General features: G+C 37.4%; 2 protein-coding genes and 1 long non-coding RNA gene across 3 annotated transcripts; all 3 read right to left on the bottom strand.

Moving 5' to 3' along the window:
- Positions 1 to 4,546: 4,546 nt before the first annotated feature.
- LOC123641216 (olfactory receptor 6M1-like) lies at positions 4,547 to 5,488 on the bottom strand. The gene has a single exon (XM_045555758.1). It carries the CDS (start codon positions 5,486 to 5,488, stop codon positions 4,547 to 4,549), a length of 942 nt encoding a protein of 313 aa, XP_045411714.1.
- An 8,211-nt stretch (positions 5,489 to 13,699) lies between these two features.
- LOC123641215 lies at positions 13,700 to 14,724 on the bottom strand. The gene is made up of 3 exons (XR_006736247.1): positions 14,610 to 14,724; positions 14,300 to 14,425; positions 13,700 to 13,870 (listed from the first exon to the last, which is right to left on the bottom strand). It is a non-coding gene; the product is annotated as an uncharacterized LOC123641215 (long non-coding RNA).
- Positions 14,725 to 16,047: 1,323 nt separating this feature from the next.
- On the bottom strand, positions 16,048 to 71,831 carry LOC123641214 (rho GTPase-activating protein 20-like). Its single transcript, XM_045555757.1, has 20 exons — positions 71,657 to 71,831; positions 69,957 to 70,042; positions 66,474 to 66,638; positions 60,635 to 60,784; positions 55,366 to 55,407; positions 54,250 to 54,334; positions 46,531 to 46,597; positions 43,897 to 44,085; positions 34,480 to 34,895; positions 33,162 to 33,323; positions 29,335 to 29,444; positions 26,561 to 26,750; positions 25,858 to 25,972; positions 24,317 to 24,761; positions 23,999 to 24,132; positions 23,488 to 23,563; positions 22,326 to 22,901; positions 20,302 to 20,377; positions 19,893 to 20,007; positions 16,048 to 18,787 (listed from the first exon to the last, which is right to left on the bottom strand). The coding sequence occupies exons 1-14, from the start codon at positions 71,792 to 71,794 to the stop codon at positions 24,544 to 24,546; spliced, it is 2,133 nt and encodes a 710-aa protein (XP_045411713.1). The 5' UTR covers positions 71,795 to 71,831; the 3' UTR covers positions 16,048 to 18,787; positions 19,893 to 20,007; positions 20,302 to 20,377; positions 22,326 to 22,901; positions 23,488 to 23,563; positions 23,999 to 24,132; positions 24,317 to 24,543.
- Positions 71,832 to 72,089: the final 258 nt, after the last annotated feature.

Genomic DNA, 72,089 nt, shown 5'->3' with positions numbered 1-72,089 from the left:
ATCACAGAAGACTACTTTGAGTAATTGTAGAGCTACAAATTGTATAACCTAGAAGAAATGGACATATTTCTAGACACATGCAACCTACCAAGACTTATTCATGAGAAAAGAGAGAATCTTAACAGCCCAATAGGTAGTAAAGAGATGGATTCAATAATAAAAACATTCTGGATCTGATAGTTTCACTCCTGCATTTTAGAAGAGGGGAGGGAAAACTTCCAAACTCATTTTATGAGGCCAGCGTTACCCTCATACCAAAGTCAGACAAGGATACTACAAGAAAAGAAAATTAAAGGACAATATTCCTAATGAACGTAGATACAAAAATTTTCAAAGAAATACTAGCAAACTGATTCAACAGCACATTAAAAGGATCATTCACCATGATCAAGTGGGATTTATTCCTGGGAGCCAAGGATTATTCTACATATGCAAATCCACAAATATGATACACAAATTAAAAGAATGAAGAATAAAGGACAAAAACCCGTATGATTATCTCAATACATGAAGAAAGATTTGTCAAAATTGAGCATCCTATAATGATAAACATTATTAACAAATTAGGTACAGAAAAATGAACCTGAACATGATAAAGGCCATCTATGATAAGTCCACAGCTAACATCATTGTCAATAGTGAAAACCTGAAAGCTTTTCCTCTAAGATTAAGAACAAGACAAGGATTCCCTTTCTTGCCATTTCTATTCAACATAGTACTGGAAGTCCTAGCCAGAGTAATTAGATGAGAGAAAGAAATAAAGGGCATCCAAATCAGAAAGGAAGAAGTTAAATTTTTAATCAAGAGTCTGTGGTCTGTTTGCAGATGACATGATCTTTTATATGGAAAACCCTAAAGACTCCACCCAAAAACTGTTAGAGCTAATAAAAAAATTAGTAAAGTTGCAGGATGCAAAATCAAACATTTGAAAATCAGTAATGTTTCTATACACAAACAATACACTATCCAAAAAAAAAAAAAATTAAGCAGACAATCCCATTTACCATAGCAATGAAAAAATACTTAGGAATAAATTTAACCAAAGAAGTATAAGACTTGTACACTGAAAACTATAAGCATTGATGAAAGAAGTTGAAGAAGACAGAAATGAATGGAAAGATATCTCATATTCATGAATTGGAGGAATAAATATTGTTAAAATGCTAATACTACCCAAAGCAATCTACAAATTCAGTGTAATCCCTATCAAAATTTCAATGAAATTTTTCACAGAAAGAAAAAAAAAATCTAAAATTTGTATGGAACCACAAAAGATTCTGAAAAGCCAAAGCAATCTTCTTGAGGAAAAAAAAAGCTAGAAGCATCATGATCCTTGACTTCAAAATATATTACTACTACAATCCTACTGTAATCAAAACAGCATGGTACTGACATAAAAATAGACTTACAAACCAGTGGAACAGAATAGAGAGCCTAGAATTAAATCCACGCATTTATAGTCAATTGACTTTCAACAAAGATGCCAAGAACACACAATGGGGATAGGGCAGCCTCTTTGGTAAGTGATATTGGAAAAACTAGATATCCACATGCAGAAGCATTAAATTGGACCTTTATCTTATACCATATGCCAAAATCAACTTGAAGTAGATTAAAGACTTAAACATAAGACCTGAAACTGTAAAACTCCTAGAAGCAAATATAGGGAAAAGCAATTTTAATTTGATCTGAGCAATGATTTTTTAGATATGACATCAAACGCACAAGCAACAAAAGGAAAATTAGACATGTACAATTTCATCAAACTAAAAAGCTTCTGCCCAACCAAGAAACAGTCAAGGGAGGGAAGAGAAAACCTATGGATTGGGTGAAAATATTTGCAAACCATACATTTGATAAGGATTTAATATCTAAAATATGTAGGGGACTCAAACATTCAACAGTAAAAAACAAATAACTCAATTAAAAAATGGACAAAGGACTTGAATAGACATTTCTCCAAAGAAGATATACAAATCATCAACAGTTATGTGAAAAGGTGCTTGACATTACTAATCATCAGAGAAATGCAAGTCAAAACCACAATAAGATCATCTTATGCCTGTTAAGATGGGTATTATCCAAAAGAGAAGAGATGAAAAGTGTTGATGAGGATATGGAGAAAAGAGACACCTGTATATTGCCCATACTTTTGTATCCCCATAATAAGCTGAAATAAAAAAAAAAAGAAAGTGAAATAGCTCATCTATGATTGGTAAATAAGAGAACGATGTCAATAGGACATAAATGACACATTGGTTTGTGCAGAGTTTTGTGCCAACACATTGATGTTCTGTGTCATGTAGTAATGGCTGCTGGATGCAAAGCGCATTAGCCCAGCTCAATGCAGCAAACCACAGAGGAATACAGGATTGTCCTGGTTGTTCTGTTCTGTCTTACAAGTGATTATTTACAGAGTTTTCCCCAATCTTTGTACATTTTGGCCTTGTCTTTATAATCTGCAGACATAATCTGTTCATTCTTTTAGCATCCTTTTTATCAAGCTACCTTGATTTTTTCTTATATTTACTATAAGTATATATTTAGTAAGAAATTAATGTGACTTTGATTTCTAAACTACTAGAATTTAATTAAAATTATTGTTTTTAATGACACTCTAAAAAAAAAGAGAGAGACACCTGGTACACTGTTTGTATAAATTTAAATTGGTACAACCATTATGGAAAACAGTATGGAGGTTCCTCAAAAAGTAAAAATAGAATTGCCATATGATCCAGCAATCCCACAATAGCCAAGATATGGAAACAGACTAAGTGTCCATCAATGAATAAATAGATAAGATAATATGGTATGTAAATACAAGGCAATATTACTCAGCTTTAAACAAGAAGGAGATCCTGATTTTGCAACAAGATGGGTGAAACTGGGGAGTCTTATGCTAAGAGAAATAAGCCAGCACTCAAAGACAAATACCACATTATCTTACTTATGTGACATCTCAAAATTTTAAACTCACAAAAACACAAGAGTAGAGTGGTAGTTGCCAGGGTCTGGGAGTTAGTTAAATGAGGAGCTGTTGGTTAAAGGGTACAAAGTTTCAGTTATGCAGGATTAATAAGTTGTGAAGATCTAAGTACAATGTGGTGACTGTAGTTAATGATGTTGCATTTTCTACTTGAAATTTGCTAAGAAAGTAGATTTTAAGTGTTCTCATCACACACACACACACATATAAATGGTAACTATGTGAGTTGATGCATATGTTAATTAGCTTGACTGTGGCAATCATTTCACAGTGTATGTTATATTAAAACATCACACTGTGCATCTAAACTATACACAACTTTTATTTGTCAATAATACCACAATAGAGTTGTAAAAAAATAACCGGGAAAAGTACGGCGAAAATTCTTACTTTATATCCTTATTTTTGTGTGTGCATTACCATACCCCTTAATTTACTTAATTGTCCTTTATCTTTTCATCATTACATTTGTGTATGACAGTACAGTGTGCATCAGTGTCCACAGCCCCAGTAAACTTTCTTTACCACCCCCAGGCCAGTTTACCTATGCCCACGCAGACTGGCTCTGTTCTCCTGCTGTACTTCGTGCCAGGAGACCCTGGCCCTCTCATCATTCACATTCATAATCCTCACCTTTACCTCACACCATTTTGATCAGCACTTTATCTGCACATATTATAGATTTCTCTTTTTTATGTTCAGTTTTTAAAAGCATATCAAAGCTAGCATAAATTGAGCAAATCCTATTATAGTTTGAGGAGTTGGTGGAGCATTGGGACCACTTACAATGAACCATTCAAATTTTAGTAGATATGCCGTCAATCTCTGCTTTTTCATGCCATTTTTAATTAACCAAGATTTAAGAGTCCTCCCCTGATAGTTGTCTAATTTCAGCCTTTTTTGTTTATAGGGCTGATTTGTTCCCAAAGGTGCAATTCTTTCAGGCTGCCTATTGGAAATAAAATCCTATATTACTTTTGGAATTTTAAAATATGTATCAACACTTTATAAGTTTGCCACATATTTTCTCCAATACAGGAGTGGGAATGTGACCATTAAGAGAATGTGCTATTCAGTTTTCTCTGGACACTTCCCTCAGTTTATGTTTTCAAATTCATGACTTCAAGAGTGTTTGCCTTTAATTGTACATGGCTCCATTTCTTAAACTGTCTTAATTAAGCCTACAACAACAACAACAACAAAAAGTACAAAAACTTTCCCCCTTTAAAAACTAAAGTTCAGATAGGCTAAGTGTTGCCTGATAAAAAAGTGATAAATCCAGGCTTAAAATTCAGATTTTCTTACTTCAGTTCACTGTCCTTAATGACATTGTGTGTGTGCATGGTGGTCCAATAATAGAGTTCAGAAAGTGTTATTTTTTTCTACGTCTGAATTATCTCCTCCGAACCTTGACTACGATACTTTGTCTCTGAGGTGGCACTAAGCCTATTCATACTTTCCTGTAGATCTTTGATTTTCTGATCTTGAAACATGTCTTTCTCCACCCTGAGTCAAAGAGTTGAAAATACCCATTCTAAGCAAACAAACTTTGTTGAAGTTTCAAGTTCTCCTGTGCAATAAGGACATAATTTTGTTGATTGCTTCCCTCAAGACTTCCTTTACCTTTTCATTTCTTAAACTATAAATGAAGGGATTCAGAAGAGGGGTCACCACTGTGGTGAGGACAGCTGTCACCTTGTCAAATTCCAGTGAGTGACTCTGGCTGGGCCTCACATACATGAAGATGTTGCTCCCGTAGGCAGTGGAAACGATGGTGATGTGAGCAGCACAGGTGGAAAAGGCCTTCTGACGTCCTTGAGCTGAGGGGATGCGCAAGATGGTAGAAATGATGTAGGCGTAGGACACAATGGTGAGCACCAGTGAGGTCAGAAGGATGAGAGAAGATAAGAGGAAGTTTATCATCTGGATGAAATAAGTGTCTGTACAGGCTGCCTGTAGCAGAGGAGCAATGTCACAGAAGAAGTGACTAATTTCCTTATAACAGAAAGGCAATCTGGACACCACAATAATTGGGCACAGCACAGACAGGAAGGCTCCCACCCAGCAGCCCAGGACCAGCAGAAGGCAGACTCTGCTGTTCATGATGATAGTGTAGCACAGAGGGTTACAGATGGCCACGTAGCGGTCAAAGGACATCACTGCCAAGAGGATAAACTCCACTGTCCCAAAGAAAAAAAAGAAGTATATTTGGGTCATGCAGCCAGCAAAGGATATGGTCTTTCTTTCCTCTAGGAGACAAGCTAACAGCTTTGGAGTAACTGAAGTAGTGTAAAAAATGTCCAAAAATGACAAATTACTGAGGAAGAAGTACATTGGGGTTTGGAGGCGATTATCAGCCCATATTAGGGAAATGATGACAACATTTCCTGCTAGAGTCAGCATGTAAGTAAACAAGAGGACCACAAAAAGGGCAACCTGAAGCTTCTGAAGAACAGGAAAGGCAGTCAAGGTAAATTCAGTCACCATGGTCTGATTTTGCATGTCCATTGCTGGCAATGCTTAGTGGGCAGCAAATGTCTGAAAAAATAACAAAATATAGAGATGAAAGTCAGCTTAAGGAAGTTTCCAACTCCTAATATCTATCATAAGAGTGAAATAGAAGAAGCTTTGTGTGAGGAGTCAAGAGTGATCTGTTCACAATCTTCCTCTAACCCTGAAAAATTTACCTTGGGTAAATGATATTACTTCTTCCAACTTCACTATTCTTATATTTAAAGTTTTTGGTTCAACGAAATTGTGTCCATGGTCCCTCCAAGTTCTAGTCTTTATGATTTAATCTCTTTTATGTAATGCTCCTTCCTGTCTCTTCTGCTCTTCCTGACCTACTGCTTCCCCAGCTAAGTTCTGTGCCTAAGAAGAAAGACAAACTTAACTGAGAATACATTAGGAAAATGGAGAAAGAGAAAATTAATAAAACTTGAGTTACTTTTCTCAAAGTTATTTCAACTTTGAAGGTAACTTCTAAATCAAAGACCAGGAACTATGAAAAGTGGCCAGGACAATCACATGAAAGAGAACCTATATTTGTTTCTACTCATTTTTGTTATTCTTGCTACGTGTTGAGTATTAATATAGTATGCAATTGGACACACATTATTTTGATGAAATAACAATGTTTCCCTAAAGTTGATATAGTTTTCTTCATTTTTACTTTATATAATGATATAAAAGTTTTGATGTCTATACTATTACAGAACAAGTAGGTCCATGATATATGATTAATAATTTGCATAACTTATTTCATATAGTTTGAAAAAGTCTTTATGGGAAAATGATTAGTGGATTTGTTTTGTTTTTGTTGTTGTTCCTTTACATGTTCCATCTGTGGCAGCATCCAGGATAATAACAAAACTTTCCCCTCTCATTCCCCAACTGAGTCTTACAAGTTCTCTCAAATAGTTTTCTTGTACTTTGCATTCTTTTGAGCCGTTTGAAGACAAGGTTATTAACATCAGTGCAAAAACTTGGATGCCAATACATGTGTTAGAAACACTCAGCCTAATCTCTGAATACTGCTCAACTTTGCTGACCATCTTCTATTGCATGTCTATATATTTCAATTGAAGCAGTGTCCTTTTGTGTATTATTCTGTGACTTCCTTTAGTTTCAGTTAAAATGGCAAATGTATGAACCAGGAACTAGGCAATTTCTTGCCTTGGAGCCCACCCAGTTCCCATTCAAAGGAGGTCATTTTCCTGAGCCTCTCTATCTGGGAAAAGTGAGCACCAGCAGTTAGTTTATTTTTATTATTATTTTTAATTTATTCATTTCTTTGGTCAACCAGTAGTTTTTTAGCATATGGCCTGCATCATCCAAAGTTTCAGTGATGGAGCTATATCAATGGAAAATAAAAAATACAAAGCAAAAACAAAACAACATCCACAACAGAAAACTTCCCCTACGCAGCTATAATATAGTTAAGGGAGATGGTTAAATAAATAAGTAAAAGAAATGCTATGACCTTGACTGTGATAAGTCTCACTGCTAAGACTTTTTTTCTAAACAAATTTTTCATCTGAAGATTTAGCTATGACTTTTTCTGGTTCCTGTTAGTTGCCTCTTTATTTCTATTTACCACTCATTCATTTCATGAATCAAGGTATCCTAATTATTTTAATAACAGGGCTTTTGTCTTCATCTTCTCTGTTGTAGACAAGGAAATACTGGTTTCTTAGAATTATTTAACATTTCTGGTTGTTGGTAAGTCAACCCCTTTACAAATGCATAGCGGTGTTTGTTCATCTAAGAGTAACTTTCAAATGTGATTGGAGTGGAGTAACTTGACTTGCTGTTAAACTTAGCAACCGGGCTCTTTTTACTTCCTTGACATCCTTGATCCTGGTTTCTACATCTATAAAAGAAGAATATTGATCATCTCCATATTTCTTCTCAGTCTAAAAATTTCTTTTGTTTTTGTTTTTTTTTTTTTTTTGAGGTCAAAAATTCTATCTTTTAATTCCCCATTATTTGAGCACAAAAGGTGCTCATTTATTTTCTAAAAAAATAAATCCGAATTGTGAGAGTGTCTTCATTCAACATAGGGTTTCAGCTGTAACCTGCACTTTTTTGGTATGTTTTACTTTTTCTTGTTGTTATTTGGGATCTATGTAGTTTTGGAAAGCTGATTGCTGCAATATTAATGCTGGGCTTGGGAAGGGACTCAAACACCAAAATGTCTAATAGAGCAGATCTTTCATGGTTTAGAGATGGGAGGGTAACAAGAAAGGGAACATCTAGGATAAAAGAGAGACATTTACAATAGCAAGGTGCATTATTTTATTTCTTCCATAATTTTTCAGATTATTATAAGGTAGGCTGTTTAATCATCTTTTAAATTATCAAAGAATTTCAAAGAGTCATGTCTACTGAAACAGGGTGTTTATACCAGTAGGAACTCTTTTTTTCTACAAATATTCTAATATTCTCTCCCTTCCCTACTGCTCCTGTGCCCAGATAATAAACTTCCAAACTATTTACTACTGCACAAGGGTATTATTATGTCTGATTAGACAAGTAATAATGTTATTGAGGTCTAACATGAAAATAGAATAGAGCACACTATGTGGACAAGTAGAAACACTTTAGAATTCCATGCATTTCCCCCTTCCTCCCTTCATCACTGGTAACACTGGAGATGAACAGGTGTCTTATGGCAGAATAATGTGGATCCTCATGCAGCTGCCTATCTTCTGTCCCATTGTTCCTTCCATCTGTCTAGTTAGTTGCTTTGCAACATTGTTAATGTCCTGTATTTTCTTCTTGCTTCTAGAGTCTTTTAGGGCCATGGTAGGAGCTTGATTCCCCTATGGTATTGTAGGAGTTGGACAATTTGGGATCTTCAGAAGCATTATGCCATTGTTTAACATCAAAATCTGGGATAGTCAAAAACACATAGAGTTGCTATTTGCCATGTTTGTGTTAAAAATTTTATCAGGATGGGGAAAAATAATATTGAGAGCTTTTATTTTGCTGTACTTTGGGTCAAATATAGTCCTCTGAGGACTAAAGATGTAACATTACTGTCCCTAGTGGAGTCTCTTAACCTCATGAGAATGAAAAAACAAAAACAAAAACAAAAACAACTGCCCTTTTTTAGATGATCTCAGGGCTTCATCATGTCTAGGAAGAAAGGCCCTTGGCCCTCTGGACTACAACAATCTATGTGTAACAGTTTAATTGTCACCTTGCCAAATTAAGGCTTTCATTTTTGGGGGCATTTTTTTTTCTCATTAGCATTTCTGTGAATCCTTAGGAAATTGGATAAATTGCACAGTTCAAGATTCAAGAATTAGGAAAATGTGGCATAATGGACAAAGTATCACAGGGTTTAGAATCAGAGAACCTGTGTTGAATTATTTGTTTGGTCACTTGTAGCTTTGTGATCTTTTAATAAGGGCCTTAAGCATCCTGAGTCTTATCTTTCTCATCTCTATGGTAGGGACAGTCATGAGGCCAGACTCAGGGTCCTATGACAGTGCCACCAAAGTGATTAATACCTAGTTGGTATTCAATAAATGTTTGTTAAGAACATCGTGTTGAAGAAGGGTTAATAGAAATGGAATAAGATGTGGTGGCATTTAGGGTTGGAGATAATTTCAGATCTTTGCTGCTATCAGGAAAATGCAAAAAAATTTAATTATCACTGAAGTATATTAAAAGCATTTAATTACATACTTAAAGCTATAACATTTGACATCTGCGCTCACTAAAATTTTTGACAGATCAGTAATTACACTTTAATTTATAAAATACACATGTAAACAAATTTAGGTAAGACTCAGACTGTTTAACATATAATATAGACCATTTCCTAAAAAAAAATACTTACATCACACTGATTGTAGAACAAATTGGTATTTTCTTCATTCACATATGTTATGAAAGTTGAACTTGGAGTATTTTTTTCCTGCTGCATACCATCCACTATTCTTGAAAAGTTTTTATTACTCCAATTTTGAGTTCTATATAAATCTGTCTTATCCAAGACTCTTTCCCATATCACACTTAATCTCCTTTCAAAACTACACCCCATGGTTATTCAATTTTTGCTTAAATACTCTTCCTTCCACTGATTAAAAAACTGTCTTTTTGGAATCCCTGATTACTTTTTTCGGTTCTTTTTCTTTCTTTGTCCCACTGAAGAAGTCTAAGTCTTGACTTAGAATAAATCCCAGTATTATACTATCATTTAAGCCTCAACACTTCCAGTATGTCTTAATCTCAGAACACTGCTCTGAGTTTCAAGCAATATACATTCTGGATGACATTTTTGTCAAGAGGGGCAGGATGGTTAGGTTTGGTGATGAATCAAGAACTAAGATACAACTGAATTAAGCGTAGGCCCTCTGCCTTTTATTTTAGATCCCCGGTAACTTCTCAACTCTCAGATTTTCTTTTCACTTGTACGAATGTGATTTCCACTCTATTCATTCAATTTCTATTTATTTAGTGGATTCAACCAGAAAATTGGAATTTTTAAAAACCGTAGAATGTCAGGTTAGAAAAGAACTTAAAAGGTTTAAGAGCCAACCTGATTCTAAAAAGGTCTGCAACATCTTCAACAAGGTGTTTTCCAGTGATGTTAAACTCCCCATTCCTGAAGAATCTCATTTTACTTTAATAGTCCTGATTGCTACAAAAATTTGTATTTGTATTCACTGAAATATCTCTTTAAAGCTTCACGATTTTGTTTAGACAGTCCTGTTTATTCACCAGCCTTGTTGTGAATTGACTGTAGATGTATCCACCTTATTTGCTTTCTCCTGAAAATAATATGACCTTGCCTAAATCAAAGTGATTGCAATTGTAATCTTTAAGAATGTGTTTTTGTTAACCGTTAGAGATTTGGTTTAGAATGGCTCTTGGGACTATTGCATAAAAAAGTTAATTATTATTGTAATCAAAGAATGTTAGAGTTGAAGTAACTAATCACAGTTAAAAAGCTAAGGTCTTCTGTAAGAATCTCTTGGGTGCTCTATTTTGTTTAAAGAAAACTTGAGAGACTTGTTTCAAAGCCTCAGGGAAACAGAAACTTGGAAAACTTAAAAAAAAAAAACAGAAGTCTGGTAGACCCATACCTCCAAGTTTGTTCTTTTTACTTAAGATTGCTTTGGCTATACGACATGGTCTTCTCTGGTTCCATACAAAGTGTAGAATTATTTTTTCTAGATCCGTAAAGAATGATGATGGTACTTTGACAGGGATTGCATTAATTCTGTAGATCACTTTAACTAGTATAGACATTTTAACAATGTTGATTCTACCAATCCATGAGCAAGGTAGATATTTCCATCTGTTTACATCTTCTACAATTTCTTTTCTTAGTGTTTTGTAGTTTTCTCTGTATATGTCTCTCACATCTTTTGTTAAATATATTCCTAGATATTTAATTTTCTTTGAGGCTATTGTAAAAGGTATTGCGTTTTTCATTTGAATTTCAGTTTGACTGTTATTGGCGTATATGAAGGCCTCTGATTTGTGTGTATTGATTTTGTATCCTGAGACTTTACTGAATTCATTTATCAATTCCAGGAGTCTCTTGGTTGAATCCTTGGGGTTTTCTAGATATAATATCATATCTTTGGCAAAGAGTGAGAGTTTGATCTCATCTGCCCCCATTTGGATGTCCTTAATTCCCCTCTTGTTGAGGGGAATTATTCACTATGTTGAATAGAAGTGGAGATAGTGAGCAACCTTGTCTGGTTCCAGTTCTAAGTGGGAATGGTTTTAATTTTTCCCCATTCAGTATGATATTGGCCATGAGTTTATCATAAATGGATCTTAAACTAAGGTATAAGCTGCTCTTTGAACCGAGATTATTTACATATATGTGTATGTCTATGTATATATTTTAAAATCCATTTTATTCAGGTTTCATTTATATACAATAGGCAATTTTAAACATATAATTTGTTGAATTTTGAAAAGTGCCTTTAATGATATAACCACCACCATCATCACAACGTCTTACATATTTCCATACCTTGAAGTTTCCTTGTGCCCCTTTGTAGTAAATGCTTTTCTTTCTCCACCTCATCCCGTACAAACCATAGGTATGCTTCCTGTTACAGTAATTTTGAATTTTCTATAATTTTATATAAGTGGAATCCTATAACATGTAGTGTTTTGTGAGTGATTTCTTTCCCTTAATATGATGCTTTGAGATTAATCCAAGTGTTTCAGGTATTAGTAGTTTCCTCCTTGGTATACTGAGAGTTATGAATTGTATAGATTGTATAGATACACCACAGTTTATCTATTCACAAGATGATGGACACTTGAGTTGTTTTAAGTTTTGGCTATCATCAATAAAGCTTTTAAGAGCACTTGGATTTATGTTTTTGGATGAATATTTGTTTTTCTTTCTCTTGGATACATTCCTAGGAGTAGAATTAGTATGTTGTATGGTAAGTGTATATTTAGCTGTATAATAAATTGTTAAAGTGTGTTCTGAAGTCTTTGTACCTTTTTCATTCCTACCACCAATGTATGAGAGTCCTCTAGTTCCACATTCTTGCCAACACTTGGTGTTGTAGTGTTTTTAATTTTGGTCATTTTAGTACATGTATAGTGGAATCATCTAATTTTATATTCACTTTGAATTTTTTAATGACAAATGGCATTGCTGATCTTTTCATGCATTTATTTTGTATTTGTACATCATCATTGTTGAAGTGTCTTTTAAAACATTTTGACCAACTTAAAAATTGCATCAGATTATGTTTTCTTATTGAGTTGCAAATGTTTCAAAATATATTTCAGATGCAACCTGTTTATCAGACACGTTTTGCAAATGTTTTCTCCAAAGATGTGACCTGTCTTTTCATTTTCTGAAAATTTTCTTAGCTATGATTCCACTTAAAAGCATTGTTATTTCATTATAGTGATGATATAAGGTTGAAATCTCAATGTGAAGATAAAATGAAGACTGAATTACAAATGGTGGTTAATCATATGACTATGGAGTGGCTGACTAACTTGGCTGAAGTATAGAACCCAGTAAGGCAATAAAATTCTGAGAATTGCCTGGGCCAGAGCCACTAGAGATATTCTTCAAGAAACTATGAAATAAGTGATTGTTTCTGACAGCTCCAATGTCAACACAAGAGGCAAAAAGATTGAAGGGTTGTTTGGTTTCTGGGGAAATTGCACTACATCTGAGAATTTTGTTAGTCTCTGTTAACAAAATGAGCAGGAAGAAAACTGAATTTGACTGGGGCTGTAATTATTAATAATAGCATTTTGTATTGTTGCTTCACAGAGCCACTTGGTTCCTCCTTTGGCCCTCTGCAACCCTTTTGCTCAAACAATATTAGAAACATCAGCAGTATACGCTTAAGCAGACCAAAACTTTACAAAGGCCTATGGCTGTCACCTAGAGATAATGGCTTCAATGTTGGACTTGAATTATGTGAGGCTGCCTTCAGGTATACTCTCTTTGATAGATAGTTGTTGATCATCAGTTAAAATTATGTATTGGCTTTAATTGAAACTTCTATTACAGAAACATCTAAAATTATTTTGAGAACTCATGGTTTTTATAGGAACAATATTCCAATAGAGATGTAAATGCCCAAGGAGGTTACTTAATCAAATAGAAATGATATGTTACAAAAATATGCAATGTGGGGGACCACTGTGGGTAGCTGTTGAATATATGAACAGGTGCTTTCTCTTGCTTCAAGCCTTACTTTGGATAGCCCTGATGAGTTATCTAACTCCAGAACTAAATAGAACCCTCCTTCTGATCAGTTATCAGAGGATGCCAAATAAGCAACATGATTTACAGATAGTTCGAGGGTGGAAGATGAACATTCTATCTGGAAGGTAATTACACTGAACCTGGTTGATGGCTTTCTGATGGTGTCAGTAGTACAGAATATTACTGAGCCAAGAGTTAAAGTAATATTTTAGACAAAATGTAAAATACAGAATGATAAACAATAGGGTGGACTGTTTCTCACTAATTTAGGATTCCAATAATTACCATATTATTTCCCCTATTACCCTAAGTGAACTAAGACAAAATATAATGAGTGTAATAATGCTCTTCTCTCAGCTTGAATTACTTTTGTAAAAATAATGCTGTTGACCAAAAAAGTAAAAAATTGCAAATTGAGAGATTGAAGCCATTATTTCTGACTGGTTATTTATTCTTTCAGTCAATTTGATTTAGAACAAATCAAGAGGGAGAGCAGGGAATAAACAGAATAGGCCTTGACCCCTGTGAACATGCTTTTGAAAACCCCCTTCACGATCCTCCCCATGCCATGTCACTGGCCATCTTCTTCGTTTCACTTTCAGTATGCATGTTATAGGTTTCAACTTGGGATGCCCTCCTCATGGCTTTGCTCTCTGCAGGCACTGTAGGTAAAGGAAAACAAATAAGTGAAATTCAGATTAGGTATTGGTTCTGTAACACATTCAGAAAGGATCAACAAGAAATAACTAGAAAATACAGGGATATCTGCCAGAAATTTTGGAGGGGGACAGAGAAGCCTTTAAAGAAATCAGAATCCAGGTGGAGTTGGATCTTAGATATCAAACTCTTTTAGTAACATAGAAGCCAAGAACACACAACAATGACAGCTTGGACCTAATACTTTCCCCTGGTTGTGCAGAGCAAGACAAGGCCAAGTCCAAACTTTCTAACACAGAATCATAGCACAGGCACTACTCCATGGGTTCCCCCACCTACCTTCTGTCCTGACTCACATGCTGCTTGTTCACAGCCAGGGCCTGTTTCCAGATCTAAGCCCAACGGGCAGGGTTTAAGTGATACAGCACACGTACCTCTGGTTTGCCTGTGAGAGACCTGCCTCAGGTGCTGGCTAGAAGTCTTTATACCACTTTATGATATAGAAGTAACAGGATGCCATTTGAAGCCATGGGGATGCACTTCTCCCACTTTTTCAACAACTCTGAGAACAATAAGATGAGGGTTTATCCAATGCAGGCATTTGAAGACACAATAATGCAGAAGAGGAAGAAGTGCCAGTGTGGGGTGGGGAGAGAAGGAGAGGATGGAGGAGGATGAAGAAAATTAAGAAGGAGAACCAGAAGGTCCATGGGAAGAGTCCCATCCCTCCATCTTGAGCACTACCTTGCCCACAAGACAGCACAGGTCCAGAGTCAGAAAACCAGTCCGAGAGTCTTCATTCTGCCTTCAGTCCTTAAATGTCCTTGGACAGGTTACATTAACTCTTTGAGTTTTAGTTCCCACGTTGTAAAATGGAGATAATAATACTTGTGTTCTCAAGCTCAAAAATATTTGTGAGAATAAAAATGTTTCCCAACCTACAAAGTGTGGTGTAAGTGTGAGCTACTTATCTGTCTCTACAACTGCTCAGGAAGAAAGACCAGTTGATGTAATACTTTCCTCAGCAATGATTTCAGCCCTTTATTCCTCAGGCTGTAGCTCAATGGGTCAGCATGGGGGTTCCCAGGTTATTCAGGATCTAAACAGCTGCATCCAGACAGGGGCTTGGGGTTGGTCTCTGGTATATGAGGACCACTATCAGGTGGAAAAGCAGGATGGCAGTGAGGTTGGCACTGCAGGTGGAGAAAGCAGTGTCGACCCTTGGCAGAGCAGATCTGCAAGATGGAAGAGACGATGTGACTATAGGAAGAAAGATACGAAAAAAAAAAAAAGAGCCGAGGGGCCTGAGGCCCATGTTGATGAACCCCACCATCTTCAGGGCTGACATGTCTGCAGAAGGCAGCTTCAGCATCACTGGAATATCAAGAAGTAATAGTCCACCTCATTGGGGCCACTCTAGGGCAATTGGAAGGTCAGAGTGGTGAGAAAGGTGGCCTGAAGGTAGCCCAAAAATGAGGTCCCCAAGGGAAGGATGGTGGTTCATGATGATGGTTTAGTGTAGATGGTGACATATGGCAACAAAGAAGTTGTAGGCTATCACTGAGTGCAAGAAACTGTCAGTATAGCCCAGGACATGGTGAAAGAAGAGCTGGGACCTGCAACCTGCATAGCAGATGGTGTGGCTGTTCCCTGAGAGGTAGAGTAGCATCTTGGGGGATCTCACAGAAAGGAAAACTATGTGAAAATAGACAGCTTGCACAGGAAGAGGTATATGGGAGTGTGATGCTGAGTGGCAACAAAGCCGGTAGGATGGGCAGGGCCCCACAAGGGTGAAAATGTAGAAAGACAAAACAAAACAAAAAGCAGCATCTCCAGACCGTCTATGTGCAGGATGCCCAGCAGGATAAACTGAGTCACCACCCAGAGCTTCCTCAGAGCTGTGAGAAAGTCCAACCTGGAAACCCTCGGGACTCAAGACACCAAAGTCTAAACACCAGAATAAAGTTATCAAGCTTTTTGCTGGTGAGTGCACTGGCTGGGTTTTCAACAAGAAACAACCTACTTTCTTTTGAAGAGGAAAAGTGAGATCGTTATAAAAATATCAGGTAATAAGAAGTTCCCGTTTCAGCATCATGGTCTGTTCAACTGACGAAAGGAATGTTTTATAAAGACAGATGTCTTCTATAGCAAGATTGAAAGTTTAGAGACATTCAAAGCCATCTCAGGTTAAAAAAGTTTTCATCATGGATGTATTCTGTTTGAGCATATTTATATTTTAAACAACCATGTCTTTATGTTAACAAACTCGCGCATTTTATGAAATGTTTTTTAAGTAGGTAAGAAAAATGCTACTAATCCTTGGAAGACTAGGATATCTTGAGCAACCATTTTCTTTTCCTCACATTTATTTTTCCTGAAGCCTTTGAAAACGACTCCATCTCTAGTGAAAAAAACAAATCAACAAATACAGCCAGTGAAAAAACCTGACATCATGCTACCCAGTGTTCTTTAATCACTATTTTCTCCACTCTGGGTGCATAGATTGGCTGGTTCCTGGAATGATTCTGTGAGGACACATGACTGTAAAATGCCACAGAAATGGCCACTGGCTTAGATTTAGAGAAAAGTCTCACATGATTTTCTTCATCACCAGACATGCTTTTCTTTTTAATGGTTTGATTAGTAGCATCTTTCTTGGCTACTTATTAAAATGTGGATGGTTTCTCTGTACAACTTCCTCTCTGTCCCCATCCCTTATTCCTCATTCATGACATCCTGGTCCTCTCAGGACACTAATCTCACAACTCTTCACATAAGACATGCTTCCTCTACAGAGGTTGTTTTCTCTGGTCCTCTGCGAGTACCTCTAAAACCACATGACAGGACCAATCCCATGGTTTAACAAGGAAAAACCTCTAAGTACTTAAGTAACAGATATTTTTTGGCATAAAGTTTTTGTAAAATCATTTCAATAAAGGGAATTATTATTTCTTCTTGCCGTAAGTATTAACAATGATTATCCTCATACTACCTCTCCCAGGTATCTTATACAAAGGGGTCATAATAATTATTATCTTTAGGTTATTATCGTCCCATTTCCTGTTCTTGTGCACATCAGTTTCTTATCATGGTTAAATGTCTGTGGTTCATTGTTTGTCCCCAACATCACAGACGACTGTAGGCCCAGAGTCTGTGCTGGCCGCAGAATCCACAGTGGAAGAGCTGGCTGAGGCTCCTCCCCAAGGCAAAGAATCAGAGGAGCCCTGGCCACCGTGCTCTATGGCCTCCTGTGGCTTCACACACAGCTGGAGTTTGTAGCTCAAAATTCAGCCTGGTGGAAAGCAGAGTCTGTCTGAGTCCTGGCAGGGAGAACTACAGCACTGGGCTGACTGCACAGCTCCCAGTCCCTCCGCTGCCCTTAAGGGAATGTCATTCTGTTCCTCTTGCAGTGAGTTTTCTTCTAGAACACCAGAAACATTCGGAGGGGGCTCCAAGTGACCTTCTACAGGACCTGTCTTCTTTTCCTCTGGTCTGGATGCCTTTGCTTTCTTTTTGAGGGATCAGTTTTCATGGTGGCCACACCATTTCTCAACCATGTGGTGGGATGAAGAGTTACAGAATGTGTTTGTGAATGCCACTCTTTGGTGTCCTTTTTGTATAAGCCGGGCAGCTGCTGGCCTGCCCTAATGAGGGACCAGGCATTCCAGAAACAAAGCTAGAATTGCTACTGTAAGAAGAGAGCCTTTTGAGTTTTCTTTGGTCTGAAAACTGTGAGCTACTGGAGAGGAGTTTCACTGGGTGTAAACACAGAGTGTTCAGAAATCTGAGAGAAAGCACTGTCCTGGATCTCACTGGTGCACCCGATGGGGAAGTACCTGGAGAGGATAAGCTGGGACGGCTACTCCATGGGCAAAGGATTAATCTTGGGTGTAAAATCTTCTCAGTGTTTTGGCTGGTGGCACTACTCTTGTCCACCTCAATCCCCATGACCAAACTCTGATTAAAAAGCTTTTGTCCATCTGTTTGCAAAGACTTACGTAGTTTGACATAATCCTCCTCTTCATGAAAGAGAACAGATTCCTGGAGACTTTTATGCTGCTTCTTTAAACAAATACCCCAGAGAAAGGACAGTTTGCCTCTGCAGTCACTTATGTTGCGCTCTGAGCTGTGCTGCTGTTTCCTTGAACTCTTAAAGGCATCTGTTGCCCGTGGTGGGGAGTTTCCAGTTGTATCCAAATCAAGCAGCTGTTCTTGCAATGATTCTGTGGGGACACAGAAATGGCCAATGGCTTGGACTTCTGGAAAATTTTCATACAATTTCCTTCCTTAAAAGACAAGCTTGTCTTCTTGATGTTCTGATTAGTGGAATTTTTTTTGCTTGTATCAGTGCTTATGAATAAAATCTGTTTTAAAACTCTGTCTTACCCCCCTGCATGGAGGGGTTAATTGTGCTTCAGACAGTCCTCATCTTTTTGACACAGAAGAGCATCACAGCTGGACTACACAGCTTTTTCTGATAAAACTCCCCGACATAGGAAATCTGTGAATGCAGACAGTAGATGCCGGGCTTTCAGCAGCACCAGTTTTGCCTCACATTTTTGCTGCCTCTGCTGCAGCTATGGACAGGTGGCGGGGTGTGCCAGACAGGGCCTCAGTGGGATCCCGCAGCAGGACACCTGTGCCCACTGCAACATTGATTGCCTTGGCTTCACAAGGCCGGACCATTTGAGCATCTTCTTATTCAGGATGGTCCACGAGGAAGTCATTGAGGGATAGAGGGTATTCCACCTTCCACCTCAGGTTGGTCAGGGTCACCGCTGAACATTAAAACAGTCTGTACTCCTTCTCCATTGGCCAAGTTTCTTTGCCACATCACTGCATGGGGGCATAAACGTCCTCATTCAGTTCATTATCCAAGCTGTCATATGAGGTGGAGTGCCTCAGTTGGAAGTGAGAAATAGCTGTGAAAAAAAATCAAACCATGATTAACACTTTTACTTAGTACAAATACAGCCCATACTGCCTTAGAAACAAACTGTGTTGCTTAGGTTATTTCTGTTTTCATGTGGAGTATTCAAATTCCTACTCTTAAGAAAGAAAGTATGTTTTACAATCTTGCCAAATTTGTTAGAACAGAATAAAAGAGGAAACACCTGTTGGGGTATACTAGATTTATCTCAGGTCCTGCTGAATGGGCTTTCCTTAAGTAAGATTTTCTCAAAACAAGGAACACGTCATAAGACCAAGAAATGGTGAAAAATATGAAAGAAATAATGCCAGCTGTACCTAGATTCTGAATAAGACTCTGTCTTCTGACATGGAATGCTGGTTGTTATACCTAATTAACTCTAAACTTGGGGAACCTATTTACTAACCCTATGAATTTCTCTTTTACAAAGTTCTTTAATATCCATGGTCTTATTTAATAGTTGCAGTAACCACAAAGACATTATTTTTATCCACATTTCATAAATGAAGATACTGATGTTCAGTGGCATAGAATAATTGGCCAAAGGTGACATAACTAGTAGCTGGTGGTACAGGAATTCATATTCTGGAAGGCTGTTTGTCTTTTAGTTCAGTGTTTCCCTAACCCCAAGTGATGCAAGTTGTTTTCAAAGGAGCTCATAGCACATTAGAATTTGGGGAAGTTTCTCAGGGACTAGTAAAAGGAAGGAGAGGAAGAAAAAAACCCAGGCCTGTCTCTACTATGTCTGACTTTTTATTCCAGTTTCAACCATAGCACATTCTACTATAAATATTCAGGATCCTCATAAAGTTTCATTTAAAAACAAGTTGAAACCATCATATTATAGCACGCTACCAACAATAACTTCTTGAAAGCTGTGACGTCATCATGCACATTTCTTAAGCCTACCAAAATATTATCATGTGCTGACCTATGGGCAGGTCTTCTAAGAAAGGATCAGCAGCCTGGGGACCTACTGACCCGGGTCAGAGACTCCTTCATGTCAGCTGCCAGAGGCTCCAGGAAAACCTCTGTCCCAGCATCTTCACAGACATATGTCTATTTTTCACAAAAAACAATCCAACTATTGACAATACCTGAGGCATTTCCTCTAGTACCACATGTCCCTGAAACCTCTCCATAAAGTGAAGTGATTTCCACTCCAAATACCCTGTAGCAATTTTGTGTCATAAATTGCAAAAGCAGGGTGACCTGTACAAAAATAGACAAAAATGAACTGTTAGTTCTCATATAACATGTTAATAAATCACGTTTCATATATAAATATATAATATCTCCTAACATGTCATTAACTTCTTGTACTATAGGACTGTGATTTTAAAGTAAGTACTATATTATTACAACTTCCACCTTTTTAGATGACGACACTGTGGGTCAGTGTCACTGAATTTGCCCAAGATTATGCATAGGAGAAGGGGGGGATGGCGCAGAGAATTGAACCTTGGCTTGCCTATCTCCAACATCTTTTTTGTTTGTTCATTTTACCTCATTTAAATTTTAGAATCTTATCAGCTGCTGTCTTCTCACTCCGTGGCTGAAGCCAGTCATAGTGTTTATCCCCCTTAATGTGAAAAGAGAAGTAAATCAATTGCTATTGCTTCTCTGCTTGACAAATCACTTTCCTATAGTCTACCAGCATAGAATAAAACACCCCATAGTTAGTAAATTCAAATTTATAAGGAGATGTAGTTAAGTTATTTAAAAAATTATCTTTCAGAATTGATACCTCAAACATCATTTTCAATATGGTGATTCAGTCCCCCAGGGCACACAATGAAACACTTCATTACCTTTTTGTAAATTCTTTTTCTAGCTCTGGGCTGCAGGATGTTTGAGGCCAAAGAACACTTGGAGCGATACATACCGCTAAATTAAATGCATCTATCTGATTGGATGAGGAATGTTGCTCAATGTTGTGTAATAATCCAAGTAATCCAAATAGATATTCTAGAAGAACAACATTGGCTCGTGGAAGCTGATCTAATAGCTACAGCCACCCAAAGGTCTACCTCAACATGGGCATTTTCTTCTGATGCCAAGACACAGTTCTTAGACTTGGCTTCTTGTTCCCCAACCTTCTTGAAAGCTTCTGTCCTCCATATTAGAATCTTATATTTAATTGGATCTGCCTTGTTTTGATACTGAAGCATAAAAGACTGTACATAAGGGATTTCATCCCATTTCCTGGCAAAGTGACAAAACAAATCTAACTGGAGATTAGGATTGTAGCTCAATGAGCCATTCAGGGGCCATATTTTCCCAGACCCATGAGAGTACTGGGACCAGGCAGTATTGTACAAATACACCATTTTTTCTTTATAGGTTCATAATCATATTCAGACCAGTTTGTAAAAGACGGTTGGATCAAATTGTTTTTGACAAAGTTGGGACTTGTTCACATGACCAAACTTTAGTTGCCCCATAGGCAATGTCATGAAAACTATGGACTAACATTTTGGGTAAAGCAGCTTTCATGGCACTTTGAGTTTTTTTTTTAAAAGGCCTCTTAACCTTTTTTTTTCCTTCCGTTTCAAATGAGGAACTGACTGCTCCCAACTGGCCTTGCACTTGTGACAATATAGTCCACTGAGCTCCATCTCAACGCCTGTAACTTAGACATCATGGCTTCAGCAGGGAAAAGACAGACAGTTTAAGAAACTTTGCATTTTAATTCCACAGTGCTAGACCATTTGAGCTCTGAAATCTTCTTGATGTAATTTGCCCATCAATTCAAACATGTGCACAAGAACAGAACATAATATGTGGAGACCAGCTGGAGTCCTAGAAAACCTGGCATCTCTTTAAACTTTCTCACAGACAGTACATTTATATGTCACATACTAATATAGATAAACACTCAATTACAAAGTAAAATTTAAAAGGTTTCAAACAGAAACCCGGGAAAAACACATCAGACAAAACAAAAGCCAAAACAAATACAGTACTTTCAAACAGAGATTTATAGACGGAGACTGGAGAGACATTTTCAAGAATCTTATCTCAAACCGTTACCACAAAGAACCTGTTCTAGGTCCAAATGGCATGAAAGCCCCAAAGGCAGGGACAGAGGATTCCCAGGCCACAACTTTTACATTTGAGGATGGAATTCTTATTTGCCATAGCACACACGCAAACACACACACCGATGGACTGCAGTTCCAACAAAGAAGCCTAAGGAGTGCCCGATACAGTCACAGGTCCTACCCTGCTGAGTGGTTGAGGCCTGCAGTCCAAACAGGAACTCCGCAGGAACCTCCCAACTGGAGAGAGGAGTTTTAGGTCCTACTCTCCCAAATGGCTGAGGCTCCCCACCCAAAGAAGAATTCCAGAGAACCTCCCCAGAGGGAGAGATGAGTTTCTCTGATGTGCAGTATCTTGAGAGAGCTCTCACCAGTCCAGATGCAAATGCCAAAATCCAAAAGTCAAAGGTCCATTCTTCCCTGACAATCAGAGATGCATTTGGGGCTGACAACAGGGAAATCAGTGGGAGAAACCCAACCAAAACCAACCTCTGCAGAACCTCAGCCAGGCAGCTGCTACGGAGGCTTTAAAGTCTCTCCCCACTCCTTGGCGACCAATCCATGAGGAACGGATCCTGAAGGAGTCCCCAAGTGGGTAACAAACCCACAAGGGGGGGTTCGATGTTGCCTGCCACAAAGTAAGCCAGTTAGTGGGATAGCAAGGATTATTAAGGAGGAAAGAATTTATGTCAGTGAACATGTCAAGTGGGAGGGTGTTATGAACTGCCTGAGATAAACCTCCCCAACATGTTTTTTCTAGAGGTGAACTGAATAATGCAGCCAGGGTGTGACCATCAGTGCATGTTTGGGGTAGAGTGTAGGGCATGCAAGTGCAGTGAGAAATCATGCGAGTACCTTTGTCTCATGATCAAAAAATGGCAGATAAGCCCTCCCCAGGTTGGGGATTTTAGTATCCTAATAAGCTAGGGGTTTATATCTGTGATTCTTTCAGCCTTGTGCACGGGCTCAGTGGGTCTTTGGGCATGGTCTATGGTGGAGTATTACTTATCTTTTCTTCTGCAGACAAACAGGTGGTGTGAGGCTTTCTAGAAGGTGCCACCATTCCTGGTAAAGAAAGTCAAAAGAGAATATGTCAGTGCAACAGAAAGGTACAAAGTTCTGGTCAGCAAATCTGACTGTTCTCTGCCTATTTTCTGCCTATTTTGAGACTGTAGCTGTTAAGCTACCAGGGCTGAGATAAATCTTACTGTCAAGGTTACTAACAGCTGCCAGCCCCAGCCATAATGTGAACACTGCAAACTCATTTGAAATATGAGGAAACTAAAAGTATTACTGAGAAAAACATTTTCTACCTTATGGATCCAGTTACACTATTATTTCCCCTCTTACCCCCTACATGAACTAACAAAAAATTTAACAGTGATTGTAACAATGCTATTCTCTCAGCTTGGATAATTATTTTTGTAAAGGTATAGCCAATATTCTTAACCAAAAAAGAAAAATTGCCAATTGAATGATTGAAAAATATTATTTCTGACTGGTTACTTATTCACTTAAATCCATTTGATTTAGAATAAATTTTCAGGGCCCCTGGAGAGCAGGGAATGAACAAAATAGCCCTTGACCCTTGTGGACCGGCCTTTGAAAACCCCCTTCACAATCCTCTCAATCCCATGTCACTGGCCATTACCTTAGTTTTAGTTTCACATGCATATCACAGGTTCCCACATTGGATGCCCTCATCATAGCGTCGTTCTCTGGAGGCACTGTAGGGAAAGCAAAACTTATAAATGAAATCCAGAATAGGCATCAGTTTTGTCACACATTCAGAAAGGAGCTAAAATAAATAATAACTAGACAATATAGGGGTGCCTAGCAGAAATTGTGGAGGGGAACAGAGAAGACTTAAAAGAAATCAGAATCCACGTAGGGTTGGGTTTTGGATATCAAACTCTTTTAGTAAACAGAGAGGCCAAGAACACACAAAAATGACAGCTTGGACCGAGTACTTTTCCCTGGTTGTGTGAAGCAAGACAAAGCCAAGTCCAGCTTTTCTAACACAGAATCACAGCACAGTCACTACTCAGTGTGTTCCCCCACCTAAATTCTCTTCAGATTCACATGCTGCCTGTTTACAGCCAGGGCCTATTTCCAGGTCTAAGCCCAATGAGCAGGGTTGAGAAGTGACACAGCACAAGTACCTCTGCTTTGCCTGTAAGAGACCTGCCTCAGGAACTGCCCAGATGTTCTTCTCTTTACAGCACTTTATGGTATAGCAGTAACAGAATTCCATTTGAAGCCATGGAGATGCACTTCTTCCACTTTTTCAACAACTCTGAGAACAATAAGATGAGGGTTAATCCAATGAAGGCATTTGAAGACACAATAATTGAGCCAAGAGGAAGAAGTGCCAGTGTGGAGTGGGGAGAAGAGGAGAGGATGGAGGAGGATGAAGAAAATAAAGAAGGAGAACGAGAAGGTCCGTGGGAAGAGTCCCATCCCTCCATCTTTAGCAATACCTTGTCCTCAAGAGAGTGCTGGTCCAGAGTCAGAAAACCAGCCCGAGAGTCTTCATTCTGCCATTTACTTTTTATGTGTCCTTGGACAAGTTACGTTAACACTTTGTGTCTTAGTCTTCATGCCATAAAATGGAGATAATAATAACACCTGTGTTGCCAAGCTCAAAATATTTGTGAAAATGAAAATGAGGCGTGGCTTTAAGAGCCTCATCCACTTGAGCAACTTCCTATTCAGGATGCTCCAAGAGGAAGTCGTTGAGTGATAAAAGGTATGCCAGCTGGGCTGGGTCAAGATCATCGATGTCCATTAACATGGACTGTACGCTTGTCTTCCAGTGCCCAAGGTCCTTCGCCACATCGGGGAATGGAGCATAAACATCCTCATTTAGCTCACATTCCAGGCTCTCTACTGAGGAGGAGTCACTCAGTTCAATGGGAGAAATATCTGTGACAAAAATCAAACCATGATTAACACTTTTACTGAGCACAAATACAGCCCATACTGCCTTAGAAACAAATTAAGGTGCTTAGTTTAATTCTCTTTTCATGTAGAGTATTCAAATTCCTTTCTTGAATACTCTCTGAAGAAAGAAAGGATCTTTTACCATCTTTCCAAATGTTCATACAGACTGAGAGAAGAAACACCTGTTCAGGTATACTAAATTTATCTCATGTCCTCATGAATGGGCTTCCCTTAAGTACGATTTTGTCAAAGCAATGAACATGTCATAAGGCCAAGAAATGGTGAAAAATATGAAGGAAGTAATGCCAAATATGCCTAGATTCTGAAAAAGACTCTGCCTTCTAACATGGATTGCTGGTTGTTATACATAATTAACCTAGTCTTGGGGAAACCATTCACTAACCTTATCAATTTCTCCTGTACAAAGTTCTTCAATACTCATTACTTTATTTAATATTTATAGTAACCACAAAGAAATTTTTATCCACATTTCATAAATGAAGATATTTTCAGAGGCACAGAATAATTGGCCCAAGAAAACACAACTAGGAACTGGTGGTATAGCAATTCGTATTCTAGAAGGTTTGTTTGTCATTGAATTTAGCATCTCTCTACCCCAAATGATGTGAGTTGTTTTCAAACCATCTCATAGCACATTAGAATTCTGAAAAATACCTCAGGGACCAGTAGAAGGAGGGAAAGCAAGGGGGAAAAAAAAAACCAGGCCTGCCTCTACTACCTCTGGATTTTTTATTCCAGTTTCAACCATAGCATATCCTACCATATATATTGGGATCCTCATAACGTTTTATTTAAAAAAAAGGTTCAAACCATCATACCATTGCATGCTGTCACCAATAACTTCATTATATACATTTCTTAGCCCTACCGCAATATGCTCATGCCCTGACCCATTAGCAGGCCTTTTAGGAGAGGATCGGAAGCCCTGGGCTCTACTGACCCAGGACAGAGGCTCCCTTCACCTCAGCTGCCAGGGGCTCCAGGAAAACCATTGCCCCAGCATCTTCACAAACATATGTCTATTTTTTACAGAAAACAATCCAATTATTGGCAATACCTGAGGCATTTTTTCTAGTGCATTGCGTCCCTGAAGATTCTCCGTACAGGGATGTGACTTCTTCTCCAAATACTGTTTGACATTTCTGAAGCATGAATTGAAAGAGCAGCGTAACCTATGCAAAGATAGACAAAATGAGGTGCTAGTTCTCAGATAACATGTCTATAAATCCCATTTCATATCTGGATGTATATCATATCTTCAAACACACCATTGTCTGCCAGGCACTATAGGAGTGAAGTTTTGAAGTAACTACTGTGTTATTACCACTTCCACATTCTTAGATGAGGACACTGTGGGTCAGTGTCACTGAATTTGCCCAAGATTATGCATCTGGCAAGTGGTGGGGCTGAGAATTGCACCTTGGCTTGCCTAACTCCAGTGTCCTTTTTGTTGGTTTTGCCTCATTTAAAGTTTACAATCATACCAGCTGCTTTCTTATCACTCTGCGGTTTAAGTTAGTCATACTGTTTATACTCTTTAAAGTGAAAGGAGAAGTAAATCAATTGTTTTCACATTTCTTCTTGACAAATCACTTTTCTATAGTCTACCAGGAAAGAATAAAACACCCCATAGTTAGTAAACTCTAATTTAGAAGTGTATTTAAGCTAGTTAAGAAATTGTCTATCAGAATTAATACGTCAAATTCCATTTTCAAAAAGGTGATGCAGTCCCCCAGGGCAGACAAGAAAACATTCCTTACCTTTCTTGCCAATTCATTTTCTGGTTCTCGGCCGCAGGATTTAGCAGGCCAAAGAACTGTGGGAGCGACACATGCTGCCAGGTTCGATGAGTCCATCTGATTTAATGCAGAATTTTTCTCAATATTGTATAGTAAGGCGAATAGGTAGTTTAAAAGCACGACATTTGCTCTTGGAAGCTTCTTTAAGAGCCTAAAGACAGAAAAATGCACTCTTTACACAACACATTTTTTTTTAAACTTGTAAAGACAGGCAACTCTAACTTTGCGTAAAGAAGAGGGCAAATCAAGACCCTAACTCAGATACACAAGCTTCACTTAACATGTACCAGGCAAAGTGAGGATGCCTGAAGAGGAGAATATAAGGACTTGGGATTTATTTTTTTGTATATTTCTACACTGTCTTCACAACCCGATGAAAATGTGAAAGAATGCAGGAAAAGTACCATTAAAAAATAAAAACCTTTCTGAAATGTTTCCCTGAAACTGGTAGAATGTGTTTAAACTTAGGCAAATCCTGTAACAATTCAGAATAATCTCAACCAAAACCCACAAAAACCTTTCTGATAAAATAAAACAGCAATTAAATTGTAAAGTTCTCCTTTATTTCCACAAAGCAACTCAGGAATGTTGTCTCTTGGTGAGAACTCAAACCTCAGCCATAAATCCTTCCAGGTCCTTTCTGAGAGTTTATGCTCTGCTCCACCATCTTCTCAGGTGGATTTTGTCCCAAATCTTGCCTCATTGGTATCACTTTCACATATAAGTCAAACTTACAGTAGTATGTTTTCTACTGTTCTCATTTGGTAATTGATAGGGGATTTTTAAATGATTATTCACCAAAAATTACTATTACTACTATCCAGAAAACATGTATAAGCTGATGTGCATGATTGTTGCTGTTTTCTATAAGAATCTGCACCCTGGTGTTAACAAGGTAGTGTGACTTCTTTTGCAAAAATAGCAGAAAAGCCTTTCTTCACTGGAATAGACTGACCATGAGTACAGTTTTTGTAAGGGAAAGTTATGAAGGACTTTGAAATAGACCAAAAGATTGCTGGGTGTATTCAATGGAAAATAAGACATCTAGAAAATGCTTCTGGCTTATGATGGGGTCCCTAAGTGTTTTCACAAGGGCTATTTTATAATTTTGCAAGTTGTAGATAACTGCTAGCAGTGTACATAACACTTGGCTAAAGACTTGAACATTCTGGCTGGTGGAGAGACAACTGATTTATCTGCACCCTTGCCCTGGTAGAAAAGGCCAGTTTTGTATCTTTTTGTAAATTCATTTTCAGTGTTTCTGGCTCAACTTGGTTGAACACAAAAGTTGTGGTCATTTGAAATCTACAAAGATAGCTGTAGCATCCTCTTGGTTCCCTTACTAACAGTTTAAAGAAAATCTTTCACATGTGTTTATTTTACATTTCCATGACAGTCATAATATTACCTTTTGACAAAAAAAACAGCCTTTTGCAACTTAGAGGATGGATAGATAGATAATGTTTTGGACAATGAACAAATAAATATAAACTTTGATGCTATCTGAATAGCTTCCACCAAACTATAATGAAAGTGGAGGTAGTATTATGTCACCTCGTTTAGTTTCTGGTATATTCCACAGGTATAGTATGTTACACATATCAGTGATGTTTATCTTTATTTATTTTTTTTTTTTGAGACAGAGTCTCACTTTGTTGCCCGGGCTAGAGTGAGTGCCGTGGCATCAGCCTCGCTCACAGCAACCTCAGACTCCTGGGCTTAAGCGATCCTCCTGCCTCAGCCTCCCGAGTAGCTGGGACTACAGGCATGAGCCACCATGCCCGGCTAATTTTTTTGTATATATATTTTTAGTTGGCCAGATAATTTCTTTCTATTTTAGTAGAGACGGGGTCTCACTCTTGCTCAGGCTGGTCTCGAACTCCTGACCTCAAGCGATCCACCCGCCTCGGCCTCCCAGAGCTAGGATTACAGGCATGAGCCACCGCACCCGGCCTAGTGATGTTTATCAATAGCAGTATGTAGGTAATTCACATTTAAAAGTTGCTCAAGAAAATAACTACTAAACAAGCATATGCAAATAAATGATTTTTGGATTCTTGAGTTCTTAGGGAAATCAAAGCATTTCTTTTTGTTAATGGCATTTCTTTCCTAGTGTATTATAATGCAAGAAATACCCAGGCATGGGGGTGATGAGTTCTCTAAGCATTGTCCCTGTGCATGAGTAAAAACAGTGCATACTCTGTAATCAGACCGACTTTGCAACTCCCCTTTTCCTTGACACTTCTCAAGGAGTTAAGTGATTCTCTGCTGTGCTCCCACAGGACTCTCTAGATATTTTATAGCACTGATTCTACTGCATTATTATGGTAATTCTTGGTTTGTCTATCCTTACTCTATCATACTGAATAGCTCCAGTAGAGGAAATGGGTCATTTTCTCTGTATGATTTCAGTTCCTGAAGGAATTATATGAGGAGTTATCTGGTTACTTAAACATTTAACAAAATGAAGATCATAAAGTGTAGACTGGGCCTACAGTATTAGCTAGTCAACTACTGATTTACACCTCCTATTAATTCAGATATACAGAAGGTGTACAATGTTCAAGTATTCCATGTTAATGGGAAGAGGAAGAAAACAATAACTATGATGAGCTAGCATAAATCCATTTTTAAACTAGTCCGTATGAATATGACTTTGATTTTTAATGGACAAACTTTTAGTTTTTGAAGTTTTTAGAAAGGTTTTTTGAGACATAACAAAATAGAATAATTACCTTTGAATTTTATTTATTTTATCTTTATCTTTTCTGTTATCCATGACACTGACCCACTCATCATAAAGATCAGACGACAAAATGCTTCCAGGAATTTCTTTTAGAAAATCCTTACATAGATGAAAAAATATATATTTTAAATCATTATTCTCATGCCAAGTATGTATTAAAAAAAACAAGAAGGAAATATGTTGTGGAAAAGTTCAGTTAAGCCCTCCCTTCCATGAACTTCACAGAGCTCTGTGCCAATTCACCACAGAATGAAGACAGAGAAACACAGGCTTTGATTTTTTTTCTAACAAAAGCCATTGGGGTAACCAAAGTCTGGATTATGGTGGGAAAGATAAAGGACAACCCACTTGGGTGGAACCTCCTGTTTGCACACACTTTAAGAAACTAGTATAACATGACCGGGTCTGGCAGTAAACCATTCTAAGTCCTCTTTTCCCCTTCCCTTAAGTGGCTAGCTCAAGGAAATGCACCCAGGTATCTGTGAGGCTCATCGTCTCATAATCATTCATTCAGTCCTTGTATAAGTGCTTATTCAGAGGTACCAAGCACTTCTTGAGGTTCTAGGGAGACAGAAGTGAATTAAAATTAGAAATTTATATTCCAATGCTATTGGTACACAACTGCATCAAGAGCTACTTAAAATTTTTCCCAGTATTCCATATAGAAGGGCTGTCATATATTTGGGGAGATAAAGTATTCTGGGTACAAGCTGAGATCTGGGGGCTTGGGGCAGCACCACCATGTCTGACATACAGTAAGTAACGTGTCCCCAGTACATTATCCTTTCTCGGAAACACTATTCTGCTGAGACTACTGGTGAGGCTGGGTGTGCTGAAACCAAACAATGTCAGAAACCAGTATATGACCCAGGGCATTGGCTATTTTGCTTTTGTTTATAAAAACTTAAGAGTAAACTAAATTTGTTCCTAGTCCTAGAAGGTTAATTCTAGGCCACCTCTCGCTGTAGCTTTTGGCATGGCATTAGCACCACCAAGCTTTTACTCTGCTCTCCCACTAAGCAAACATTAGGCAAAGGAAACTCAATTTCAATTTCCTGCTCATAACATATAGAAAGGTGACAGTCTACAACTGTATAATTTTAAGTTTTGCTGGACACCGAAACAATGACTTTATCTATGTTCTTTATAGATGGCAACACACAACTTGTTACTTACATATCATGTTCATTTCACTAATATGAAAACTGTGATAACTTATTGTTATATTTAGCTAATTACATAGGCATCTTTCCCACTTGCTTATGAGTGCCTCCAGGGTACGGACAGTCCTTCACCATTTTTGTACACACATCAATAGCAAGCAAGGTTGCATCCATAGCAGAGGTCATCATTAAACTGCAGCTAGTGCCATATGGCCAAACATTAATGTGGGACAAGAGAAGGCCAATCAACTACAAGTGAGTTTAGGCAATTTTAAGAACTTCTTTCTCATCATGTCACTCTCTTACCATACTTTGTTTCTTTTTAGAGTAGCTTAGGAGGAGGAAGATGGATTGATTCAAAGTCTTTCTCTGTTCTGTCACATCTTCTTGTAGCAATGTACCTGGATAGCTGTGAATCAGGTGCATAATCACAAAAGTTACCTGTCCTAGGGCAAAGCTATTGAGGTTTCATAATTCCAAACTAAGTTTAGCTATTGCACCCACTTTAAAAGTCAGATTGAAAAGAGGCAAAAATCTGTTATTTGAAAATAGGATAGTGATAATAGCTCCTTTAAAATCTGAGTGGAAAACATACTTCTGATCTATCTTGAAGAAAAGCATCATTAATCCTAAGACTACACTGCAAAGATAACTTAGTAACAACTCAGTGAACTTTCCACAGCTAGAATAACAGGTTATGAAATACAACCACCGACACAGACGAATAGGCCATGAGAGGTGTGGTTCTGGATTATCGTCACCAACTCACGGCACTTCACTGAAAGTCTCTTCCCCTCCAAAACAGAACCTAGGCCATCAGCAGAACTCCCAAATCCACTGGAGTTGAGATTCCACAGAATTAAATATGAACTTTTCCTGAAAGGTCAGAGGCATCAAAGTTATGGTGTCTCAAGCAATTTTTGCCCAATTACACTGTGAAGAGCAAAACTTATATGTAAGCAAAACCAACATAAGTGAGAAATTCAAGGAAATCTTAAGTACCATTTCAAAACATACATGACAATAAGAAATAAACAACAACAAAAAAGAAAACAAACAGAAGCTCACAACGTTTGGTAAAAAAAATATGTTCTTTCCTGTAACCACTGGAAGAAATGGGAGTAAAACACAGTTATATGACAAAACTTCAATTACTTGCAACCATTAACCAGACTCTTCAATCATCAGACCATTTTTCATCTTCTGTTTTCAGACAAATAATATTTCTGTAATTTGAAACAGAATGTAGCTCTTCTAAAACGATGCTTCTTTGTGGTAGCCTCAAAAATTTAGCATAAAATTTTAAGAAGTGTAGTGCTATGAAGTCTAGCAGAGTAGGAAAATGTTTTCTGAGACAGGCTTTACCGTCTTAAATTAAGAGATGGAAGAAAAACTAATTACATGAATAAAAAATCCATTATATATATATATATATATATACACATATATATATATATATATCTCCTGGCTTATATAATTTAGTACTATAGCATGTATATATTTATTGTTTTCCAGGATTGCAGAATAAATAGAAACCCTGTGCAAAACAGATTAGATGACCCTAGCTCAAACTCTCCCACTTCGTTGAGTGATACAGAATTGCAAAATTCTATAGCAGGGTTTGTTGAAGGGCAGACATGGACCATGTACCAAGAAACACGTGATTGTACATAAAGTCATGAAGTAAGCTTCTATAAGCTGCTGGCCACTCAGCTGGAGTAGAGGAATGCAAGATTCACTGTCACCATGTTTTTATTCATTCGGCTTTTATGCTTCATGCCCTGAGATGAAGACTAGGTCCTGTCTCTGCACCTGGCTCTGGTCTATTCCAGTCATTTGGGAGATGAGAGCCTAAGGCCATTCTGCAGAAGAGATTTCCAGGGTCAAAACCTCTGCTTAAGGCTGGTTTTGACTCTAGCTTTTCCAAAACTGTAGGGCATTTCCAAGAATGTGGGGTAGAAAACATTTTAGAACTCTATAACCTTGTAAGTGTAGGTGGGGTTTAAGTAACCATGGGTGAAGCATAAGAACTATGAAGAAAGCTAAATGTATTCAAGGTAAAAGAAAACCTAGATGTCGAATTCATTCCTCCTCAACTTTTAAAGTAAAATGAGTTGGGGGTCAAGGGAAGGAATATCTGTGGCATGATGGTTATGTAAACTGAGGAATTTTCAGCAGTCTCAGCAAATTTTTGTTTTAGTTGTAAGGCAAATGTGTTTTATTATCGTAAACTTCTGTAATTATTTTCAAAAGTTTAATAAATGTTTGTTTCTGAAAACTTTGCCTTCATTAAGAAGGTAGTGAAACAGTGAGGAAATCATCCTAAGCAGGAGGTTTGTTTTGGTAAAAATCTCTGAGAGTGTGTGTGTTTTGATTATTTTAAATTTTAATTAAATTTTATCTTTCACATGGAGTTTCAGAAGTGAAGATGAGATTAGCATGTGAGGAAAACTATTTAAAAAGTATATCTGATATGTCATGTAAGTGGTGGTGGCTTTTACAGTCCAATTTTGATTTGCGAAATGTTTTTTAAGACTATTTCAATTCTAAATCTATTATAGGTCATTGTAGACAGAAATAATGCTCACAATTAAAAAAAATTATCTTGCTTGACAGCTACATATGCTGTGGATAAAGGAAGAACTTTTCCTACCATTAGGACGGATGCCAGGACAAAGGCGTTTTCCCAGTACAGTTTTATTTGTACTCCAGATTCAAGTTTGTCTTTGAGGTCTCGGCAGCGTTCCCTGTCTGCCGGCACAAAGAAGATGCCTTCCTTCACAGGGCCTTTCTCGTTTAGAAACAAAAGAATATCCTATGGGAAAGCAAAGGGAAAAAACCAAAATGGCACTTCACACATATAAACAAGGGATCATGTACTTGCCCTGTCTGGCTGCCAGAGGCTAGGATGTGGTAATGAAGAAGCACTGAAGGATTGGAGCTGGATGGATGGCTAGAAAGATTAAAGCCAATTTTTATGGAGAGCAGAATGGTGGTTCCCAAGGTGTAGAGGTGTTGGTGGGGTTGGGGAGATTTTGGTGAAAGGATACCAAATTGCGTTAGACAGGAGAATTAAGTTCAGGTGATCTACTGTATACGAAGGGAACTACAGTTCACAACAATGCACTGTATTTCGAAAAGCTGCTAACAGAATATTTTAAGTGTTGTCTAATTTTGCTTTTTTTCTATTTTTACATCCTCTGCTTGCAGTATAAGAGGAGGATGGGTTTTGGAGACAATGCAATCCATGGGATTTGAAACCTAGTTATGCTATGTATTTACTTTGTAACCTTGAATAAAGTTTTGAGGCTTTAAAAAACTTGTCAAGAAGTGATGATATGATATTAACTACCCCTGAAATTTGTTGTGAAGGATAATCACTAGTGGCTCACCTGGTGCCTGGCACTTTCAGGTGCACAACATAGCATGAATTGCCATACATGTACCATAGTGCTTAGAGGATACTGAATAGATTCTGCTTAGAAGTGATGAATATGTCAACTGTAGAGAATGCAAACTCAGTGGATTTGATCTGACCCATTGTATATGCAAAAGAAGAATAAATGCCAGAGACTATGTCTTTATGCTTAACACTTTAACTACAAATAAGATAAATCTTAAAACTTAAATATAAGATTCATTAGTCTCTGATACTAAAGTGATAGACAAAGACTTTCAAAACAATGCAGTGTTCAAGAAAGGATTTCTGAGGGATAATGAAGATTCTCTGTCTACAGAGAAAACCCTAATTTATCAGAGCAGGCTTATGTGGCTCTTCCTTGTAATCAGTAGACTAGATTACCTCTTTTTACTAGTCTTGCTTCTGATTCTACAATACTATGTTAGGCTTTTATAGTTTGAAGTAACCAGGGGTGTCTATAGTTTTTCTGTTTGGGGACAGATTTATCTCGTAGAGCTCTCGCTTCCCACACCCCCTTTCCCATTAATTTAGAGGACAAAATAAGCCTTACCATGATGGGTTTCGGCAGATTGTCGTTTTTGCAGATGTGTTTCAGGGAGACCCCAAAAAGTCTGGTCTCAAGTGGATGTTCTACTTGAGCACCTTCTTCATTGCAGTGCTCCAAGTCATGGTTATTTTTGTTTAAATTATTAGGTTTCTTGAGGATATCAACAGCGATCTTTAAAATAGAGGCCATGTTTCTCTTTCCCTGGCCAGCTGTCTTTCTCGTTTTGACACAGGGGGCATCGACAACCTCCTGTGTGTCATTCTCACAGTTTCTTTCCAAGGCAAGTCCAAGGAATTGTACTGCCATGGCAGGGGATGTTGGCAGTGACACAAGTGAGTTGTCCTGGTCAGTGCTAGATCTCCAGCAACACACTGAATTGAAGATACATCTTTTCTTTGTAGATGTCTTGCCATGTGACTCTAACAAAGGAGTAGAATGATTAGCAAAATTAGTTTAATTCATCTCACCTTATTTCTACAATTTCCATTTTACAATATGTTCCTTATGATGCCTCAAAGAGAAAAAATATTTATAGATGTCTTTTGTTATTGAGAATTCAGACTACATTTCATGATAATATTTCATAAATGAAAGAAGCTCAATGAAGGACAAGGTTGTTCTATCCATTTTTGGGACATCATTGGTCTGTTTAATTGAGTTTTGGTAGTAAATTTTTAAAGGTAAAAGAAAGGCTTCCTTTTTGACTATAACAACTTCAAGCAAAAAAGTGTTGCACACCAACACACATATTTTCCCATTTTAAAGTTGAGAATACGCATACAAAAGAGTTAGAATTTGATCATAATTAAACAGTGAGAAAAATAGAGAAGAGAGGATGGAAGGGCAGGATGAAGGGGAAGGGGAAGTAGGAGGAAGAGAAGGAGAATATGAATGGGAGGAGGATGAACAGAAAGAGGCAGAAGAAGAGGAAGGAGGATAGGATTTATCTCTATTAAATGTTCCCTAGAAATAAATAATATTTTATTACCTGATGTCCCACTGTACTATTAATTGCAGAGACAGGAAGCTGATATCATACAATTTTTTCTTTCCCTTCCTAATGCAAACACTTGCATGTTTCTTTTGAGTTCCTGACTTTAAAAAGCATGTTTAAGGTAGCATGCATGGACACAAACATGAGTGAGACCTGCCCTTGCAAATGAAGTTCATAATTTAACAGAAATGAGACTTCTCATAGTGGGGATAAAAACAAGCATAGTAAGGAATAAAATGTCATAAGGGAGGAAAAAAGTACTTAAGGCATTCAGAGGAAAGTAAATCACATCTATGGAAGCTCTGACATTTGATTTGTATTTGGACTGAATAAGATTTCAACAGATAGAGCATAGTGTCTTGCATATAGTAAGCACTCAATAAATCACTATTGAACTACAATTGAAAAAGTGAAGGGATTTTAGTAGAAAAAGACAGCACGAACAAAATAGGCAGAAGTAAGAAATGTCAACAGGAAGATATACTATTATGATATCATAGTGTAAGAATGGTTTTGGTATCATCTGTGTCTAATTTTAACATGAAAGCTAAGAGATTTGAGAGTTAAGAGCACATGTATTGATACATAAAAAGGTCTTTAAGGTTTCAATTCTAAAAGTGGATGACCCTGCCTCTTCCCTCCAACACGCACACAGGTAACAACTGTGCACTCTGGAGAAACAAACCAAAATAAACCTACCAGAAGGCAGTGAAGAGTAATCAAAACAAGGTACAAGTGGAGGTATAAGTCTGACACCTGCAGGAAGGGAATGGCATAGCGCTGGGTGAGTTTTACATTCTTAGAGCATTTAGCCTGAAGGCAGGTGCCATGGTAATGGTGGGTGACTGAAATTCAGAGAGAAACCTGTACTTTTGCTGGCTTGAACTAGAGAACCAAGATAGAGGCACCCACAGCAGCTGGAAAGTGAGAGGGGATCCGAGAAGGGAGGAAACCTGATAGTGGAAACTGCAAACAGTGTGTACATTCTTTGACCCCTGAAGCTTGCATTTGTGGGGCAGATTCAAAAGAGCTTGCATTTCAGGTTAATGCAACTAGGATTTGAGGAGCCATAATGACCAGGTAGTGCCCACTCATGGTTGGACCCCATTTTCTCCAGTGAGAGTGCATGGGACTTAGTCATTAAACTCTGGCTGTGTTGCATTGTTCTTTGTGACAACAAACAAAGCTACCCAGAGATGACGTTTAGCTCCCAACATTCCCTGATAATGAAACATTGCAGGAGAGGAGCTTTTCAAGGAGGACGTGGTCAATGGTGTCAAAGGCTAATTTCAAAGAAGGCTTCCATATTGTTTGGCTATAACATATCTTAGTATTTTATATCCTCAGAATAACCTACTTAAACCAAATATTAAAAAGGCCAAGTTGTGGGAGGAGAAGCAAGTAAGCGACATTTTATCAAATGGTGGTAAAACCATCACCTGCACTTCACCTCCTGGGATATAGTAAGTACGTCATCACGTCCACGCACGCTAGACACACTCAGGTGTGTAAAGGTTTTTGGCTCTGGGGACAGTAGTCTGGGTGGACTCCTGGTTCAGATACTTACTTGGGCAAGTTACTTACCCACTTTCCCATCTTTAAAATAAAAAAAAAAATTGCTTCTTTCTCAGAGGCCGACTGAGAGAATTATGTAGAAAAATGTGTGAAAACTACTAGTTTGCCCAGGGCATACGTCACAGGGATCTTTATTAAAGCTGCCAAGATCCCAATCTCCTCCTCACAAAAAGGGCTCCTCTCTGCATCCACTCTCCACTGGGTGTCACACCCTTCAGGAGGTCTGTGGACATGAAGGAATAGCAATAGTCTGCTTACCTAAGGCACTTTCTTCCTGTCCTGACATTCCCAACCTCTGCCATTGTAAAAAACAGAAAACTAAACCCTTTCTTAAATCCAACAAGGGGTTCCTATATGTCTAGCAATGTCAATCTGTGCAAATGTTTTTCATATGTACATTAATATGTGTGTTAAGTATTTGTACTCAGTCTTGTTTACTCACATTTAACCTAATTTTATTATTTCTACAACTATCATATTTATTTGATTTATTTAGCTTTAATTCACCTCTTCAAAGAAATGCTCTATCAACAAATTCTATATCAGCTACAATACAAGTGTTGACAGAGGAGAAAGTAGAATCGAGTCTTACTTTATCGTAAATACTTTCAGTGGTGGCCATGTCTTTTGTTATGCACAGCATTCAATCTGAGAGTTCATGTCTACTCTGGGACTGAGAAAAGAGCTCATAAGTGTTTACTTTCTTGCATAGCTTGTAATGCATAGCTCTTAATGTCTAATGTCAAAAGCTGATGAAAAACATGCTATTATTATAAAAAAAATGAGCGATGTAAATGTAAAGCTAACTAAATTCATGTAAATCTGGATTTCCTGAATAACTCTGGTACAATTCAGACTAGTATTTTCTTCATGCTCAAATAAGGGAAGTGAATATTAAAGAGTACAATTCTTAAGTCTTTGTGCTTATATAGTAATAATCAGAAGAACAAAATGCTTTAATTAGAAATTCTATTCTGGCTACATATCTCCTCAAATAAAGAATACCTCCCCTATAGTCAGAGTAGGAAACACATAGGGGAGAACACTGGAATGACAGGGAAAACAGGTAGAAGAAAAAGACGGTTTAATATCTGAATTCTCTGTCCTATTCCATTGCTCTATTTCTCCACCTTTGTGCCAATATGATGCTGTTTTATTTAGTACAGTCTTGTAGCATACTTGAAGTCTAGGAATTTGATGCCTCCAAATTTGTTCTGATGGTGTAAGATTGCTTTGGCTATTCTGGCTCTTTCCTTGTTCCAGAAAAACCATAGAATTATTTTTTCTCAATCTGTGAAATATGATTTTCACATTTAGATGGGAATTACATTGAATCTCTACATCACTTTGGGCAGTATGGAAATTTCAACAATGTTGATTCTATCAATCCATGAGCATGATATATGTTTCCATTTGTCTGTGTCATCTGTGATTTCTTTCCTCAGTGTTTCACTAATCTCTTTGTGGACATCTTCCACCTCCTTATGCAGGTATATTCCTGGGTATTTTATTTTTTGTGTAGCTATTGTGAATGTTACTGAGTCTTTGATTTGAGTCTCAGCTTGAATGTTATTGGTGTATAGGGATGCTACTGATTTGTGTACATTTATTTTGTAACATACAACTTTGCTGAATTTGTTTATTCCAGAAGTCTCTTGGTGAAGTTCTTTGGATTTTGTAGATAAAAGATTATATTGTCAGCAAAAAGCAATAGTTTGACTTCCTCTTTCCCCATTTGGATACACTTTCTTTCTTTCTCTTGCCTGATTGCTCCAGCTAGGTCCCTCCACATACAAGCAATTGCTCTTTGACAAAGCAGACAACACTATCTACAGGGGAAAAGATTTCCTATTCAGTAAACGGTGCTGGGAAAATTGGATAGCCACATGCAGAACAATGAAACAGGATCCATATCTCTCACCACTCAAAAAACTAATTCAAGATGGATAAAAGCCTTAAATGTGAGGCTGGAAATCATAACAATTGTAGAAGAAAATATAGGAAAACCTGTTCTGGATATCAGCCTAGGCAAAGAATTTATGACTAAGACCCAAATGACAATTCCAGCAACAATAAAAATAAATAAAGGGGACTTGGCTAAATCAAAAGGCTTCTGCAAAGCTAAGGAAATAATCAGCAGAGCAAATAGACAACCTACAGAATGGGAGAAAATATCAGCAAGCTATACATCAGATAATGGGAAAATGACAAGAATCTACAAAAACCTCAACAAATCAGCAAGAAAAAACAAACAACCCCATTAAGAAATTGGCAAAAGACATGAACAGATGCTTTTGAAAACAAGATAGACAAATAGCCAGTAAATATAAGGAAAAAACGCTCAATATCACTAATCATTAGGGAAATGCAAATCAAAACCAAAATGAGGTATTACCTTAACCCTATTGGAATGGCTTTTATTAAAAAGGACAAAAACAGTAGATGCTAGCATGGATGCAGAGAGAAAGGAACACTTATACACTGTTGATGGGACTGCAAATTAAAATTCCTCAAAGAACTAAAAGTAGACTTGCCATCTGATTCAGAAGTCCCACTACTGGGCATTTACTCAAATCAGTCGTTTTACCAAAAAGACACCTGGCATTTGAATGCATATTGCAGCAAAATTCAAAGATGTGGAATCAACCCCAGAGCCCATCCAGTCATGAGTGAAGTAACAAAATGTGGTATATGTATCCCATGGGATACTACTCAGCCATTAGGAAAAATGGATTAAGGCCTTGTGCAATAATTTGGATGAAACTGGTGACCATTATCCTAAGAGAAGTATCTCAAGAATGGAAAAATGAACACCATATGTACTTGCTATCAAATTGGAACTATCCGATGGGCACACATGTGCACAGAGGGAAGTAAAACTCAGTGGAAATCAAGCAGGGTGGAGGGGGATGAGGGGATGGGTGAAAACCTACCCAATGGGTACAATGAACCCTACCAGGGTGATGAGCACACTTATAACCCTCATTCAAGCATTATGAAATCTATCCTTGTAAGCAAAAACATTGGTTACCTGTAATATTTTGAAATAATATAAAAAGAAAAAAGAGGAAAAAAGTTCTCATAATAATAATAAAAAAGAAAAAGATGCTTCTCATATTTTACTATCTACCATAAAAGTTGAGTTCAGGCTGGAACTCCAAGCACTACTTCAGGCCACGTTCAGAAAGATAACATTTAAGTCTAGAACTCTTCCACTCAACTCAAGTTTTTTCACTCTAGGGGTGACTATGTCATTCAATCTTTCATTTACTTCCTGGTTTGTTCTGCACACTGGACTAAGCCCTGGGATTAGTTCCCAGCCCTTAAGAAGCTTATACTCTAAAGATATATGTAAATATATAAAGAAATAAACATGACACAATTTATTACATGTTAGACTAGAGAAATGTGTAAAGTGCTCTGACAAGCTGCCTGAAGGAACAAAGATTTCCTACAAGTGACATGTGAGTTGGGCCAGGGGGACACATTTGAACATTTAGATCTTGATCTCCCAATTTACACTAGAGCTGTCTCACTCTGGACTAATCACCCTCCAGAATGAGTTATGGTGATCTAAGTCTCACGGGTGGCCTATTGCTATTCTGTTTTCACTGTAAGACTATTTAGTAGGATGTCTTCTCTACACTGAAGCAGAAATTTAGAAAACAGTTTGGGGATGACTATGCTTACCTATGGTTATGATGGGTCGCAGGGATAATTTCCCTAAGCTAACTAGAGAAAGCCTCTCTAAGAAACAGATATATTCAGTGTTGAATTGTGGCTTATCTTATTCAGGTGGTTTAAAAAGAAAATATTAATTGTTCTCAGCCAATACTTTAATAGAAATTATCTATTGTTCTCAGCCAATACACTAATACAAATTGTCTCCCACTTTTATGCTCCTGCTAACACTGGAAACAAGATATGGTTTTCTACATAGGGAAACATGGCAAATATACACCTTCCTAGAAGTAAGTAATTTAAGAATTTCTGAATTCTGAGGATTTTATTTTGTTTTTGTTAAATTTTTTTTTAAGATACACAATGTTGCTATGCTGCGCCAGCTGGTCTTGAACTCCTGGACCCAAGTGATCCTCCTGCATCAGCCTCCCAAAGTGTTAGGATTACAGGTGTGAGCCACTGTGCCCAGCCCTGGACTTAAAATAGGGAGGCCACAAACAAACTGTGATAGACTCTGACAAGTGGCACTTGGTAAACAGGGTCAAATAATACATTTCTAATATATGAAGAAAAAGAAGTATTAACTCATTTTTCCCTTTCAGAAGTCAGGTTAATATTGTTATGTATGCAACAACGGTAGGGGAAAAAGAGTGAACAGATTCTTGTTCTTATACTGATTTTCTTGTAAGGGAGTCTTTCTCGTAATTTGGATTTGTGTTAGGAATGCTTTGGTGCACAGCAGATGGGAAAGGTGATGAAATTGTAGACTTTAATAACATTACATCTTGATATTCACATGGTCACTTTTTTTTTCACAATAGGCTACGAGAATACTGAGAACAATCTCCACAGTGGTCTGCTGCCTTCAAATTAAAAGATCAAGGGCAGAAACAGAAGTGTAGGGACGTTGACAGCAAGACAAATAATAACCGTAACAAGGTGTCTGAGGTGAGTTAGTGCTAACATGTCCACATAATAGGGCAGTTAGGTCTAGTGACAAGAGCAGAGATTTAAAGTTAGAAAGCCTGTGCTGTACTGACATTTATAATATGCTTTGTGATGCCTCATACAGTCTGAGACTGCTAATCTGTAAAATGAGATAATAATGCAAACTTACATCAGTGTTTTGAGGTTTAAAAGAAAGTATTATTTAAACTGTTAAATTCTATGTAGAAATTACGTGACGACATTATGAAGAGCGTCATCATTCAGGAGACAGTTCCATTTTCAGAATTCCTAGACTCTGTAGTTCTTTAGTCTTTCTAGATGCCTTTTGGCTTTTCTTCCTCTAATCAAAGCACGGCAAGGATGCACCATGCAAAGGCATGCACACAAGTCAAATGAGAGGGTTCTGTTACTCGTGTGAACTCTATGATAAATCTGGTCGAGCACTGACACTTCAGCTGCAATGTTTTTAATTAGCTGTGCATTCTCATCATTTAGAAAGAGGGCAGCAAACCATGATCCCTGGGCCAAACCTGGCCTGCCACTGCTTTGGATAACCAATGGGTTAAGAATGATTTTCGCATCTTTAAAAAGGTTGAAAAATTAAAATAATAGTTAATGACACATAAAAATTATATGAAATTCAAATTTTATTGCCCAGAACAGTTTTACTGGAACACAGTCACAGGCAGTCCTTTAGGTATTGTGGATGGCTGCTTTCTCCTCACACTGAATTACAGAATTGAGAAGCTGTGACAGAGACAGTATGTGGCACTCTCATTGTTTGCACTGCTGCTTGGGCACTACAAATTGTAGTGACTCTGTAATATTTTGACAGTGCTTTCCAGTGCCATGTGTATCATGATATTGCAGCATCTTATTTTTTTTGTCTAAAAAAGACACCTGCACTAGAATATTTATAGTAGCACAATTCACAATTGCAAAGATGTGGAAACAACCCAGGTGCCCATCAATACATGAGTGGATTAATAAAATGTGGTATATGTACACCATGGAGTACTACTCAGCCACAAAAAGCAATGGTGATCTAGCACCTCTTGTTATTATCCTGGATGGATGGAGCTGCAGCCCTTTCCACTATATGAAGTATCACAAGAATGGAAAAACAACCACCACCTGTGCTCACCATCACAGTGGTATTAATTGATCAACACTCGTGTTCACATATGGTAGTAACATTCATCCTGTGTAGGGCACATGGGAGAGGGGAGGAGAGGATGGCTATATTCTCACCTAACGAGTGTGGTGCGTACTGTCTGGGGGGATGGACAGGCTTGAAGATCTGACTCAGGAAGGACAAAGGCAATATATGTAACCTAAACATCTGTACCCCCATAATACGCTGAAATTAAAAACATAAAGCAAAATAAAATAGAATAAAAGTGAAAAAAAGAAGCAAGATCTTAATTACCATACAAATTTATAGAAGGTATATTTTCTGAATTCAAACTACAGTTCCAGCAGTGTTTTCCCAACCTCAATGCAAGAAGGACATTTACGTATCTTCAGGTCCATTGAACTGTGCAATTGATGGAGCTTTTACCTAACCATTAATTGTTACTGATTAACCTGCAAGGAAATGATATGCTAAAAGGCAAAGGCCCCGTTAGTTCAAATTGACAAAGGCAGCTGCAGAAATTCAGCATTAGTTTTCTACTATCCCACTCATACTTTTCAGTATCTATTTTCTTCTGTTTCTTATACAATCTTACTTTCAGACTGAAAGCTTAAATCTCAAATTTAGGTTAGGACAAATTATGATTCCATTATATTGTACATCACTTTTAGCATTCCAGAGTCTTTATTATGTTCACAGGAAATTCGTATTAGATTAGTAGGCTAAGAAGAGACTTCCACAGAAATCACCATAGAGGCACCTGCAGCTCTGCCTGGCACCTTCCTTTGACTCTCCAGTAGGCAGAAGGTTAGAGGGAACAGAATGGTGAAGAAAGAAGGGACAGACTGTATTGCTACTAGCTGTTGCTTCTAAACCAGTCATGCCTGTTGCTAATTTATAAAACAATCTTCCTCTAAAACCTCATCTTTCCTTTCAAAACACTTAGCAAATTCTAAAAAAAAAAAAAAGAAAAAAAAAAAAGCCTTATCTGGCTGGAAGTCTGAGTGTTTGCGTTTATACTAAATTTATGTTCAGAAATGAAAACTTTGCTGAAAGAAGATTCCATGAAGGAGAAAAAGCAACTCACCTCTCAGTGGCTGGGCTGCAGCCCGGAATCTGGGCTTTAGGATAAATTGGCACTGCCTCTCTCGTGGCAGCTCTTCCATGAGGAAGGTCTCTTGGGAGTTGAACATGGCGGTAGAGTCCTTTGAGGCCGCTGTCAGGAGTGCAGTGTCTCGCAGATGCTTCATTTTAATCCCATAGGGATATTCATGCCCTACATAAAAAATGTAAATGTAGGCTTTAGACTGACCGGTGCTGTGGACCATGTGTGCTACAAACAGGATATACTACAATTTACTCCTGGGACTTTTGGTATAAAGAATCCTTTTGTTGACTGAATAATCATGTACATGCTTACAGTTTGAGACCCCTGCATAACACAGGTGTGCTCCTTCCAGGGTAGTTTTAAGAGGGGGTGGGGAGAAAAAAAAAAAGAAAAACCTTTAAAGACTATCTTGTTTGGAATGAATGCGCACAGCAGTTTGTGTGTTGCATAACGCTGATGACTCGTATGTTTGCATCTAAGAATATTTAAAGGTATTCTAGTTTTTTCCTTGACATTAACTAGATCTGTAACTCTTAAGCAAAATCTATGTCCTCACTCAGCCTCAAATCTATAAATTATAACAATTGTCCTACCTCTCACACAAGTATTATAAGGATCGATAAGTAAACATTAGTGGCTAACATTATTTAAATAATAGAACATGTGTCAAGCATCACTATCATTACTACTACCTACCACATGGTGTCTGTGTGAAAAGACATTTCATTACTTTTTATGAGTTACATAATTAGAGCTACTCAAGAGCATTGCGACTAATCTGATTTATGCCTCCCTCCTCCTGCTGCCCTCTGAGGGTGGTGTTCACAGGCAATAAGCAGAAGGGAGACAGCAGGGCGTCAGAAACACAGAAACAGATGCAAAGAGAAATTTACAAATTACAAAAACGAAACCCTGGACACCTGACTGCAATGAGATTTTGCTCTTTAATACTCTAAGCAGTAGCATGCTCTCAGGGTAATCCTCAAATAACATTGTGGTATAGATTTTTGTAAATACACAGAGTAAGCTCTCTTCTATCTCTGATTTATTACTGAGTATAATTCAGTGAATTCTTACTCTTCTTTTCCACCTGGCATAGGCAAACAATGTCAATGTTTCCTTAATATCAATTACTACAGCAACTTCCAGGAATCAGGACAAAAAAAGGCTCCTATTTATAATGGCAATAAAACAAAATGCATTTATCAAAATAGCCAGATGGTGATCTACAATTGAGGTTTTCAAGGCACATTAAAATTACAATGTACAATTAAGAACTGCTGCTAATTCATGGAACAAGCATGACCCATTGTTTTATAGTAACAGCTAATTTGAAGCTTGCAGCTGTTTTAAGCCTAAAAATTACCATCCTCTTAGGTTTAATTAAGTTAATATATTTTATTGAAAGTTATGTTAAGTATTTAACTTTTAATGATGACTTAGTTGCTCATTAGCTTTTACAAAAGTGACCTTAAAACAAACCTGAACTGATGATGTTGATTTTGTCCTCAGTTCTGTGCATATACTAAGTGCGTTTCTATATTCTACGTCTGAACATATACATTTTGTAGAAAAGTTTGGTTTTAGATTTCTCAGATCACTTGAAACTCTCTAAATTACACAGTAGTGACCTCATGGATAAATGAAAGGATTACATGAAATAATGCATATAATATACTTTGTACAATCTCCAGCAGGTAGTAAGCATTTTAAGATTGTTAACAGAAATCATCATCACCATCATCATTATCATTGTCATCGTCTCAAGATTTGCTACGGATGCTGTCCGTTATTATAATTGTTCTAATTTCTGTTAACCACACTGAATAAAATACTGATCAAGTAATACATTTATAGGTAAATGATTTAAATAAGGTGAGGTATAACCTACTTACCAATAATTCCTCAAAACAAATGCTGGAGAATTTGCCTAGAGAAATAGTAAATGGGTTAATCTAATTATCTTTCCCATGCCTAAATTTGGTCACTTTTGGGCACAGAGCAGGTGTTGCATGCTCCTTGGTGGATTAAGATGCATGACTGGCTTAGAGATTGCCTTCCACAGAGGCAACATGTAGTTTGGAAAGTGAGCAGGAAATTCAAGAACTGAATATGAAAAAAAATGTATAAAGGCAATGTGAAAAATAGGAAAAAGGAATACCAATACATATTGTTTTTTTTTTTGAGACAAAGTCTCACTTTGTTGCCCGGGCTAGGTCTCGCTCAGGCTGGTCTCGAACTCCTGACCTCGAACGATCCACCCGCCTCGGCCTCCCAGAGGGCTAGGATTGCAGGCGTGAGCCACTGCGCCCGGCCCATATTGCTCTTACAGAAAAATTTTTGAAAAAGTTCGGCAAGATAGCGCTGTTGGTAAAGTGAAAAGGCAGATAGGAAAATTTACATTTCTCCTCACAGCTACACTGTGAACTGCTTGAATAAGGAGATATTATTTGCCTAGCACATAGTAAATGCTGGATACATATTTATTAAGTGAATATCATGTGAGATTATTTGATAGTAATTAAGCTTAGGACCATATGACCAATTCTCTGAGACACTTAGAACTATAAATAAAACACAATCAAAGCTACGTCAGTTTTTGCAAAGCCTTACCAATGAGTGGGTGCGGTGCTGCTGCTTTCCCATAACTGATGCATAACTGATAATCTCTCTCCGAACCCTTGGAGATAAAGGATTAAAGGTCACAACAAATCTTTCACAGATGGTGCTTGAATAAGAACATCTTTTTGACAATTCTATGCTTTGCAAAAGGAAAATCTTACAGACTATAAATGCTAATTATGTTCATAAGGGTGGTTATGGTTTTTGAAGATGGAAGTGCTGATTCCGGCAACCAATCTCCCTTTCCCGATTCCCCAATACGGGACTGAGGAATCCTGCCCTTTTCCTTCCTGTGAGGGCTAGAGATCCACAAACTGCAATGGAATCGGCCCTCACTAGATAGGTAGTCCAAGGAATGTGCAATCATAGGCCCTTTTACAAAGGAAGAACAGACTCCCTGGTTCTACAAGGCTAATTCCTACTTTAGAATCCAGACTTCTGCTATATCTTCAGACTCCTCAGAGAATATTGGACTTAACTTCTAACATGCCCCTGCAAAGACAAGCTTGTTATCCAGAAAGCCACAAATACTGCTGTGTCCATGACTAAAAAGTCAAATGTCAAAGGATAATTATTAGCTCAGCTGCTTCTGAGCAGGAGAAGAATGACTAAGAGGCTTTGAGAAGATAGGTAGTTGGCACAGTTTGCATTGGCTTTAGTTTGGGTAAGTCCAGGCTTGAGGACAGAAAGGGCAAACATTCTATCTAGAGAATAGGCCCAGTCAGGGACAAGAATAAAATTGTTCACTAGCAGATTTATAACTTAGCAACACTCCGCATTCCACTTGACAGAAATAACACTAAATTATACAGATTTTGCTGAATCCCCTAGGAGGGATCAAACAAAAATCTTTTAAATGAAGCTAGAACACATAAATGTATTAGCAACATTTCATAGCCTTGCTTTTAACTTCTGATTACAAATCATGGCCCAGCCATGGTTATAATGGAGGGTCCTGGCTATGAAGAATACCACACAAACCACTCCCCCTTCCCCCTCCCAAATACTCAGTTTGTCACTACATCCTTGTCCCTCCCCCTAGCCAATTTTTTTGTTGTAAATAGGAAGAGTAACCTAATAAAAAAAATCTTTTGTTTTTAGGTAGTATCTGAAAACATCATAACAATCCTTTAGAACAGGTATAGCCAAACAACCTCAATTACTAATTAATACAATTTTTTAGGGGGGGGGTGCTTTGGGCAGCTTGATCATTTTATCCAAAGGAAAGGCATAGATAAAAAAATGAATCCCATATTAATCTCCCTTCCTACCCCTAAAACTACTATCACTCTCTTCCAAAATATATGCATATAGGTTAGAAATCAATGCAGATATGCCTGCTTTACTCAGTGCACATACACTTAATTAGATTTGAAACGTTACTAAATTTAGTAAAGACATTAGACTTGTTATTTGAAATTTTCATTGCCGTAAGTTCTTAAGGGCTCACTACAGCACTGTGTACAAGCAAATCTAAAAACAATTATTAATAATATTATGGCATGTCTTAAATACGAATCATGGCACATAATACTAATAGTATACTACTTTAACATTTATAGAGAATCTCATTCAAGGAATAATGTTTTTAAAGTGCTTCCCTTAGATTCCATCCTTCTGAAAGTCACTCCCTTTAATAAAAATACTCATTGTGTGGTGTTTATATAACTGGTAGGGAAGCAATGAGAACCTTCCAGTTCTCTCTCCTCTACCTCATCCTCAAACATTCCAATCTTCGCCACTACTAAAATTTCAACAAAACTCACCTCTATCACAGAAAACAGAAAGGGACAGAAGCTAAAAGCTTCAGAGAAGAGTGTGGTGTTCACACTAAAGCTCTTCAAATCCATGATCTAATTGAAAGCTTGGCTTTTTATTTACGAATTCATTAGAGGTACTAGCCATGTCATTCTCAGGACCTGTAGCCAACCAATGTGACTTTATGTAAAAATTCTACTACCAAGCACATCCTTGAGAATTCATCATTCTCGGACTGATTGAGTCTTGGGATAATAACAGGCTATTTAGATGGGGAGGAGAAGTCGAATAATGTCAAGTAGGAAGGAGAGAGGAGGTTGAAACTTTGTTTTTAAGAATCTTATACCAAAACGTGTTTTATCGGTATATAGTACACACAATAAAAATGCAATTATACTTTAAAATTATAGTCCAATCTTATTATGGTTTTCAGTTAACATAGATTTTAAAATAAGAGTACAAGAAGAGCACCCATATATTAAGCTAATACTACAGCTTATTGTCCTTAATTTCTACATTTTGGGGAACAAAATATGAATGGTATCTCTAATGATCAGCTGTCTTATGTTGAAAGGGATAATATTTCCACAACTTTAAAGTATCAACGTTTGTTTTTAATTAAGATTATCTAGCCAAGTAACTTACAGTTACCCCTAGCACTGACAATAACTTGTGGATAACTTCATTTGTTCTCTCTGTGTTGTTTACTCTTATAGTTTTATACTGTAGGGAAAAAAAAATAAGAAATACAGTTACAAATAAAGATTTTTAAATCAGGTGAAGAAATAATTATTGTCAAGTGATTATCCAAAGACACATCTTAATTTCTTATGGAAAGAGCAAATCGCAAGACTTAGGTAGAACACAAATGAGTACAATTTACATTTATTCCCTTATAAATTATGCCTTTTAATAAAAATTTTCTCTTAAAAGATGTGTGGGCCACAAAATTTAAGAGGTTAAGCAAGTAAGAAATATACTAAATATATTTCAGAGAGAGAGAGAACAGGGATCTAGCTCCCAATCAAGCAAAAAAAAAAAAAGAAAAAGAAAAAGAAAACAAAGAAGAAGAAGAAGAAGAAGAAGAATCACTGAGCTGAGGCTGGTCCACTGCCTGATTTTGATAATTGTATTTCCACAATATAATGGGTAATAAAAGAAGAGAGAAGCTGAATCTCTATTTTTTTCCTCAGTATTGTTCTCACAGCACAGGGTTTTTATTTCTTTGGATAGTATAAAATCAGTTTAGGTAAAATCTGAATAATAATTGGTTATAATAAACACTTAAAGCTTAGAATTTTTAAAAGCCCCTATTTATCGATTACTTTCTACATGTCAGACACTGTGGCTACTAAGATTTTCACTGTTGAAATATTTAGAAGATTTAAAACAAATGGGTCTGGAAGAAAGAACTGAAACTTTCAGAAAGCTCAATTCTGTTACCAACTCTGCCATAAAATCTTTCATGATCTATCCATAACAGCTGTGTGTTAAACTCCAGTGAGAATTGCTACTTAAAAAGACAATTTGCAAAAAGCAAAAAAGGAGTTAGCAAGATTCTTAGATATCTATATAGGTTTCTGAATTCCAAAAGACTTTATTTAAACATAAAACAATGTTATGTTATCAAAACAGAAATATTTCTGCTATATACATAAGTTTTATATATGATAATTACAAGAATTCAGTTATCAGGGCCATGTCCTTGATACAGCGGCTTAAAATGCACAAATAAGTAGCAGAAATGGAAATATGATGATATTTTTTAAAATATAAAAATAAAACCAAGTGAAATCCACTGATAATTTATCTCTTATCCTTCGATTAATAGTATTTCTTCTCTATGAGACAATTAGTTGGCATGACAAATTGCCTCTAAAAGTGGTTTGTTAAATGAATTTTAATTTTTTAATTTTTTATTTTTTTTTGAGATAGAGTCTCACTCTGTTGCCCGGGCTAGAGTGCTGTGGCATCATCCTAGCTCACAGCAACCTGAAACTCCTGGGCTCAAGTGATCTTCCTGCCTCAGCCTCCCAAGTAGCTGGGACTACAGGCATGCGCCACCGTGCCCAACTAATTTTTCTGTATATATTTTTAGCTGTCCATATAATTTCTTTCTATGCTTAGTAGAGACGGAGTCTTGCTCTTGCTCAGGCTGGTCTTGAACTCCTGAGCTCAAACAATCCGCCTGCCTCGGCCTCCCAGACTGCTAGGATTACAGGCGTGAGCTACTGCACCTGGCCTAATTTTTTAAAAAGTATTCTAAATGCATTAATTTCAAATTGTACTCCTTACAGCCACAAGGATTATGCAAAATTGTCTCAGAGGCCAACAAGGGAGGCACCCAACCCAATGTCTGTCTTCTACCAGCATGTCAGTGGTATGTTACATACTAGGCTTTAACTTAAGACAATTTCAGTAAGGGTTTCTACATTTTTTGAAGTTTAAAAACACTTCCATTTAATTTAAAGAAACACTCCCATGAAGTCTTTTGTAAAGTGAAGAATCTATCCTCCAGTTACCTAGTTTGAACATCATGATTTTTTTAGTACAAGGCACACATATGTTCAAAATTGTAGTTATATTAAGTGTATTTTCCTGCATGCCATTCTGGTAGACACAACAAATGAATTTTAGCAGATAATACTCTTTGGCTAATAAATAATAAAATAAATAGAAAAAACTGAACATGTGGCTATTTTGTTGCATATTAGCAGAATTCAATGATAGGTTGTGAAGAACTGAAGGAGAAGACAATACTTCCCACACATGCACTCTTATTTGGGGGAGTAACTCTGGAATCAGGGCTCCTGGAAAGAGACTCTAGCCATGAAATCCGCATCAGAGAGCAAAGGACAGAGTGTGTCACATCATCCTTGACTTACTCAGGGTACCAATGATAAAAACAGGGCACCCAACCTGACCACATCTTTTGTTGTTTCCAAATTGAGCATGGGACATCAGTCCTTTCTCAAGCATACACCTTCCATACACTGAGAAGGTGTTACAAAATTCAGGGGGTTTTCCATGAAAATCCTGAATATAACAAACTGCCACAACAACTGAATCAAAGCAGGCAGAAGCAACAATGTTTCATTTTTTTTTTTCTGTTTTTGCTACTTAAAATCCTTTTCTATTTTTATTTTAAATTTTTTTATTTCAGCTCATCATGGGGGCACATAAGTTCAGGTTATATACATTGTCCATGTCCTGCCCATCCCCTTGAGTGAGAGCCTCAAGCGTGTCCATTTTCCAGACAGTGCACCTGGCACTCACCATGTAGTCATACCTCCATCTCCTCCCCCCCCCCCACCTCCCCGAGTCTGCACCTTCAAGCATGACCATTCCCCAGAGGGTGTGCAACGCACTCATCATGCAGGCATACACCCATACCCTCCCCCCACCCCCCATCCCAGTCTGATATCCAATTGGTATCCTTCCCCGATGTACATTTAGGTGATGATCAGGGAAACCAGTTTTCTGGTGAGTACATGTGATGCTTGTTCTTCCATTCTTTGGATACTTCACTTAATATAATGGGTTCCAGCTCTCTCCAGGAGAACCAAAGAGATGTTGTATCATTGTTATTTCTTATAGCTGAGTAGTACTCCATGGTATACATATACCACAGTTTACTAATCCATTCGTGGATTGATGGGCACTTGGATTGTTTCCACATCTTTGCGATTGTGAATTGTGCTGCTATAAACATTCGGGTACAGGTGTCTTTGTTAAAGAATGACTTTTGTTCTGGGTATATGCCCAATAATGGGATTGCTGGATCAAATGGTAGGTCTGCTTGAATCTGTTTAAGGTATCTCCATATTGCTTTCCATAGGGGTTGCACTAGTTTGCAGTCCCACCAGCAGTGTATGAGTGTTCCTGTCTCTCCGCATCCACGCCAACATGTGTTGTTTCGGGATTTTTTGATAAAGGCCATTCTCACCGGAGTTAAGTGGTATCTCATTGTGGTTTTGATTTGCATTTCCCTGATGATTAGGGATGTTGAGCATTTTTTCATACGTTTTTTAGCCATTCTTATGTCTTCTTTTGAAAAATTTCTATTCATGTCATTTGCCCAGTTTTTGATAGGATTGTTTGATTTTTTTCTTGATGATTTTCCTGAGTTCTAAATAGATTCTTGTTATCAGTCTTTTATTTGATGTGTAGTATGCAAAAATTTTTTCCCATTCTGTAGGCTGTTTATTTTCATGACTGTTTCTTTGGCTGTGCAGAAGCTTTTTAATTTAATCAGGTCCCATTCATTTATTTTTGTTGTTGCTGCGATTGCCTTAGGGGTTTTCTTCATAAATTCTTTGCCTAGACCAATGTCTGTAAGAGTCTTTCCTACATTTTCTTCTAGAATTCTAATCATTTCCCATTTAAGGTTTAAATCTGTCATCCACCGTGATTTGATTTTTGTGAGAGGTGAAATCTGTGGGTCCTGTTTCAGTCTTCTACATGTGGCTATCCAGTTTTCCCAGCACCATTTATTGAATAGGGACTCTTGTCCCCAGAGTATGTTTTTGTCTATTTTGTCAAAGATTAGATGGTTATATGAGGATGGTTTTATATTTGGGTTTTCTGTTCTATCCCACTGGTCTGTGTCCCTGCCCTTGTGCCAATACCAGGCAGTTTTAAGAACCACAGCTTTGTAGTATAGTATGAAGTCTGGCAAATCAATACCTCCCATTTTGTTTTTATTGCTTAAGATTGCTTTTGCTATACGGGGTCTTCTCTGATTCCACACAAAGTGTATAATTATTTTTTCTAAATCTGTGAAAAATGATGTTGGTAATTTAATAGGAATTGCATTGAATCTATAGATTACTTTGAGTAGTACAGACATTTTAACAATGTTAATTCTTCCAATCCATGAGCATGGTATGGATTTCCACTTATTTACGTGTTCTGCAATTTCCTTCCTCAGTGTTTCATAGTTCTCTTTATAGAGGTCCTTTACCTCTTTAGTTAAATATATTCCTAGATATTTTATTTTCTTTGTTGCTATTTTGAAAGGTATTGAGTCCTTAATTTGGTTCTCCGACTTTTCATTTTGTTTGTTTGTTTTCTACTTTGCTACAGAAGATCTCTCTTGTTTCATACCACCAAAATTTGAATATTTCCCTCAAGTACTGATGATCTGGCATTCAGGTGTTTGTCAGAACATTTCCATAACTTTTGCTTTTGGTCAAAGCATAACGATTTTGCACTGTGCATTTTTCCACAAGCAAAACTATTCTGTGTGATCCAGAGCTGCTGTGAAGTATGACAGTCCATAGTACCATAAAAATAGCCATAAGTTTCCATCGTATTCATCATCACTAACATATTGGCTCTGGTGCTACAATATCAGTCATCCGTTATACCTAATAAATGGGGTTAAACTCTTAATGATTATTTGACCAATGTGATAAAACTATGAGGCAGAAAAATGCTGATCCCTTAACAGTGTCAGCTTTCCCAGATCATCCACTGATGAGCTTGAGAAATTCAATCTCTAAAAACTCAAAGAATAAACTTTTCAAAACCTCTTTCTCCTTCAGAAGCGACAACTCGGAAAAAAAATGCTTGATAATAATTGAAAATACCTCTTTGAGGAAAGAGCTTTACTACAAGTCTCTGCAGCTGCTACTAACAACATTCAGAGAAACATTCATGCCAGAGGGAGGAAAGAGACATCTGACAAGCAGTGTTCTTTCCAAGCATACATGTCAACTATTATAGTTTATATGATGTTCTCTTGCTTCATTTTCTCCAGGGTTTACTTTTCATATATACAAAGAGACAGATATTCCTAGGAAAATGCACTTTCCCCCTATGGCATTTCTAAATGCCTGCCTTTCACAGCACAGACACAGTCTGTCTGCCTGCCTGTCAGTCTCTCTTTTTAGCCATGGTTTTCTGCTTTAATGCAGGGACTTGGAATTTAATTTTCTTGCTTACACTTACATGGACACAATTCCCCATGTCCTCAGTGAAGATTCTGAGGGGAATGCTCTTCAGGTGGTCCTTCTGTTTCTCGAGATCGATGTATCTGATGAAATGCAAACACTGAGTCAGTGTTTTTGCTGATGGCTTATTTTTAAAACCAGTCTGTTTTGCTAATATTTTCAGTGTACATATATGCTATTTTTAAAGACAGATGAGAAGACTCGTCAAAGCCAGATTATATTATGGGTTGAAAGGGAATTAAAAACCTTGGCAGGACATTAGGCATGGACACAAAAAAGAATGGGACCTCCATGTCAAGTGAGGTTTGAGGAGCACAAGCAGGTAGGTTAAGGCACTTTTGGGTAATGTTTTATCCTTAACACTCCCCTGCCTTCTCTGGGCATGTCCAGCACCTTGCTGATAAAAACAGGAGCATACAAAATACTTTACAAGGCCAAACCAAAGCAATGACCTTTTTCTTCTCGTCTAGCTCTCTAGTAGAGTGTAAATCTTGGTTATGCCATTGCTTGGGGAGGGGGAGAGGAGTGGAAGGAGGGAAGGACTATGGGTCTAGTAGATGAGGCTAAGTCTATCATTTTAGTCTGTATGCTCAATGGTGCGGTTAATAATTGATTTCCAAGGTGCTCAGCAGAAAACTCTGCATTTATGTAAATTTTACACATACTTTGATGAAACTGTTAGCTCCAGTTGGTAAACTGAAGACAACAGAAAGATATGGACCATATTATTGACTAATTTCTGCCTAAAATGATCTAGCTAGACCTCAGAGCTTTCCTTCCTAGAAAGAAGGAAATACATGTAATGAAAGAACATTATTTATACCAAGTAGCAGCTAATGAACAATCGAAACAGCAGCTTATTTTCAGAACAAATGAACAATTTCTACCAAGGAGAGGGCCTGACTTGGGGCACGTCTCTGCAGAAAAGGTTTTTTTTTATTTTTATTTTTTTATTTCAGCATATTATGGGAGACAAATGTTTAGGTTACGTATATTGCCTTTGCTCCACCCAAGTCAGAGCTTCAATTGTGTCTATTCCCCAGATGATGCCAGAAAAGGTTTTATTCATTTATTGCAGGTTAAAGATTAAAAATACATATAGTGAAAAAATTACCTCTGCAGGAGAGAGAGCCATGCATCTTTTTCTTCCAGAGAACTGCAGGCAAAGAAAATGGAACAAAGAAATCAGATACACTACTCCTGCTAACATATTTAAGACTGTCAATACAGATGAAAATATGAGCAGCCTGTTGTTATTGACGTAGTTGCTGTATGGTGTTCTGTTGTTTAACTATACAGCATTCATTACTTTAAAAAATAAACAAATTTTGAAATGTGTCGGATTAATTTATAGAGAGTGATCTGTGTAATCTTCTTATATTTGTCCCTTTCCCCTGCTGTATACTAGAATCCAGGGCTCCATTTCTTTAGCAGTTATTAATCTCAGGCATGTTTACAGGACTAAAACCAGAAGTACTCCAAACTCAATGTTTATCCCTGGGTTTTGTAAACACCTAAGCCCATTAAAAAATATAATACTAATACTCAGGAGAGGAGAAAACAGTGTATATTAAAGAAAGAAAAAGGACATGGCACATTGGGAGATTCAAATTATAGAGGGCACAGAAGTTTGTCATCCTTGAGAGTGAACCAAAACCATGTCACTCAGTTAAGGAGTCCTAAGGAAACATAGAACCCAGAGGGAATGATTTGAAGGAGCAACTAGGTAGCCTGGGTCCCAGGCACCAAGGATTTCATATCAACAAGGAAGGAAGAACATCTTCCTTCCACATGTGGCAAGGAAGCAGAACATCTCTGGAGGTACAAAGATAGCTCTGGGCATAGTAAAAGGTGAGGTCAGCAGTGAAGCATCATAGAAGTCTCTTGTATTCTGATTCTCTCTTAAGAAAACAGGAGTTCCAGTAAAGAACATTTGATTTCCTACCAGCCTGGGAAAATGGAGGCTTAAGGGGAGTATGAATTTGATCTCTAAATAAACAGGCACACCTGAGTTTGTAAATAAAGACTCACAGTAGGTACATCAGTTAAAATAGTATTCTTCTGATTACTCTTGTAGATAGACCATCATCAGATTGAAGTACTGCCTGCGTGTTTTGAAAAATGTTCCCATTGTATCATACCGTTATCTGTAAAATCAAGGTGTAGCACCTATTTTTCTGGTGGATATAAATCCTAGGTTTATGGGCTGGAGTATGGTGGCTGACACCTGTAATCCTAACACACTGGGAGGTTGAGGCAGGAGGATCACTTGAGCTCAGGAGTTCGAGACCACCTTGATCAAAAGTGAGACCCTCCCTCTACTAAAAACAGAAAAAAATACCCAGGCATGGTGGTACATGCATGTAGTCCCAGCTATTTGGGAGGCTGAGGCAGGAGGATTGCTTGAGCCCAGGAGTTTCAGGCTGCTGTGAGCTAGGCTGACACCATGGCGCTCTAGCCTTGGTGACAGAATGAGACTCTGTCTCACAAAAAATGAACAAACAAACAAACAAAAACAGTTAGGTTTGTAAATCAGAGAGACATGTAGTGACAGAGATATGAAATTCCTTTTGGCCTTTTCTGAGACATGACTATCTGTCCTATTCCTTGAAGTAAGACATGGAGATTTCACATCGATTGCTTGCTCTCTCCCCAATTTGACTCACCTGGGAGTTCTTGAGTATGGCAGTTGTCAACCTTAGATTCCATTTTTTTCATTATTAATAATTTTACCACATGACTACAGCTGCAGTCAGCCTTAGATTTCAAAGCTGTTAGTTTTTTACTTTTTTGTTTTGTGTGTTTAATAGTTATTATAGTAACTGGTTAGGAGAGATTGCTTCTTAAGCTGGTAGCCTATTGGCATTTTAAACTGATCATCACCTAGATTTCCCTGATATTTACCAAGACATACCACACCATTTCCAATGGACTTTATCCCTTCCTAAAGATCTTAGCTTCCCTCTGATATCATTGACTTAGTCCTGAGTAACTTCTGTTAAAATTTTCTTTGTAGAATAGGTGTGTTGGCAATAAATTATCATTTTAAAAAAAATCTATTTCACCTTCAATTTTTAAGAATGTTTTTGCTGGTTACTGTATTCTAGGTCGAAGGTTGTTACTTTCAGCACTTTAAAGATGCTCCAGTGTCTCCTGACCTTCAAATTTTGCAATGAAAATCTGCAATAATTCAACTCATCATTCTCTTATTTATAATGCATTGTTCTTCTCTGCCTGCTTTTAAAATTTTTCTCTTATCTTACATGTATAACAATTGTCTATGACGTGACTAGGTACAATTTTTTCCATCTCATCCTGTCTGGGGTTCTCTGAGCTTATTCCAATCTGTACATTTATGTCTTTCACCAAATTTGAGAGGTTTCTATATACATTATAGTCTCAAATTTTTCTTCTACCCCATTCCATCTCTCCTTTTACTGGAATTCCAATTACATGTATGTTATACATTTTGACATTTTCCCACAAGTCCCTGATAAATTTTTCATTGTAAAAAAACTTTGTTTTCTCTCTTCATCAGATTAGACAATTTCTATTGATGTATCTTCAAATTCACTGACTACTCTTTCACTTCCATTTTGCAGGAAAGACCAATATCTTGTATTTATGATATTGTAGTTTTAATTCTAGAATTTCTGTCTGGCCATAGTAAAATATTTTCTACTTCTTTGCTGATATTTCCTGTCTTTCTATCGATTTCAATTGGATTTTCATTTTACCTACCATGCACATTTACGAAAACTGCTTTAGAGGTCTTTTCTAATAATTTAACATATAGGTAATATCAGGATAGGTCACTATTGTTTATGTTTTCTCTTTCCTTGTTCTTTATATGTCAGAAAATTTTAGATTTTACTCTGGAGATTACAAATGTTTGGTTTTGGAGACTGTATTTTGGTATATTTGCAAAAGAGTATTGATGTTTTTGCTTTAGCGAGCAACTAACAAGCTACAAAATCCAATTCACCTGTGGTGGGCAGCAGGTCAGTACAATTCTTTTGATCTTAGCTTTAAGTCCCAAGTCTATCATAGCCTTGTGGGGGTGCAGCAGAGACTTGGGCAATGTCCATACACAGCAGAGACTTGGGCAGTGCCTATACACAGAATTTACAGCTTCCCTTCTCTTACATGTTCTTTTATGAGATTTTCCCCCTCATGTTGTAATAGCTGTGGTTGACTCGGCCTGTGTACTCTGGTTCTTCAGCCCAGAAAGATTAAGAATTTGTCAGTTGCAGTTGCCCTACACCATGATGTGACTGCCTCTTGCCCTCCAATGGAAGCCCTAAAATCAGGAAATTCACCCACTGCTGGTGCCTTCTTCCAAGTTTTAACTCCTCTTCAAAATCTGCCAACTTTTGTTCATTCTCCGTAACCCTCAGGTAGTTTTTGGAGTTTACAGTAGTTATTTATAGGGTCGTCAGTTCGTTAAGACCCTACTCTGCCATACCAGAGGAGAGGCAAAATGCAACACTTTACTTTTTTAAAACAGAAAAACTTAATTTTGAAATAATTTTAGATTTCTAGAAAACTTACAAAGATAATACAGACAGTCCCTGTATACTTGTCACCCAATTTAATTTCCTGTAATGTTATTACCATTGTCCACCTGTTAAAACTAAGAAATCAATATCGGAACATTACTTTTAACTAAGCTCTTGACTTTATTCAGATATCACTGGTTTTTCCAGTAATGTCCTTTTTCTGTTCAAGGAGCCAATCCAGGATACTGCATTATATTTAAATATCATGTCTTCTTCGAAATTGATCTCTGACAGTTCCTCATTCTTTCCCTGTTTTTGTTTCTTGACTTTGACAGTTTTGAGGAGTACTGGTCTGGCGTCCTGCACAATGTCTCTCAATTTGTGTGAATTGGAAGTTTTTCTCATGATTAGACAGGACTTATGAGTGTTTCAAGAAAAAGACCACAAAGTGGAATTACTCTTACCATCACATTATATAAAGGAGTACATGATATCCATGTGACATCCCTGGTGATATTAACCTGTTTCACTTGGTTAAACAACCATAGTTTGTGCAATATACTATATATATATATGTGTATATGTGTGTGTGTGTGTGTGTGTGTGTGTGTGTATATATATATAACTTGTTTTCACATTTCCCCCTCTTCTTATAAGGAAGTTTCATGGAAATTCTTTGATTAAAAACATCATGTAGTTACATCCCTTCCCTTGAAATTTCTTTCCTTCGCCTTTAAGTCTAAGGAGATTAAGCAATAAGAAACAGTAATATGTGTAGAAATCTGTCATTGGAAAAGAAGATATACAGAGAAATATACAAACCCATGTTCCTTCCAAATAAGTTTTAAAATCTGTGGTTGGCCAATAATGCATAGTAGAGTTTAATGACATGCCTGTCTTTTAATAGCGATTAACAGCTAGGAAAATTTTAGTTAACCGGCTTTAGGATGATGCCTGAGGAGTTTGGTGGTGGTGGGAAGAGAAGCAGAATGAAAGGCATCATGTGCATGTAATGGACACGACATCTTCAAGGATAAAATAAATACTGGAGTTAGAGCACAGTTGTTCAAAAGCACAGGTGTGAGTTTGGTATGCTCTCCCTGAACTTGAAGTGCCAATTAAGCACGTTCAGGGTAAGAGGACAAAAACTCTTTATTCATACATTCTCCAACTCCATCCCCATCTATGAGTGACTCTTGGGAAACTAATTTTTGCTGCTTAAAATATTGTTTGCTCTTGATTGTCACATCTCTATAGATACTAAACCTAAACCTGATACACAATTCAGGCAACCCAGCATTTCATGACGTTAATTTTATTTGTATGATGATAAACTACTCCTTTAGAAAATTTTGGAGTATAAACCACTTATCCACACTTATTTGGACTATTTTATAAAATTGGCTTCAGGAAAGGCCCTTTCAGTGGTTTGAAAAGACTGATAAGATTCGAAAGCTCAATATGTAAAACAAATATGTCCCTAGACATTAGGGAAAGGGATGTTGGAGAGGGAGTCCTAAACACTTGCCCACCAGGCTATTCCCCTTCCATATTCTTGGAAGTTCTCATCCCCCCAGTTGTTTCAGTAGAGCCCCTTTAAAACTCACTGGTCAAACCAAGGCAAATGACTTCAAGAGTTCCCAACAGTTACCATTAATTTTCATAGGTTTTAACCAAAAGCTCTTTGGGAGAAACATAAGGCACAAAAGCATCTTGGATGGGTGTATGTGTCAAAAGATGAGTCATTGACTTCAGAAACAATCAGAATAAAATATTTTCCTTCTAACAATCTGGGGAACAAAATTTGCTTAAATTTATTCTCTCATCCCAGAAATCACCATAGAAGCTAAACAAGGTAAATACAGGACAAGCTGTGGTTCTTACCTGAAAGTGGCCACAAAGTCCTCAGTGGGCCAGCCCAAGACAAAGGATTTCGTAGCACTGCTCTTGTCATCGCAGATTTCATCCACACAGCTTGCTGTCCACATGTCAGTTAATTTAATCTTGTTTTTCATCTTAAATTTATTGTTATTCCTAGAAAGATAAAAATCATAAAGGACCTCTTGTTATTTTATTTCTTAAATTATATGGGAGATTCTGTACTTGTGATAAACGTCTTATTCATTGTTTTTATCTTCAGTGGCTGACACAGTGAATTAGAACATAATAGGCTACCTTGGACCAAGAAGGCCTTTAAGACATTTGGTGAAGCATTTATTCCCCATGTCTGCATGTATGGCAGCAAATAGCCATAAACTGCCATTTTCTTTTTCTATACATTGAGCGTTGCCTTTAGATCAAAAGCCTCCTTTTAAATTTTCTGCTGTTATAAAAAATTAATTCATTTATTATTTATCCCTTGCTTATTTACAAAAAGACTGGAGTGGCTGAACACAAACAGTATACATGATTTATTAGGAAGTTTATAAAATTTCCATTTTAAGAGAGATGCACTGAAAAAACCTGGAATTTACTAGAGGAATTTATAATACATTTTCAACTGAGCGGTTACGAGATTTTCTAGTCTTCAGAAGTATAGATTACTTTAAATTTCCTTTCTTAAGATTCTGTTCAACCATTTTCTCTTATATTCTGGCAAAACTGAAGAACTGTAGCCTAAAAAGGAACCTAAGACATAGTAGGGTTGACACAATTAATGTTTATCCCTAGGGACTCAGAAGGTGATCTACTTTAAGAATTCCTTTTTGACAACTTCTCCCTAATCCCCGTTAGACCCCAGATATGGAAACCATCATATCTCTTGAGCTAATTGACAGATTTATTGCTCAGGTGGACCTGAGATTTAAATGGAAGGAACCGACTAGGAGAAAGAGAATGCCCAGGGAATCTGGGGTCCTTCCTACCATTTGGAACCATTTGTGGAAAAGCTAAAATAAAATCAAATATACCTCATGTGTGGAAGCATCCCTAACACTCTCTGATTCATGGAATAGTAAGTCTAAAACTCTTAAGTGGGATTTATAAGATAAAAAAGATATTGCACTAAATATGAATGGAGGACACTCTAAGTTCAAAGTGTCATCTATGCTTCCCACAGGATCCACCAAATTTAAGTGTAATTGAAAAGAGTGTTGTGGCAAAATGGCTTCTTTCTATATTTTATTTCAATATTTTTTACCCTATTGCTAAAAATCATTAGATTTTTTAATGAAACAGATTCAATTATAGACTGATTCTTATTTCGTGATGTCCATTATTCAGGTAATATAAAACTAAGACTACAAATCATTTGGAAGGAAAGGTGTCTTTTCATGTTTGCTTTGACATTCTGTGTTTTCTAATGCAGATCTCTGTCTATATCCGATACTTCAGATACTGTGTGCAAACATATACTGACCTGGGGAATAAGTCATTCCAGTGATCCTTTTCCTAGATCAATAAAGTATCACCCCTAATGAACATAAAAGTAGATCCCAAGGCCCCATCCACCTTTAATACGTTCCTAATTTAGTATGGAAAAGAATGACAATAAATTCAAAACAATTTTCAGCAACATTGTCAACATCCAGCACAAAATGGAGCAAATATACTACTTTAGCCCATAAAAGGATGCATTTAACACCATTTCTATTATTGCTCTTACTAAAATTCACTTAGTTTGACTAAGTACATATGTGACAGCTTGTCAATTATTTATCCCACTTGAGTTTACTTCTGTAGGTCCAACCCAAGGACTGAAATCAGTTTCCAAACGAAGCCTAAAGATGAGCTGACATAATATGGAACTGATGTCTTCCCTTTTCCCTGTGGCTAAGTGTGAAGACCAAGCACTGGTCTCAGATTATTTCAACAAATTGATCCAGAGTACCACTCCACTCTTTATCCAAGGTTAAGTATCCGCACACATTTTATATTGCCAGAGGCTATTTCTTTTTGGTTGCTACTGTTTATTTTTGAAAAAAAAAAAAAAAAAAGTTCTTTCATGTTAAGAACGATCTACGAATATGTCTAAATGTTTGCTATGAGAATGATCATATAATACATTTTTTAAAAATTTATTTAAATTTTTGTAAGGTAGTAAGATTTGCTCATCATCATCATCATCTCTTCAAATATCTATATTCTTTCTATCTTTTAAGGCTCTTGGGTTTATGCCAAAAACATAAAAAATAACATAGATCACTCAGACTTTTAAATATTTCCGATGGATATAGAAAGTACTTAATCTCCCATCAATTGAATGTCATAAATAACAGCATTTACATCAATTGATATAAATTTTGTCACTACATAAAAACATTACAGTGGACAACAGAGTTATCTGGGATAAAATCGTGTAACATTATCTGAAGGACAATTTAAAAAAAAGCTATAAAAGTAGACAATGGGCACAAATTTTTTCCAATATAGCTAAAAATAGCAATTTTCTACTAGTAATACAACTGTCTTTAGATAAAATGTTTTTAGCAAAATATAAGTTACAGAGAAACCATTTATATGTGAACAGTATACAGAACAATAAATAATTTAAGGTAAAAAACTCTCAAAGGTTCTCTAAGTTAACTGCTAAGGAAAAACATCCATAAAATGAAGGAAAACACCTTCTTCCCTAAGAGTTGAATGCATGTTACAAGTTAAGTAGCCTTTAAGGTCCTGAAGTTCAGGCAATTGGTTGTTGTCTGTGTATCTACCTCCAGGCTAAGCTTTGCACCTAATGAGTGCAATGTGGTCAGGAAGACAGAAAGAGCCAGCCTTGGGAATTAAGGTCTGTATTCAAGCCCCAGCTCTGCCATTTCCTAGTCTGTGACAAACCTCCCTGAGCCTCAGTGTTCAACATCTAAAATAACTTACCTTGGGGGATTGTTAGGAAAATTAAATGAGACCTTTCTGATTCTCCTATATAATACCTAGCATATGTAATATAACCCATAAGACAATTTTTAAATGAACACATTTTTTTTTTAAAATAATCATTTACTCTTCTGGTAACAGCCTCCCTACTTAGATCTTCACATGGACTTGTTCAAGTGCAAAGGCTTAGAAGAAAAAAACCTAAAGCAAAAAACAAAGAAACAAAAAAACACTCTTTCACTGTATTACTGAAAACATACGCATGTTCAAAAACACATTTGTAGGTATCACTTCTATTTAAGATATTTTCAATCTGTTTCATTCTCTTTATGTTGCCTTTAACTTGAAAAGTTTACTAAGTATTCTATACCATTGCTTACCAAATGAGTATTTAGTTGAAACCTTTTACTCATCACAAAGAAAAGACTCACTTAACGGTGAAAAAAATGATATGCTTGAGGACTCTCCTATGAAACGCATTAAAAAAGCATTCAGTAATAGAGGCAGCAGACCACATACATATTGATTAAAAGAATGGATTTTGAAATAAAGTACATAGAGGTTCAAAGGTGAGTTCAACTAATTACTCTGTGGCCTTTAGAAAGTCACTTAATTTCTCTCAGTATCAATTTATTTTCTTTTTTTTTTTAGACTGGACAAGGGAAGTAGTGAGAAGAATATCAATTTCTTTTCTAAAATGAGGAAAGTAAGTCAAGCCCTATCTCCATCAGAACCACTAACAACTTACTATCTAGTCTCCTTGACTCTACTTTTGCCTACCTTCCAACGTACTGTCTAACTAGCATGAGCCAGAATTATATTTTTTATAAAAGAGAATCACACTATACCACTCCCCCAATTAAAACCCTTCAGAATAAAATCCAACGTCCTTATGATAGCCTTTGTGGTACTAAGCCTCCAAGATGGTCCCCATGAGCCTTAATTCCTGATATTCATACCCGTGCATAGTTCCCTTCCATGCTGTGCCAAGGTTGGTCTGTGTGGCCAATCTCATGCACAGAAATGATGGTACACTACTTCCAAAATCAGGTTATAAAATACTGTGCTTTCTATTTTGGGTGCTATGTCAATGGCCTATTCTCTTTCTCTCTGTTGGATCTTTCACTCTGAAGGAAGCAACTGCCATTATGAGCAGCCCTGTGGAGAGACCCACATGGAGAGGAAGCCTTTGGAGAGCAGCCATGAGGAACTACAGCTTCCAGCACCCACTTGAGTGAGCTTGGAAGTGGATTCTCGGGTTCTAGTGGAGCCCTGAGATAATTGGTAGCCTGCTCAACAAGCTAGAGGGCCCTCATGACAGCTCGTGAGCCAGAACCACGCAGTGAAACGCTCCCAGGTTCCTGACTCAGAGAAAATGTAGATGTTTACTGTTTTAAGCTGTTATGTCTTGGGGTAATTTCTTGCACATCAATAGATAATACAGCCGACAATGTCCTCACAACCTAACCTTTGTCTACTTCACCAATCATGGTTCCCATCACTCTCCTTTGCTCATTAGTCCCCAGTTACACAGGCCTTCTTTGAACTCCTCTAAGGGCCCAGCTTTCCCCACCGCCTTTGTACCTGTTCTCTTGACCTAGAACGCTCATGCTCCCGATATCTATCTAAATGGCTGGTTGCTCTTCATCCTTCAATGATTTTTCCCCCTGACTACACCTACCTAACACATACCCCATCTTTTACTTCACCCACCACCCCATTTTCTTCATAGCACTAATCACAATCTGTCCTTTCCCCCCTACACACGAAGGTAAGCGCTCCCATATTAGAATGTAAGCTACCGAAGAGCAAGGACTATATCCATCGCATCCTTCATTATATTTCCTACATTTATTCAGGGCATGGCAAAGGACCTAAATGAACATTTGTTGTATGAATAAAAAAGTGGAAACTTTATTTTTTAAAAGAAAGAAACAAACGTAATACTCATTTCACCTATTAGGTATAGTAACAGAGGCCAGGCATTCTTTTTTTTTCTTTTTACTGTGTAGGCAATTACTTTAATCTTTTTCTTCCATAAGCAATATATTTTATACATTTTCAAAAGCAGTAAGTATATGTGTACCTTTTTTTGTTGATCCATGTATAATTTATCTTAAAAGAATTACTTTAATGATTTTCCTGATTATAACATTTCAAAAAGGGAATATATTTTTATAAAGTGAAATATATATGTAAACACACATATGTATAATATATATATATTAGAGAGAGCGACAGAGACACAGAAGTTATTACTACAGTGAAGCAAATTGAAATATCCATCTACTCACATAGTTACCATTCTTTTGGTGAATGCACTTGAAATCTCTTCTTTTACCAAATTTCCAGTGTACATTATATTATTATTAACTGTAGTCATCATACTGTACATTAGATGTCTAGGTTTATTTATCCTACATACCTGCAATTTATACCCTTTGACCAGCATCTGCTCATTTCCCCTTACTGTCACCCCTGGTGAGGATGGCTCTATGCTTTCCTTCTATGAGTTTGAGTATTTTAGATGCCACATATAAGTGAGATCATGCAGTGTTCTTCCTGCTGTGTCTAGCTTATTTCACTTAGCATAATGTCCTCCAGGTTCATCCATGCTATTGCAAATGGCAGGATCTCTTTTTAAAAAGCTGAATAATATTCCGTTATGTATATGTACATAATATTCCATTATGTATGTGTACACAATTACTTTATCCATTCTTCCATCAGCAGACACTTAGGTTGTTTCCCTATACAGACTATAACCATTGAGTAGAAAGAGTATCTTTGTTAGTGGAAATGCAATTTTAGAATGATAACCAGGAGTATTTTAGAATGATAACCAGGAGTATTTTAGAATGATAACCAAGAGTTTTCATGATAACCAGCAGAGACTGTGCAGTCCACTCACTTGCTTTTGGCCACAACGAGCAGATCACTGAATAGGAAAAGATGCCGCTCCTGCCTCCGCAGGCGGCTTCTGAGCTCTACCAGGCCGTCAATCAGCAGAGTCCTATCGGAGCACAAAAATGATGACAGAAATGTACAGGTGTTCGTGCCAGCAGAAGGTCTTTCCCTGTAACAGATAAAATTTCCACAGATCATCAGTCAAATGATCAAATATAGGACCAAGTTTTTATAACATTATAGTTTAAAGTTTGTCAAGAAATATAAAACTCTGTAACCTTTTAATGCAATGGCAGTGCCCTCACTGGTGTCCCAGTGTATTCTCCACACAGTAGTTTTTTGACACCGCATCATGAAAATTTTGAAACATAAAGGAAAGTTGAAATAGTTTTATGATAAACACATGTATGTATACCTCAACACAGATCTTACCATTAATATTTTACTGTGCCTGTTTTATCATACACATATCCAAATATCCTTCTGTTCATTCATTCATTCATTCATTCACTTATTTATTTAGAAACACGGTCTTGCTCTGTCACCCAGGCTGAAGTGCAGTGGTGTGATCATAGCTCACAGTATCCTCCAACTCCTGGGATCAAGCGATCCTCCTGCCTCAGCTGCCTGAATAGCTGGGACTACAAACATGTGCTATCACACTAAGCTATTTTTAAAATTCTTTTTGTAGAGATAGAGTCTTGCTGTGCTAAACCAGACTGGTCTTGAACTCCCGGACTCAAGATATCTTCCTGCCTCAGCCTCCTAAAGGCCTAGGGTTACAGGCATGGCCACCACACCTGGCCTATTTATCAGTCTGTTTTATTTCTGGCATTTCAGTGTAAACTGCATACAGCAGTACATATCCCCCCCTCCAAATACTTCAGCATGTCATTAACTAGAGTTCAATATTTAGATTGTCCTTTGGATATAAAATTTACATAGAAAATGTACAAATACAAAAATCTTAGGTGTATGTTCACTGACCTATTTTTTATAAAGCCCTTTTTAAAGCATGATGTTCACTGATTTTTCACAAATGTATTCACTTGTGTAATCTAAGACCCAATCAAGATACAGGAAAGTATCATCACTCAAAAAAATTCCCCCTTCTGGTTACTATCTAAATTAAGGAAACATAGTTTCTATGGATTGACCCGAGTTAGTTTTTCATTGTAGGCTGATTTCTGTTAGTTCAAAGGCTCACTAGTGCCAAACTCAAATTTTTACATACCCAATCATTTGAAAAATAGCCCACACAAGAAGATTTTTAGCCACTAACAGCCTGCCTGCTTTGCATACTCCACAAAAGTAGATCCAGCACCTGCTGGCCACTGATAAGAGAGAACCCGTGGGTATGAGACCCCAAGCTGCTACTGCCCCTTACCGCTGTCTGACCCAGACATTCCTCACTACTGAGCAACATCACTTGGACCTCAGCCTCTACCTAATAGTATAAACCAAAAATAATTTGAGATAGATCATGAACTTAAATGTAAGAACCAAAATCTTCAGTATTTTAATAGAACACATAGGAAAATATCTTTATGACTGAGGGATAGGTGAAGGTTGTGCCTGTTCCAGAATTTTATGTAACCGGAACTACAGTATGTACTCTTTTGTGTAAGGTAGCTTTTACTCAGCATGGTTTTGGAATTCATTTATCAATAATCCATTCCTTTATATTACTGAATAGTATTCAATGTATAAATATACCAGCGTTCATCTATTCTCTTACTGATGGACACCTGGCATGTTTCCAGTTAGCTGTTATAGAACATTGCACTAGCCTTTTTGTGCCCCATGTTTCCATTTCTCTTAGGTAAATATCTCAGAATGCAATTGCTGGGTCATAGAATACGTGTATGTTTAATTTTAGGAAAGAAAATAAACCTTCTACTTAGTTTTCCAAACTGGTTGTACCGTTCTACATTCCCTGCAAAACAGTAGGAGAGTCCCGTTTGTTCCACAACCTTAAAAACATTTGCTGCGGTCGGTCTTTTGAATTCTAGCCAGCCTAGAGGATACATAGTGGCCTCTCAATAAGATTTTAACTTGTAGTTCTCTGATGACTAATTTCTGTCATGTTCTTACTGGCCATTTGTGCATTTTCATTGGTAAAATGTCTTCAAATCTTTTGCTCATTAGTTTTACAAAAATGAGTTCTATGTTATTATACACGTTATCTACTGTGTTATAGGAATTTTCTATGAATCCTGGGCACTTTGTGCTGGTATACTGTGCTCTGTCAGGTATGTGTTTGGGGAAATACTTGCTCCCAGTCTGTTGCTTGCCTGGTACCCTTTCCTCACTGTGTTTTTGACAAAAGCTTTAAAATTTCATGAAGTTTAATTCATTGATTTTTTTCATATAGTATTTAATTTCTGTAACCTTTCTACAAAAACTTCTAAGAAATTATCTTCTTCATTAAATTTTCATTAGGCACCTATTGATGAAAGGAGTTTACATTTGCTAATCAACCCAATGACTAAAGCATATATCTTCTGGGGACAGATCAGAAAGAGTACTGAATCTAAGAGGACTTCCAGAGTACTGGGAAGAAAGTGATCTAAGTATTTTGATAAGTTTCATTAAATGGGATTTGAATATAAAATCCATTGTGACACTAAAAATCCTCCATACCTTCATCTAGATTTTATGTTAAATTAGCACATCATTCACAAAAGTATCATAGCTGCAGGTATACCTTGACTTTAAATAAAGATGAAGACTTCACTTTACATAAAAGGATTCACAGCTGAGAAGAAAGTCATCACAAGATTCATTTCAACACAAAAAATGCTATGAGTAAAAAAATGCCATTTGAAAATGAATGAATAAATTAATAATTGAATATCCATTAAAATTCTACACATTATTAAAGGCCCTCAAAATGTCCACTGAAATATACTAATCAGCCACAATAGGTAAGACGGCCACTTTATTACATATTTAGCCTATTTTCCCACTTTGAATTTCACTAATTTAACCAATAATATCTAAAAGAAACCAATATTCTATTTTTTATAGTATCAATGTGATGATCTTCCTTCATATCTAAAAATGGTGAAAAAAAAATGACCTTATTCTTGCACAGGCATCACCTTATGATAAAAAATAAGCACTATTTTGTGTACAACATAGATTTTTCAGTATTCCGATTTCTAATTGTTTCTACAAATATACATTGATAAAATATGGAACCTGCATATTTGTGTACTATGTGATGTGAGATTCACCATTGAATCAGTTTTAAACCAACCAAGCTTACACACCAGCTCTAAAAGCCATTATGATTCCCACAAAGAAGAGGTCTTATTAAATAACCTCAGGACATCAGTCAGGTTTTCTATGATTAAACAGGCAATGCTGGTGCTAAAGGAAAAGAAACAGCACCCACACATAAAAAATGTGATCTGAAAAACTCTCCATCTAATGTAGAGTTCCAAGCACTTAACAGATGTGTAGTACAAAGCTTTGCACTTACATGCTGGTACTAAGCTGTTCTTGCAGGGCTTTATCCGGTAGAAGAGATGGAACACTCTTCCTTCTTTCTACTAATGCTTTCATTTTCTGTTGAGAGAAAAAAAAATAAATGAAGACCATGTGGTTTGTAAAGGAAGTAAAAGTTGATTTTCAATCCAATTCAACAAGTTTTGTATCGCCCCTCTTAGCCCATGAAGGAGCCTACAGTTTCATTATGCAGATGAAAATATAACATCTAAAATAAAAAAGGTTAAAGAAGAAGGATAGTAAGTGTAAAAAGTACTATAGACAGTCATTTTTTCTTTTAAGGTCAGAGAATAAAGAGGTTAAATTTTGATCGGAGTATTTGGGATGAACACCAACATAACCATTGTTGCTGATTATGTGTCCAGCCCTATGCTCAGGGCTGTATATGGAATCGCTTATTTATACCCCAAAGTGTCATCAGAGCAGGCACTACTCCATTTCATAGGCAGGAGAGGTCCCAAACTGCCCTCAAGGAAAAACAAGTAAAGGGGAGGGAAAAAGAGTTAAAGCAAAGACACAGACACTAGTTCTCACATAAAATATTAATGAAATTTTACATTTGTTTTAAATTTAAATGTTCACACATCTAGGAATCCCTCCTTCCAAAAAAAATTTTTTTTTTGCTCTAACTTAAAAATAAGAGTTTTCTTTATTTTCCCCCTAGGTGTTATATAAATATAATTCAAGTACTCCATCTCTACGGACCTAAAATCTGTGGTAAATGAGGTTTCATTCAACTTGAATTATCTAGAAAATTATTATGTAAATTCAATCTTATGAAATTAACATCTCTAAAAACAGCCCCTAGACATACCTGAGGAAACAAACACTATAGGCACAAACAGCCGTGAGTGGAGTTTAGGCTGTCCCACCAAAGCCATTCTTCCTGCTGTAGCCTCTCACCTCACCCTGGCCAGAAGTTTGACCCACTGTCTGGGAGTCTAGCCCAGCCATGCATGGCAAGTGGATGTTCTTCCAACAGGAACCATATATGAAACTAACTAGCTGGCTCAGTGTCACTACTCCATCACATGATTTACAAATGGTACCATGACGACAAGGAAAAAAAATGGCCAAGTATCAGAATGTCATGCTGGGGAGAGGGGAAGTAGATGGACATGGCTAGAAAAACCAAAATAAATTCCCAAGAGAGTTGAACAACCGAAGTGCACTCGCTTAGGGAACACTTCCAAAGAAACCTGACCCAGACGGGAATCCTCTGGCCACTCTTTGGCTCTGTTTATCCCAAGGAACTGCTACAAGTTGCTGCCTGCGTCCTGCCTCCCAGCTTTGACAGGGAATATGCCCACTGCCCCCAAGCCCACACTGATACTCAGACCCCTCTCCAGCCAGCCAAATCCCCAGGGCCAGAGGAGGACCTCAGGGCAAGAGACCTCTGCCTTGGCCCTTGCCACCCTCCACCACAGCCCACCGACCCCACCCAGCCCAGATCTAGGCCCAACCAAACCTCCATGTTGCCATGGTGACCACAGTTAGCATGGCACGTCTGCACCTCCCACTCTGACCACGACCTCTGAGACCCGAAGCTGATCAGGGACCCCTGTGCTGGAGCAGTAAGCCCACCCACTACCCCCCCAAATTACCTCAGAGCAGGCACGCCTTGGGCCAGGTTGGGGGCACTGAGCCCAAGGGTCCCACAGACCAGCTGCCTACCTGCATCAGTGATGGCTGCCGCTCAGGGGCAGAGGCCGCTGGCCCTGACGACTTCAGAGCTGACCCCACCATGGTGCAGTTGTGCCCAGGTGACCTCGAGTTCTGAGGGCTGAGCATAGGGTTCGACCAGGTCCCCATCTCCAGGCTGGGCTCCCCGCTGAAGGGAGGAGCCGGGGTGCTGATCCCCCGGCTGATGGAAGGTGGGTAGGTGGCTGCTCTGTATTTTCTCATGTTTCTGTTGTGTAACGGGTAGAAAAGCAAAATTGTAATTGTAACACTTTGTGTTGTATTAAAAACTTTAGGAAGTTAGAAATACATGATTTAATCAAAACATTAACTTTTATACTAAAGATTTCTTTAAACTTTTTTTAAAATAGAAAGCTCATTAATTCATAAAAATCAGATTTATGTAACTTTTCAGAAATATAAACAT

Source organism: Lemur catta, chromosome 7 (genome assembly GCF_020740605.2).
Source record: "Lemur catta isolate mLemCat1 chromosome 7, mLemCat1.pri, whole genome shotgun sequence".
Taxonomy (NCBI): domain Eukaryota; kingdom Metazoa; phylum Chordata; class Mammalia; order Primates; family Lemuridae; genus Lemur; species Lemur catta.
The sequence above is the reverse complement of the archived record's forward strand: the minus strand, read 5'-3'. Positions and strand labels throughout refer to the sequence as shown.

What these genes read in the sequence shown, in the direction of transcription:
- LOC123641216 (XM_045555758.1), bottom strand. Translation starts at nt 5,488, where the DNA reads ATGCAAAATCAGACCATGGTGACTGAATTTACCTTGACTGCCTTTCCT.
- LOC123641214 (XM_045555757.1), bottom strand. Translation starts at nt 71,794, where the DNA reads ATGGGGACCTGGTCGAACCCTATGCTCAGCCCTCAGAACTCGAGGTCA. An exon ending in ACATGGGGAATTGTGTCCAT is followed by an intron (nt 46,598 to 54,249) that starts GTAAGTGTAAGC and finishes TTTATCTCCAAG; the next exon opens with GGTTCGGAGAGAGATTATCA. An exon ending in AGCACCGCACCCACTCATTG is followed by an intron (nt 44,086 to 46,530) that starts GTAAGGCTTTGC and finishes TTTTTTATGTAG; the next exon opens with GGCATGAATATCCCTATGGG.